This window comes from Haematobia irritans, chromosome 3 (assembly GCF_050003625.1).
Source record: "Haematobia irritans isolate KBUSLIRL chromosome 3, ASM5000362v1, whole genome shotgun sequence".
Classification (NCBI taxonomy): Eukaryota; Metazoa; Arthropoda; class Insecta; order Diptera; family Muscidae; genus Haematobia; species Haematobia irritans.
Genome location: NC_134399.1, coordinates 22816420 through 22888508, shown reverse-complemented (window position 1 = coordinate 22888508; position 72089 = coordinate 22816420). Strand labels below are relative to the sequence as shown.

The 72089-nt window shown below is 33.6% G+C and overlaps 1 protein-coding gene across 1 annotated transcript; it reads right to left on the bottom strand.

The window, feature by feature from the left end:
• Window positions 1-11889: 11889 nt before the first annotated feature.
• LOC142229723 (uncharacterized) lies at window positions 11890-21504 on the bottom strand. The gene is made up of 6 exons (XM_075300293.1): window positions 21115-21504; window positions 17315-20794; window positions 17096-17230; window positions 14258-14332; window positions 13871-14188; window positions 11890-13808 (listed from the first exon to the last, which is right to left on the bottom strand). Exons 2-6 carry the CDS (start codon window positions 20645-20647, stop codon window positions 12828-12830), a joined length of 4842 nt encoding a protein of 1613 aa, XP_075156408.1. The 5' UTR covers window positions 20648-20794; window positions 21115-21504; the 3' UTR covers window positions 11890-12827.
• Window positions 21505-72089: the final 50585 nt, after the last annotated feature.

Sequence of the window (72089 nt, the reverse complement as noted above, 5' to 3'; positions counted from 1 at the left end):
TCTTAACACACAAAACAAAACAAATGCCCATGTTCCCAAATCCACTTCCAGGTGAATGTGAATCAATTCCACGATTTTCGTGTCCTACAATCCACTTTCACCGGAGCTTCCGTGAAATCAATTCACTTGCAAATGTCTTGGTGAAAGTTGAATTATGTCCAAAATGGGTATATTTCCGGTTAAAAAAAATACTCGCGTAATAAATTTGAAATGTTTTATATTTAATACATGAGTTATATAAAAACTGCGTCATTTTTAATTAAAAAAAAAAAATAAATTAAAATAAGTCTATTGATTCCACTTATTTTGATTTCCGCCTTAGTGAATTTTTGGGTGATTTGTGCAACCCAGCTGGTTGCAGAAAAGTTAAAAAAGAACGTGGAATTAAGAACACCAAATTTTCACGTTCGTGGATTTGACGTGAATAGTGGAAGTGGAATTGAAGTGGATATCCGAACATGGATGAAAATGTTATTTTTGGACGAAGATCATGTAACATGTTTATCACAACCATGTTATTTTCTCTGAAATTATATATCGATTTCGGAAAGCATGTTTATGTTTGGCAAGAAAATAAAATTTTTGCTACGAAAAATTTTCCGTGGTCCCCGTTCAAAATTAGCATTATAAAAGTTAGAATGCACGAAAGTGGCCAGTATCCCAATTCGGTTTTCTCTGATGAGCAGCCATTCCAAATTGAGAAGCTTGTAAACAAACTAAATTATCAAAATTAGTTGGCACTAGCGGTCGTTCTCCGCCAGTATTTATCTAATGTGGGTTCAAAATTAATTCCGAATATTATCGGCAAAATTTTCCTAAAGACATGGAACATTTCAACAGGATTCAGCACTATCGCACTAAGCACGTGTCGACCAAAAATTACTTAAAAAGGAGGTTACTTGCTCCACTTCTAACGCACAATGACCACAATCTCTGGATCTCAATCACGGTTGCCACTCGAGCCAAAATTAATCTACCAAAATATAGAGACAGTTTTACCAAACAAAAAACCTTATTTGCGAAATTATATTTCTGTAGAAAATTTTGTCAAAAGTTTAGTTCTATAGAAAATTTTGTCAACATTTTTTCTATAGGAAATTTTGTCAAAATTTTATTTTTATAGACAATTTTGTAAAAATTTTCGTTCTATAGAAAATTTTTCCAAAAATATATGCCTATAGAAAATTTTGTCAAAATTTTATTTCTATAGAAAATTTAAAGAAAATTTTTTGTCAAAATTTTATTTCTATAAAAAATTGTTCAAAATTTTATTTGTATAGAAAATTGTGCAAAATTTTATTTTTATAGAAAATTTTGTCAAAATTTTATTTCTATAGAAAATTTTGTCATAATTTAATTTCTCTAGAAAATTTTGTCAAAATTTTATTTCTGAGGAAAATTTTAAAATTTTCTCAAAATTTTATTTCTAAAAAAATTTTCCAAAATTATATTTCAATAGAAAATTTTTTGTCAAAATTTCATTTCTATAGAAAATTTTGTCAAAATTTTATTTCTATAGAAAAATTTGGTCAAAATTTGATTTCTATGGAAAATATTGTCAACATTTAAAAATTTGTCAAATTTTTTTTCTGTAGAAAATTTTCTCAAAATTTTTTTGGAGCCAAGAATAATCTACCAAAAAACAAATTTTAATTTAAAAATTTTAATTAATATAAAAAATTTCCCAAAATTCTATTTCTATAGAAAATATTTTAAAATTTTATTTTTTAAGAAAATTTTGTCAAAATTTTATTTCTATACAAAATTTTGTCAAAATTTTGGTTAAGCTACTCTTGTTGTTTAGTCAACGCAATTATTTCTATAGAAAATTGTGCAAAATTTTATTTTTATAGAAAATTGTGCAAAATTTTATTTGTATAGAAAATTGTGCAAAATTTTATTTTTATAAAAAATTTTGCCAAAATTTTATTCTAGAAAATTTTGTCAAAATTTTATTTCTGAGGAAAATTTTAAAATTTTCTCAAAATTTTATTCTATAGAAAATTTTCTCAAAATTTTATTTCTAAAGAAAAATTTTCCAAAATTATATTTCAATAGAAAGTTTTGTCAATTTTTTTTCTATAGAAAATTTTGTCAAAATTTTATTTCTATAGAAAATTTGGTCAACATTTGATTTCTATGGAAAATATTGTCAACATTTAAAAATTTGTCAAATTTTTTTTCTGTAGAAAATTTTCTCAAAATTTTTTTTGGAGCCAAGAATACTCTACCAAAAAACAAATTTTAATTTAAAAATTTTAATTAATATAAAAAATTTCCCAAAATTCTATTTCTATAGAAAATATTTTAAAATTTTATTTCTAAAGAAAATTTTGTCAAAATTTTATTTCTATACAAAATTTTGTCAACATTTTGGTTAAGCTACTCTTGAAGTTTAGTCAACGCAATGGTTTTTAAGCTGAGATCAAAACAACAAATATGATTGAAGTACAAACCAACAATAACGAAGGGAGCCACCGTGGTGCAATGGTTAGCATGCCCGTCTTGCATACACAAGGTCGTGGGTTCGATTCCTGCTACGACCGAACACCAAAAAGTTTTTCAGCGGTGGATTATCCCACCTCAGTAATGCTGGTGACATTTCTGAGGGTTTCAAAGCTTCTCTAAGTGGTTTCACTGCAATGTGGAACGCCGTTCGGACTCGGCTATAAAAAGGAGGTCCCTTGTCATTGAGCTTAACATGGAATCGGGCAGCACTCAGTGATAAGAGAGAAGTTCACCACTGTGGTATCACAATGGACTGAATAGTCTAAGTGAGCCTGATACATCGGGCTGCCACATAACCTAACCTAACCTAACAATAACAAAACGAAACTAATGAAATACGCTCTATGAAACTAATGAAGCACGCTCAAAATAAACCCAGCCGACTGCACTCAAATCGATGATTTGACAGTGGCAAAGGAAAAGAGAGATGTTTGTACAAAGATTTATTTCGGTAAAAGTCGGCTATCATAAACCTTTTTTTCGGAAGGTTCAAGTGCGGTTCACTTTGGGTTTAGTAAACTGCCTGAATTTATTCTGATAATTGGTTGATAGTTTTGCTGCAAGTAGAGGATGCTGATGAGGAATGTGGTAATTCCGAAACGTGCGTCTATAGAAAATGTTGCCAACATTTTATTTCTATAGAAAATTTTACCAAAATTTTATTTCTATAGAAAATTTTCCCAATATCAACAATAATTGATTGGTATGCAAAATTCAAGCGTGGTGTAATGAGCACGGAGGACGGTGAACGCAGTGGACGCCCGAAAGAAGTGGTTACCGACGAAAACATCAAAAAATCCACAAAATTATTTTGAATGACCGTAAAATGAAGTTGATCGAGATAGCAGAGGCCTTAAAGATATCAAAGGAACGTGTTGGTCATATCATTCATCAATATTTGGATATGCGGAAGCTCTGTGCAAAATGGGTGCCGCGCGAGCTCACATTTGACCAAAAACAACAACGTGTTGATGATTCTGAGCGGTGTTTGCAGCTGTTAACTCGTAATACACCCGAGTTTTTCCGTCGATATGTGACAATGGATGAAACATGGCTCCATCACTACACTCCTGAGTCCAATCGACAGTCGGCTGAGTGGACAGCGACCGGTGAACCGTCTCCGAAGCGTCGATAGACTCAAAAGTCCGCTGGCAAAGTAATGGCCTCTTTTTTTTGGGATGCGCATGGAATAATTTTTATCGATTATCTTGAGAAGGGAAAAACCATCAACAGTGACTATTATATGGCGTTATTGGAGCGTTTGAAGGTTGAAATCGCGGCAAAACGGCCCAATATGAGGAAAAAAAGTGCTGTTCCACCAAGACAACGCACCGTGCCACAAGTCATTGAGAACGATGGCAAAAATTCATGAATTGGGCTTCGAATTGCTTCCCCACCCACCGTATTCTACAGATCTGCCGACTTTTTCTTGTTCTCAGACCTCAAAAGGATGCTCGCAGGGAAAAAATTTGGCTGCAATGAAGAAGTGATCGCCGAAACTGAGGCCTATTTGCAGGCAAAACCGAAGGAGTACTACCAAAATGTTTTCAAAAAATTGGAAGGTCGTTATAATCGTTGTATCGCTCTTGAAGGGAACTATGTTGAATAATAAAAACGAATTTTGACAAAAAATGTGTTTTTCATTGTTAGACCGGGGACTTATCAGCCAACCTCTTATGTCGTGGAGCCAAATAGAACACATAGCCTACGACAAAAAAAGATGGAAAGATTTTGTAATCGCCCTATGTTCACAAAACACTAATTATTAATTATTGTGATTCATGCTTCATGCGGTTTTAGCAGATTTTTCTGCTGTATCCACTTACAATTTTCGTTGGGTTTAGTTTCCCTTAAAGGCCGGTATTAAGATGCCATTATGGCGCTAAAATATTTTTTTCAATTGGTGCTTTGAATCATTCCCCACCAAGTTATAATAATATTCGACAAAAAAGAGATAATATTATTCTGTTTTACAGATTTATTTTAGCCATAAATTTATAAATTTATATTTATATTTAGTTTAAGAACTTACCCTTAAAATTTCACTAACCATTTTACTTTACTGAAGTCTTGTATATTTTGGAAATGTTAATGGGTATCTATTTTATTAGCCATGGTGGGTTCGAATTATAGGAAAATTAAAAAAACAAAAAAAAAAGTATATGCGGCCGTAAGTTCGGCCAGGCCGAATCTTATGTACCCTCCACCATGGATTGCGTAGAAACTTCTACGAAAGAATGTCATCCACAGTCGAATTACTTGGGTTGTGGTATCTTAAAACTACTTAACATCGTTTTCTAAATTGTGAGTTAGTCCATACGTGGTATATATTAGACAAAAAAGTTATGTATTGGTAAGTCTACAAATAATTACGAATCGATATGGACTTTTTGCACGATACGTAGAGAGCCAGAATTGAAATATGGGGGTCGCTTATATGGGGGCTATATAAAGGGTGATTCTTTTGAGGTTAGGATTTTCATGCATTAGTATTTGACAGATCACGTGGGATTTCAGACATGGTGTCAAAGAGAAAGATGCTCAGTATGCTTTGACATTTCATCATGAATAGACTTACTAACGAGCCACAACGTCGAATTTTCAGTGAATGGGCCCTAGAAAAGTTGGCAGAAAATCCGCTTTTTTATCGACAAATTTTGTTCAGCGATGAGGCTCATTTCTGGTTGAATGGCTACGTAAATAAGCAAAATTGCCGCATTTGGAGTGAAGAGCAACCAGAAGCCGTTCAAGAACTGCCCATGCATCCCGAAAAATGCACTGTTTGGTGTGGTTTGTACGCTGGTGGAATCATTGGACCGTATTTTTTCAAAGATGCTGTTGGACGCAACGTTACGGTGAATGGCGATCGCTATCGTTCGATGCTAACAAACTTTTTGTTGCCAAAAATGGAAGAACTGAACTTGGTTGACATGTGGTTTCAACAAGATGGCGCTACATGCCACACAGCTCGCGATTCTATGGCCATTTTGAGGGAAAACTTCGGAGAACAATTCATCTCAAGAAATGGACCGGTAAGTTGGCCACCAAGATCATGCGATTTGACGCCTTTAGAATTATGAACTTGATATGGACCAATTTTCGTGTGATTGGGGATCGATATATCTGAGGGCTATATATAACTATAGACCGATGTGTACCTAGTTAGGCATGGTTGTTAACAGCCATATACTAGCACAATGTACCAAATTTCAACTGACTCGGATGAAATTTGCTCCTCCAAGAGGCTCCAAAACCAAATCTCGAGATCGGTTTATATGGGGGCTACATATGTTTATGGACTGATATGGACCACTTTTGGCATGGTTGTTAAATATCATATACTACCACCACATACCAAATTTCAGCCGAATCGGATGAAATTTTCTTCTCTTAGAGGCTCCGCAAGCCAAATCTGAGGACCGGTTTATATGGGGGCTATATATAATTATAGACCGATGTGTACCAATTTTTGCATGGTCATTATAGACCATATACTAACACCATATACCAAATTTCAGCCGAATTGGATGAAATTTTCTTCTCTTAGAGGCTCCGCAAGCCAAATCGGGGGATCGGTTTATATGGGGGCTATATATAATTATGGACCGATGTGGACCAATTTTTGCATGGTTGTTAGAGACCATATATTAACACCACGTATCAAATTTCAACTGAATCAGATGAATTTTGGTCCTCCAAGAGGCTCCGGAGGTCAAATCTGGTGATCGGTTTATATGGGGACTATATATAATTATGGACTGATGTGGACCAATTTTTGCATGGTCATTATAGACCATATACTTACACCATATACCAAATTTCAGCCGGATCGGATGAAATTTGCTTCTCTTAGAGCAATCGCAAGCCAAATTTGGTGGTCCGTTTATATGGGGGCTATACGTAAAAGTGAACCGATATGGCCCGATATGGCAATACCATCCGACCTACATTTATAACAACTACTTGTGCCAAGTTTCAAGTCGATAGCTTGTTTCGTTCGGAAGTTAGCGTGATTTTAACAGACGGACGGACGGACGGACATGCTCAGATCGTCTCAGAATTTCACCACGACCCAGAATATATATACTTTATGGGGTCTTAGAGCAATATTTCGATGTGTTACAAACGGAATGACAAAGTTAATATACCCCCCATCCTATGGTGGAGGGTATAAAAAGAAACATACTCAACCTCAGAACGATTTGAAACGACTTCTTCTACCACAAGTTGATAATTCCAATATCGGAATAGCATTGATGATTTTGATGTTCAAAAGCTTTTTTTATCCTCTCCACCATATATTAACTTCGTCATCAATCTTGGTCTAAGACTTCACAAAGCCATGCCCTTTACCAATACCCAATAGTGGTTGTGTCCACTATTAGATATTTGCAGAATTTTTTCCATGAGTGTAGTATAAAAGGGGCGATGAAGGCTTTAATATGTTAGTTGACAACGTTTGCTAATATAACCAGAAATTACTGCTTTCAGCAGATTTAGCTGCTGTGCCTATAAACAAATTGCTAATAGGAAATTAAACTGTAGTTAAAAAGCCAATCTTTTGTTTTTAGCAGAAAATAATTCCATTTCTCTATTATTTCAGCAGGTGTTATAATTTTGACCAATTATATTTACCTTTATTTTTTAATTTTTGCAGCAACTGCTCTATATTTCCCAGCAGTTATTACTGATATTTTAGAAATTATTTGAAATAGTGTTGCCATTATAACAAATTGATTTTTGTTGTTGTAAATTTTAGGACATTTTGAAAACATATTGATTTGTTTTTGTAATTTTTAAATCAATAAAATATTTTTTTTTATTTTTGTTAGTAGCTGAAAAGTTTACTAATATAACCACAAATTACTGCTTTCAGCAGATTTGGCTGCTGGGTCTATTAAAATTGATATAAAAAAATTGCAAATAGGAAATTAAACTGTAGTTAAAAAGTCAATCTTTTGTTTTTAGCAGACAATAATTCCATTTATCTATTATTTCAGCAGGTGTTCTAATTTTCGACAAAATTATATTTACCTTAATTTTTTTTTAATTTTTGCAGCAACTGTTCTATCTTTCCCAGCAGTTATTTTAGAAATTCTTTGAAATAGTGTTGTTATTATAACACTGAATTTTTTGTTTTAAATTTTATGAAATTCTGGAAAACATATTGATTTGTTTTTTTGTTTTTAATTTTTAAATCAATAGAATATTTCTTTTATTTTTGTTACAATATATTATTCTATCTAGTATTAAATTTTTTTGTACACATTGACGATCTACACTACATATTATTTAGGGTTTAAACCCATCATTACAAACATGTTTACCACATAAATACAATATATACATAATATATTAATTATAGGATTTGATCTGTTTTACAGAATTAACAATTTATTATTTTGTTAAGTTTTTTTCGTTTTCATTATATATAGGGTTTTTTCGAAAATTTTCTTTTTGAAAATAAATTATAATATTTATTATATATGTATATATATAATTATATTTATTTTATGTATATGCATTTTGTATATAATAATAATTATATGGTATGTATATATATATATATCAATAAAAATGTTTTACTTTTCATAGGAACTGTTGTTGGTTGGTTGATGTATCTAAAAATCTAATTACCAAAGAAGGTTTTGTGTGTTTTTGTTTTGTTTTAATATTTTTAATATATATATATATATGTTATATATATTTTTTTTAATTTTGATAGGAATGCTGTTTCTTTCATAGTATTTTGAAAAATGTTTAGTCCTTGTAGAACATGGGGTCTAGTGTTTTGTTTTTTTTTATTATTATACAAATTTATTTTATAGGATAACGCCAAGACTACAAGAGTTAAGTTTTTGAGAATTTAAAAAAAAAAAAAATATTCTACACTGGGATTAATTATTCTAAATCAATTTTCGTAATAAGGCTTGTTTTAGGAAAATTTGTTATTTATACCATATCAATTTGTTATCAAGATATCATTTAAGTCCATATGTTTGGGCTGTTCAGATAAGAAGAATATTTGTACAATAATGCCATGGTATCAGATTTGTATATGGGTAAAAGTAAGTTTAAAATTTATTTTAACCTTTTTGTATATGGAGGTTATAGTTTTTGTTTGTTGTATCATGTGCTGCTTTTAGCTCAATTTTCTAAAGAGATAAAATTTTGACAAATTTTCTATAGAAATACAATTTTGAGAAAATTTTCTATAGAAATACAATTTTGACAAAATTTTCTATAGAAATACAATTTTGTGAAAATTTTCTATAGAAATAAAATTTTGACGAAATGTTTTATAAGAGATAAAATTTTGACAAATTTTTCTATAAGATATAAAATTTTGACAAAATTTTCTAAAGAGATACAATTTTGACAAAATTTTCTATAGAGAAAAAATTTTGACAAATTTTTTTCAATAGAAAATGTTGACAACATTTTCTATAGAAATTAAATTTAGACAAAATTTTCTATAGAGATAAAATTTTGTCAAAATTTTTTATAAAGATAAAATATTGATACAATTTTTTATAGACATAAAATTTTGACAAAATTTTCTATAGAGATAAAATTTTGAGAAAAATTTCTATAGAGAAAACATTTTGAAAAATTTTTTTCAATAGAAAATGTTGACAACTTATTCTATAGAAATAAAATTTAGACAAAATTTTCTATAGAGATACTATTTTGACAAAATTTTCTATAGAGATAAAATTTTGTCAAAATTTTCTAAAGAGATACAATTTTGTCAAAATTTTCTATAGAGATATAATTTTGACAAAATTTTCTATAGAGATAAAATGTTGACAAAATTTTTTATAAAGGTAAAATATTGATAAAATTTTTTATAGAGATAAAATTTTGACAAAGTTTTCTATAGAGATAAAATTTTGACAAAAATTTTTATAGAGATGAAATTTTGACAAAATTTTCTATGGAGATAAAATTTTGAGAAAATTTTTTATAGAAATAAAATGTTGACAACATTTGCTATAGAAATAAAATTTTGACATAGAGATAAAATTTTGAAAAAAAAAAATCTATAGAAAAAAAATTTTGACAAATTTTTCTATAAGAGATAAAATTTTGACAAAATTTTCTAAAGAGATACAATTTTGACAAAATTTTCTATAGAGAAAAAATGTTGACAATTTTTTTTCAATAGAAAATGTTGACAACATTTTCTATAGAGATAAAATTTTAACAAAATTTTCTAAAGAGATACAATTTTGACAAAATTTTCTATAGAAATAAAATTTTGACAAAATTTTCTATAGAGATAAAATTTTGACAAAATTTTTTATAGAGATAAAATTTTGACAACATTTTTTATAGAGATAAAATTTAGACAAAATTTTCTATAGAGATAAAATTTTGACAAAAATTTTTATAAAGATAAAATTGTGACAAAATTTTCTATGGAGATAAAATTTTGAGAAAAATTTTTATAGAAATAAAGTTTTGGCAAAATTTTCTATAAAGAAAGAATTTTGACAAAATTTTCGATAGAGATAAAATTTTAACAAAATTTTCTATAGAGATAAAATTTTGACAAAATTTCCTATAGAGATAAAATGTTGACAAAATTTTCTATAGAGATAAAATGTTGACAAAATTTTCTAAAGGGATAAAATTTTGACAAATTTTCTATAGAAATACAATTTTTAGAAAATTTTCTATAGAAATACAATTTTAACAAAATTTTCTATAGAAATACAATTTTGACAAAATGTTCTATAGAAATACAATTTTGAGAAAATTTTCTATAGAAATAAAATGTTGACGAAATGTTTTATAAGAGATGAAATTTTGACAAATTTTTCTATAAGAGATACATTTTTGACAAAATTTTCTAAAGAGATACAATTTGACAAAAATAAAAGAGATAAAATTTTGAAAAAAAAATCTATAGAGAAAAAATTTTGACAAATTTTTTTTCAATAGAAAATGTTGACAACATTTTCTATAGAAATAATATTTGGCAAAATTTTCTATAGAGATAAAATTTTGACAAAATTTTCTATAGAGATAACATTTTGACAAATTTTTTTAAAGAGATACAATTTTGACAAAATTTTCTATAGAGATAAAATGTCGACAAAATTTTTTATAAAGATAAAATATTGATAAAATTTTGTATAGACATAAAATTTTGACAAAATTTTCTATAGAGATAAAATTTTGACAAAATTTTCTATAGAGATAAAATTTTGAGAAAAATTTTCTATAGAGATAAAATTTTGACAAAATTTTCTATAGAGAAAAAATTTTGACAAAATTTTCTAAAGAGAAAAAATGTTGACAAATTTTTTCAATAGAAAATTTTGTCAACATTTTCTATAGAAATAAAATGTTGACAAAATTTTATCTCTATAGAAAAAGAGATAAAATTTTGCCAAAATTTTCTAAAAAGATAAAATTTTGTCAAAATTTTCTATAGAGATACAATTTTGACAAAATTTTCTATTGAGTTAAAATTTTGATAAAATCTTCTATAGAAATAAAATTTGTTGGTAAAATATTCTCCAAATTTTACCACAAATCTACCAAATTTAAAAAAATCTTTCTTTGAAGTTTTCAATCATATTTTTGTGGTTATTTAAATTTTTTTTTTTGAATTTTGTTCAAATTTTATTTCTATAGAAAATTGAAGTACCTCTTAGTTGGAGATGAATGTTTTTGAAAAATCTACCAAACCATCAAGAATTCTACCAATCTACGAAACACTAAAAAAATTTACCATTTTTGGTAGAATTCTACCAACTGTGGCAACCGTGGTTTTGTTACCGATACTATTTTGAAGTCTCAATTTTTTTCGGTAAACTATGGATCTTAAAGTCCATATTTTTACTTTCGAAAATTGACAAATTTTTTTCAATAGAAAATGTTGACAACATTTTCTATAGAAATTAAATTTAGACAAAATTTTCTATAGAGATAAAATTTTGTCAAAATTTTTTATAAAGATAAAATATTGATACAATTTTTTATAGACATAAAATTTTGACAAAATTTTCTATAGAGATAAAATTTTGAGAAAAATTTCTATAGAGAAAACATTTTGAAAAAATTTTTTCAATAGAAAATGTTGACAACTTATTCTATAGAAATAAAATTTAGACAAAATTTTCTATAGAGATACTATTTTGACAAAATTTTCTATAGAGATAAAATTTTGTCAAAATTTTCTAAAGAGATACAATTTTGTCAAAATTTTCTATAGAGATATAATTTTGATTTTGCCAAAATTTTCTAAAAAGATAAAATTTTGTCAAAATTTTCTATAGAGATACAATTTTGACAAAATTTTCTATTGAGTTAAAATTTTGATAAAATCTTCTATAGAAATAAAATTTGTTGGTAAAATATTCTCCAAATTTTACCACAAATCTACCAAATTTAAAAAAATCTTTCTTTGAAGTTTTCAATCATATTTTTGTGGTTATTTAAATTTTTTTTTTTGAATTTTGTTCAAATTTTATTTCTATAGAAAATTGAAGTACCTCTTAGTTGGAGATGAATGTTTTTGAAAAATCTACCAAACCATCAAGAATTCTACCAATCTACGAAACACTAAAAAAATTTACCATTTTTGGTAGAATTCTACCAACTGTGGCAACCGTGGTTTTGTTACCGATACTATTTTGAAGTCTCAATTTTTTTCGGTAAACTATGGATCTTAAAGTCCATATTTTTACTTTCGAAAATTGATCGATTTAACACATTTATTCTAAATGATTAGGTAGCTCCATCTATTTTGATTATTTGTACTATTTTTTGGGGATTTTAAATGAACCATATGGCAACGCAGATTGGAATGAAAATGATTTCGATTGATTTAAATCAGTGTTGCCATGTGTTTTACGAGCGAAATTTGCACTAAAATAAAATTGCAGTATGAACGGAGGATAGAACACCCTGATTTCGATCTTATCAATGAGTGCTGGCTGATTCTTGTCTTCCTTTTTATAGTCGGGTACGACTGGCGTTTCATACTTAGAGAAGCTTTGATATTCTTCCATCGTTGAAATTAAAAATCTATGATTATTGATCGCATAAATTTAACCAACATTTAGGATTTCTATCGAAAAGTTGGATAGCGACATTATTGTACAAATAAACTTGTAATCTGAACAGCGTGTTATCAATTCAATCGTATATATAATTTATACAACAAATCTTCATATATATACGAATAGTAAACGTTCTTTCTTTTTCTTGATTATTGCAGTTCTACATTTTTGTAGGAGCCTTTCTCACCTCGTCCATTGCTCCCTTCTTCTTCTTCTCTCAATCTTTCTCTATGATTTGATTTCTTACGTGCTATGATATCTCTTTTTATGTTTGTACAATCCGGCATATTGAGCAAATTTCATGTCACATTTATCACACTTAAATCTCTTGGTATCACTGTGCAACATTAAATGAGCATAATAGGAGGAACCCTTGACAAATGACTTTCCACATATGGGACAATCTTTGTCACGTATATTCAAATGCCAACGCGTATGACGGTCCCTTTCGAAAGCCGTAAAGAAAGCCTTCGGACAATGATCACATTTGAAGTTTTTCTTGTCAGTGTGCCTTAGAACATGCTGATTCAGTTTAGAGGCATTCACAAAGGATAGACCACATTTCTCACAAATATAGGGACATTCTTTGGTATGTGTCCTTACATGAATCTTAAGGGAATGTGAGGTGAAGAATTTCTTAGGGCACATTGAACATTCAAAATTCCGCACGCCTTCGTGTCTTAAAAGATGGTGGCCCAAATTTCCTCGATTGCTGAATTTAACACCGCATATATGGCAAACATTGTCTAGATTTTGGGTAACTGGTACCTCAGTATTTGCATTACGGAATCTTCGCCGCTTGGGTTCATGAACCTTTCTTACATGATTGTTGAAGTCGGTTAGTCTCTTGAAATCTCCACCACAGATATCACATTCAAATGGATCGATGTGGGCATCGATGAAACTGAACTCCTCGTAATACTCAAATTCGGGGAAGAACTTTTGTTTATTGTTCAGACAACGCAAGCGTTTCTTTTTCTCCGCCCGATATTGCGTGCGAAGCTCAATGATGCGATTTTTAATACGCTCGGGATTTATATCCTTGTTGGTCTCCTCCTGTAAACGATTGCACATGATGTTTATATTGCGCTGTTTCACCGGCCTTTTATTAAAATCTGGATCTCTTATATTCCATAGCTGGGAAAGATCTCTGTAGATTTCAATGAGTTTCAATGTAGTACTACGTTGGTGTATAGATCTTCCCAATTCATTGCTGACAGCAATCTACAAAAGAAATCAAAAATTAAATGTCAAATTCAAAAATATCTCATATTCGCGATTCTTACCACATCATCCAAAAACATAAGATCCTGATAGAATACCCATTTAATATCATTGGGATTTTGCTCTGCTGTTAGTTTCTTATAATATTTGGCATAATCGATGAGCTTTCTGTATAGAGATCGCCATGAGAAATTCCTATGTATGGCTTTATTGAATTCGGTGGTTAAAGCAAACCAAGCTTGACGTCTCAAACTTCTGGTGTTATAATCCAAATGATTCGGATCCCATAGCTGGCGATAGCGACGGTAGATGGATATCATCAGGCGTATCTCCTCATCAGATAATCTTGCCGATTGTGTATCACCATCTCCTGAATGGTACTATTTGATGAAAACAAAATGTTATTCGTTAGAATGTTGAATAGTGGTTTATGAAATTTTATAATTTACCTCTTCATCCTCGGCATAGGCTTTGGTTCTATTCGGTCTTCGACGTCCATCGAGCTTAGGGAGATCTTCTCGACGCTGAAAATAAAATTAAATGTATATAAGTGATGGTCAAGTTTTTCAATTTCCTATGGTGGGATATACATATAACCATATCGGGTTCGGTTCGGTAGGCCCCCGTCTTCCTAATAGCGAGACCTGTAAAATGTACAGGTGTCAACATTTGGGAGATGGGATATAAACAGACTGGGCCCGACTTTGAGGCTAATAATAAAAGTGAGGGTGGGATTTTTCAATTTCGAATGGTAGGGTATAGATGTAAACATGTCGGGTTTAGTTCGGTAGCCTCCCGTCTACCAAACGGCGAGACCAGTAACATGTACCAGCGGTGCAGGTATTGTCATTTGGGAGACGGGATGTAATAAAACTTGGCCCGAATTTGAAGAGAGCAGTTCACCACCTATGGTATTACAATGGACTGCATAGTCTAAGTGAGCCTAAAAATATCGTATTGCCACTAGACAACGGATTGACTATAGACAACGGTAAACCAATTTATCTGAATATTATGGAACAAAAAATGGAAGTGTTTCGGGCACACGATGCGGAAGCTTCCACGCGATATAACAACACATACGTTAATTTAAAAAAAAAAAATAGCATAGCCCGAGGAGAGTAGGAGGACAGGAGGACCGTGGAGTATGAAGGACGTGTTTTGAGGATGATGAGACTTTGGCTCCTCTGCCTTTACTAGGCAAAGAGCTAACCATATCGGTTAAGATGGGACCTGGTCTAGCTTGGAAAAAAGGGACTGGAGTACGTTGTTGAAGAAGAAGTTTGAACGCACAACAAGTCGATGAATAGGTACGGATAAAGAGATGGGGACCAATGCAACGGCCAGAAGAGAGAAAATACTATGGGATGACACAGATAATAAACTACTCAAGAAGACTAGGATGACAGTCAGAAGACCCGTAGGAATAATGACCGGGCACCTCGAATTGAGAGTACAGTAGCGAATAGGAGTCGCAGAGAATGGTGTATGTAGGCCCTATTTGGAGAATAATCAGATTTTGGAACACTTTTACTAGGCAAAGAGTTAACCATATCGGTGAAGAGGTGTTTCGGGCCTTGGCCCAGCTGTGAAACAGGGACTGGCGGCTCGAGAGTTCCTGGTATAAAAGACGGTTGCGATGGAAAGAAGAATTTAGAGCGCACAACGAGCCGATGAATGGACACGTAGACACATAAAGCCAATGAACCAATGCAACGGTCGGAAGGGCGACGAAAACACAATGGGGTGACCCAGTTAAGAAAAAATGGACAAGAACTCAAGAAGAGTAGGACGACCATGGGAATAATAACCGGCAACTAGAATTGAGAGCACATATATGCTGAATAGGAGCAGCAGAGGATGGTGCATGTAGGGCGAGTTTTGAGGATGACGAGACCTTGGAGCACTACCTTTGTCACTGCGCTGACAATGAGTTAATAATATCGGTGAGGAGGTATTCGGGACCTGGCCAGATCGGAAACAGGGAGAGAATGGGCACGGGAGACACATAAATCGGTGTGGACCAATGCAATGGTCGGAGGGGCGACGATAATACTATGGGGTGAAGCAGATAAGAAAAAAACTTGGTAACTACTCAAGGAGAGCAGGACGATAGTCAAGACAACTATGGGGATAATAACCGGGTAACTAGAATTAAGCGCACATCTTTGCTCTTAATTGTGCAAGTAGTGCGAGTGACTACCTTTGTCACTGTCCTTCCTTTACTCGACAAATAGTTAACCATATTGGTGAAGAAGTGATCCGGGACCTGACCCAAATGGGAAAGAGGGACTGGAAACAAAGACACAGAGTTCCTGAAATAAATCAAGGATACGATGGAAAGAAGATGTTAGAGCGCACAACAAGTCGAATACTGGCTTAGGTGTATGTCAGCCGACATAAGACAGGACAAACTGAATCCTATTTTCAACCTAACCTATGCTCTTTATAGTATTGGATGAAAGCCTTGAAGTAAGGCCAAGTAACTGCACAGTGATCTTGGGCTCATTCAAGAAGGAAATAAGGACAAGGTTGGTATAAAATTCAACAGTTTGGTGGCCGGATCTTTGGTAACTTTTTTAGTCTCAGAATCAGGGCTGCGGAATAGAGCCAAAATCCTCAGAATTCGACTTCTGGACTCGAATTCTGCTCAAAATCACCAATTAACTTGGTGTAGCCCTTCCTCCCCAAATAGACAAAATTACGCATTGATGGAGGAATATTACATTAGGTGGACTCAAAAGCCAAGGGCGTCCACAAAGGTCTTGTGCTCAATCAAGAAGGAAGTAAGCATGAAGTTGGCATAAAAACTAAGATCAGTGTGGTGGCCGCGACTTTGGTACCTTTTTAGCAAAGAAAGTACGCTATTTGGTATCTCGTTCAACCTTCTTCAAGTTCATATATTAAAATATGAAAACGGATATAGAATCAGGGCTGTGGAAAGGAGCTAAAATCCTCGGAATTTGATTTCTAGACTCGATATTTCTTGAACCATGCTACGCTTAAGAGGAGAGAGAACCGATAAATTTCGCCCTCTCATATCCTAAATAAATCACCTCTATCGCCTCAACAAGGACATTCAGTCCAAACATAACACATTGACTTTTCTAAATCTTTTTATTAAACCCACAATAACACGCCTCCGTGCTCCATGGTGGCAATCATATGACATTAAAGCGAATGTCATTATGTTATAGACAATACAATGTACGTGCCTAACAGACATAAACAGGGCGTTTAGGACAATGTCTTCAAGTAAAAATAAAATATACTACATAATTACTTACCGTAGCCGATGTTATTGAGCTTCTCACACTTGAGGCATCATCCGATTGCAAAGGGAATTCAATGGTGGTAGCACTACTACTTGTCGAATCGATAAACATGGTTACATCTTCGGGGCTATCACATGAATGCAGATACTACAAGAAAAGATTAACAGAGAAACAATTTAGCCTCCCACATGGTTGTATGCCTCTTCACACTCTTTTAGTGGCACAACATACCGTATCTAGAGTTTTTGGAGCAAATTCCTCATCTTCATTAGAGACATTTTCAATGATTTCGGCCATTATTTGATCTTCCATTGGCAAGCCATTTACAGCTGTGGCACGATTTACACCTTCACCGCTGGTGGCTATTTCAACTTCCTGGGCTACTTTCAAGGGTTTTATGAAAACCGATACGGAATTTTGATCTTTTGCTTTCATGCTTATCTCGAATTTCTCATTGGTGCCACAAAGCACAGTGTCATCATTATTATCCAATGGCAGAGTACTGCTGGCTTCCAGAGTTTCCTCTTGCTCATCTTCATCCTCCTCTTCTAGGATGTTGCCATGATTGTAGGTCTCAATGTGTTCCTTAAAGCTGAATAAACTTTCAAAGATTTTACCACACATACGACAAACGAAAGGATCAATATGTTTATCGAGGAATTGCATTCTTTCATAGTGCTTGAATGTAGGTTCGAAGGTTATACGTTCCACTTGGGCATGTAGATGGCGTATTTTCTCTAAACGATAACATTTCCTCAAGGAGCGAATACGTTTCTGTACCCCACTGGAGGAAAGAAATATGCCAATATCTTTAAGCTCTGCACTAATGCTCTGGTAGGCCTTGGTTCTCTCCTTAACTTGGCGCACTTTGTAACAACGCACATGCCATAGGACCAAATACTTTCGATATATTTCCAATATCTTTTCATTTTGTTGCTCATAGACCTCACGACGTTTTTGCAAAGAACGATGCTGTTCCAAGAATGACATTTGCTCATAGTAAGGAAATTTGGCACTCTCATCCAATTCACCCTCCCTTTGGATACGTTCCCTTTCTTTTAGATATCTCTGACAGAGTGTGGAAATTCTTATGCGTACCTCGGTTATATGGAATTTCCGACGGCAAAATTCATTCCAACGTTCAGTGATGTCCTGCCATGATTGACGGCACAAATGGGGTTCGCAAAACTCACGATGCGTTTGGTCCCATAGCCGTGTATGTTCCCTATACAACTCAATGAGTTTCAAGACATGCGTCTTATTCAGCTTCTCTCGCGGTTCATGGAATTCAAAATGTTCCTCCTCGGTTTTAGGTGACCCCGGTGAGGAAGGTGACGATTCCATGATATTTTCTCCCGTTAGACTGGTAGAGGCTATAGATCGATCATCATCGGGAAAATCATCATAATCCAATAGAGAGCAGGCCAATGACTCCAAATGTTCACTAAGCATTTCGGGTGACATATTGCCGGCATCATCGTAGATGGGAAGAATATGATCGTTTAGCGGAACGGTGGGTTGTATATCGCAAACTTCGACTGGTGTCAAAGAACGACGGCGACGGGTATTGCGTTTACTACGACCTATAGTGGAATTCGATGAATACGATGTTGAGGAAATAGTTGATGACGCTGACGAGGTATGTTCCCGGGCAATACGTTCACATTGTTTAACCAAGTAACGTATTTTACTAGACTTATCACTTTGGGGTGATGACATAGGTGTGTGGGATTGTTCACACTGGGCAGGAGGTGTTACAAAAGTATTACTATCGCAAGTTCTTGCTGGAGATGATGGTGCTAAAGATGGTGATGGACAGTCATATGATTCACTAGACAGAGAATTTGTAGGGGATTTCTTACAGGCTCTGGAATAAATACGACGCCTTTTAGGTTCTACATTCATTTCATGAATGGGCGAACTAGACGGTGTAATATCTTCTTCTGTTAATTCACTCTCATCTTTATCATTTTCAGTTTCAGACTTTTCAAGGAATTTTTTATATGATTTTAAAAATTTTCCTCGCGCAATTGTTGTAGATTCTCCAGATTTTTCTATAGACTTTCCCCCCAGTCTTTTTCTTTTGCGAAGCTGTGGTGAATCCTCATTACTCATACAATTCTCTACGTTGGGCGCCATTATTTGAACGCTTGTTTGATTGTTGACATTTAAAATTTCCACATTAGTGATTTCAATCACTGGACTTGTCTTAACTAATTTGCTATTGTCTTCTGGATAATTTGAAGTAATGTTCGTTTCTTGTGGCTGTTCAAAGTCTGGCTCGTCAATTTCACCTGCCGTCGCTGACTTCTGTAAGCTGGTGGAGGATTGTTGAATTTCTTGTTTTTCACAACTTTCTTTGGGCCAACAACAATTCTTGGGAACTTTAGTGGTTTCATGATCAATTGATATTTCTTTTGCTGTTAATTCGAATTGTTGCTGCAGCGGTTCGCATGCCTTGGTATTGGAGTCCATTGAGCTCTCATTGAACTCATATTCATTGAATGTAAATTCTCTTAAATCTCCCATAACTGTATTCTCTCTTTGCTGAGGCTCTTCTTTGCTCTCTTCACCTCTTGATGAGAGTTTTGATTCGTTTGAGTTTCGTAGAGTTGCGACGAACTCATGTTCTCTGCCTTCAGCTCTGCTTCCACTGCTACTGCTACTGGCACAGATGACTTCGTATTGTTTTGATTTTTGATTATGTTGTAGCTGTTGTTGTTGTTTGTTTATATCTTGAATTGGGATGCTGGTGTTTTTGGGGCTGTCTGAAGCCAAGAGTACCGTTGTTGCTAAAGTCTCATCGTCACCTTCTGTCATCACTTCCCTTTCCTCTTTCTCCACCATTTCCTCTTCGTCGTTTGCTTGATTGTTACTAATTACGTTGCCGCCGTCGTCGTGGTCGTTTTCTTCATTAACCTGCGTATTATCGATATTATTTTCTTGCTCAATCAATGCTTGCTGGAATGGTTCGAGTTCATCTTCGTCTTCCTCAAACATTTGCTGCGAAGATGATGGCGACAAATATTGAGCATTTTTTTCGTAACTTGCCTCCAGTTCATCATGATCATAGTCACAAAGGCCACTATCTTCATTGTTCTGCGGCGACAAAGCCAAGACATGATATAAATCATTTTGATCATCTTCATCGTCATCCTCATCCATATCTTCGCCATCAATGGTGAGTTTGCCTGTCCAATCGGTATGCCATGCCTCCATGTGCAAAGGGAATTCCGAGAGTGGACACAAGGGATGATCATCACAAAGACGACATTCCACAGCATAGAATTCACCCTCACAATGCCAAGTGAAAACTTCCCCACATCCCAAATGATCTGGAAAATTGGGTGAATTTGGATCAGCTGTAAAATCCTCCATACCCGAAGGATTAGGCTGGATATTCAATAGAGGTGAAGAGTCACGTTGCCTATTTGTTGGTGTGGGTGGTGGGGCCAACAGTAGAGGCTGTTGCAAAGCCTTGTGCAGTATGGCTTGAGGACTATTTGGATCCATAACGGCTTGATGTTTGCTCATTGTATGTGTGGTATGATGGGCTTTCAGCATTTTGAATATCCGGTTTCCGGCAAAAAATCAATAACGAACTTTCACTTTGGAATTTTCTTGTAGCGAGAGCGAGTGACTATCTCTCGGCGTTTCATTAAATCAATGTTGCTGACATTTTTCACTTCAGTATTATGCCGTTATAGGTATCTGCAAATGGACAACACCACATTTTTTAACGTTTTTTTTTTTGAACAACAACAAATTTTCTCATATATATCTATTAAAACAACAATAACAAAACAAAAAGAAAACAAGTCAACATCAAGCGCCAACACCTCAATGGATACTGGGGGTCGATCTACTTGCTAGGTAGGTTAGATGGTGGTGGCTGGTTGTTAGTTAGCCCGTCCGTCCGTATGTCTAGCTGTCTGGTTGACAGACTTGGCACTACGGGAATCTACTAGCTTTCATTTAAGCACAATTCATTGCCTAGATTCATTTATTTATTTATTCATTCACTCACTCACATTTTGTTGTTGTTGTTTTTTCTTCGTATAATGTGTGGACACATGGAGCCAGTCCATGGGCACCCAAAAGTGTGAGATTTTTTATTTTTCATATAAATTAAACACAATTAAATAATAACAGAGCAACAATAGCAACAACAACAACATCAGTTATAATAAAAACCAAAAATAATAAAACACACACACGAACGAACGAACGACCTCAAATGACAATAACACAACAAAATCTACTTTTGTACAATTCAACGAAAAAAATGATGTTTCTTCTTTTGATTTTTTTTAAATTAATTCACGCGCGCGCACGGCTCTCCGCTTTTAATTTAATGTGATGACGTCTTCAGCGTAACGTTCCAGTAACAACTGATGATCGTAGTTTTGTATGGTTTCAAAAGAGCAGCTTGATTTGTACCAAGAAGAAGAAATAGCAACAATACACTAATTACAACAACACCAAACGACATAAACAAGACCAAAAATCCACACGAATACGACGACGACCATACACTAAATAAAACTACCGATACAAAGCAGAGGCAGCATTAGCAGCGACAGCAGAGCTAGACTGTGGCAATAGTAACAACCAACCACTTTAAATATGGGTAATAATACCCAAATATCAAAATGCTGCTTTTGTTTGCGTCAACGTTATTGAATAAACTCTGCCAGCAGCCCAACAACAGCAACAAGAAGTTGAATGAACGTTAAAGGTATGATGAACAGAAATTAAAACAATAAAAAAACACTCTTCAGAAACCGAAGAACAACGAGTGTGATTGAACACCAAAAAGCCATAAACACAGACACACTCACTCACTCATATACCGTAAGGTAAATTATCGATAGAGCGAAAGAGAAAGCAAAAAATCAATACAATGAGATATGAGAGAGAGAGATTATTGGCAAAAAACGAACTAAGCTTAAATTGAACTACTTAGGCGGCGGGGTTGTATGGTAGACACGTTTTGTTGTTTCTGGTAAAGCTAGGCTTATATTTATTTGTGTTGGTGTTAAGGAGAATTTTTTAAAAGGTAAACAAAACGTTTAATGATCGATTAAAAACTAAACTCATACTCTTAATAAGGAGAAATATAATGCAAATAAAAAAATCAATTATGCACTCTACTCTCTTCTCTACAGTCTTTTAATTGTATAACAAGTCTGAGAAATCGCAGTTGATTGTATAAAGAAAGCTTACAGTTTTTCTTGGTTTCCTTTTGTGGATAACAACCACATAATAATTACATACAATTGTGGTTGCATAAATTAATGTGAATAAAAAAATCCAATTGTCATTGCACTTTCTTTACTAATCAAATGCATTGAATTGAAGATTCTTTCGGAATTTCATTGCACATAAACAAAATTAGTCTATGGATCAATGGATAGTATGACCGCCTTGAATACGGAGGATAATGGGTTCAATTACAGCCTCTCACAAAAAATAAAAATAACTTTTCTACGGTAACCTTATATAAGGTTGTAAGAGAATAATCTTCTCTTTGGATAGGGTTATAAGGAGAAGGCCTCTTTCCATTGATCGGCAATGAGAGAGAAGTATTTCCAGGTAGGAGAGCAAAATTTTGATGTAATAATATCGAAATAAATTTCGTAAAGCAATTTAAGTTAAAATCTATAGATTTTAGAAGAAGAATTTCTTTAGAAAAATTATAGAATTGAGTAGAGCTCTTTGATGTAGAAGAAATTGACAAAATAGGAAATATTTTTTGAGATCGAGAGAATATATAGAATATGTCCTAATTTGGGGTATCAAATGTAGTGATAATTCTGTAACTGAACGGGGAATGTTGTTTGACTTCCGAGAACTCTTGGACAAGCTTTCTCATAAATCTTTCGATTGTTTGGGGGTTTTCATGAATCTGGATTTATTAAATTACCCCCATTTATAAAGGAATTTTCCCATTTTAAACAAATTGTTTTGTGTTCGTCAAGGCTCAATCATTTGCCTCAAGACGGTCCCCACCGGATTAAGGATTCCACGTCGATACTCGTAATTCGGTGGATAGTAAAATTAGTTCATAAAATTATTAGAATTTCAATTTAAAAATTTATACTAAATAAAAAATTAAATGTAAGGTGGCTAGTGGAAACTTCAATGAAAACTTCTAAAGGCGATTTATTATTAATAGTTCATGAAAATTAGGTGATTTTGATTAAATTTAGACAAATGTGTAAATATTTTCTTTATTTGAATTATATTTTACTTTAATGATATTAACAAAAAAAAAAAAATAAACCATTTTACTAAAACAAAATGCGCATAAAATAGTTTATATCTCTCTAAAATATTTTTTTAATATCCAAACTAAAAAAGTTAGCCTTTAATGGCTCTAAAGCCAATTTAATTTTATTTATTTCATAAAATTATTATTATTTGGGAAAATTTTCATGATCTTCAAAATTTTTTGTGTAAGTTAGAAAAATAAATAAAAAACAAGTATATACGGCCGTAAGTTCGGCCAGGCCGAATCTTATGTACCCTCCACCATGGATTGCGTAGGAACTTCTACTAAAGGCTGTCATCCACAATCGAATTACTTGGGTTGCGATAACACTTGCCGATGGCAAGGTATCGTAAAACTTTTTAACACTGTCTTCTAAATTGTAAGTTAGTCCATAAGGGGTATATATTAAACAAAAAAAAAAGGCCGATTAAGTACGTATATAATTCAGATTGACAAAATTTTCTATAGAAATAAAATTTTGACAAAATTTTCTATAGAAATAAAAACTTGACAAAATTTTCTATAGAAATAAAATGTTGACAAAATTTTCTATGGAAGTAAAATGTTGACAAAATTTTCTTTAGCAATAAAATTTTGACAAAATTTTCTATAGAAATAAAATGTTGACAAAATTTTCTATAGAAATAAAATGTTGACAAAATGTTCTATAGAAATAAAATGTTGACAAAATTGTCTATAGAAATAAAATGTTGACAAAATTTTCTACAGAAATAAATTTTTTACAAAATTTTCTATAGAAATAAAATTTTGACAAAATTTTCTATGGTAATAAAATGTTGACAAACATTGCTATAGAAATAAACTTTTTACAAAACTTTCTATAGAAATGAAATTTTGACAAAACTTTCTATAGTAATAAAATTTGACAATTTTTACATGGCTGTTAGAGGCCATATACCAACGAAATGTACCAAATTTCAACCGCATCGGATGACTTTTGCTCCTCCAAGAGGCTCCGGAGGTCAAATCTGGGAATCGGTTTATATGGGAGCTTTATATAATTATGGACCGATATGGACCAATTTTTACAGGGTTGTTAGAAACCATATACTAACACCGCGTACTAAATTTCAATTGGATCGGATGAATTTTGCTCATCCAAGAGGCTCCAGAGTTCAAATCTGGGGATCGGTTTATATGGGAGCTATATATAATTATGGACCGATATGGACCAATTTTTGCATGCTTGTTAGAGACCGTATACTAACATCAGGTACCCAATTTCAAACGGATCGGATGAATTTTGCCCCTCCAAGAGGCTCCGGAGGTCAAATCTGGGGATCGGTTTATATGGGAGCTATATATAATTATGGACCGATATGGACCAGTTTTTGCATGGTTGTTAGAGACCATATACTAACACCACGTACCAAATTTCAATCGGGTAGGATGAAGTTTGGTCCTCCAAGAGGCTCCGGAGGTCAAATCTGGGGATCGGTTTATATGGGAGCTTTATATATTTATGGACCGGTATGGACCAATTTTTGCATGGTTGTTAGAGACCGTATAATAACATCAGGTACCAAATTTCAACCGGATCGGATGAATTTTGCCCCTCCAAGAGGCTCCGGAGGTCAAATCTGGGAATCGGTTTATATGGGGGCTATATATAATTATGGACCGATATGGACCAATTTTTGCATGGTTGTTAGAGACCGTATACTTAGACCACGTACCAAATTTCAACCGGTTCGGATGAATTTTGCTGCTCCGGAAGGCTCCGCAAGCCAAATTTGGGGATCGGTTTATATGGGGGCTATACGTAAACGTGGGCCGATATGGCCCATTTTCAATACCATCCGACCTACATCAATAACAACTACTTGTGCCAAGTTTCAAGTCGATAGCTAGTTTCGTTCGGAAGTTAGCGTGATTTCCACAGACGGACGGACAGCCGGACAGACGGACAGACGGACGGACGGACGGACGGACATGCTTAGATCGACTCAGAATTTCACCACGACCCAGAATATATATACTTTATGGGGTCTTAGAGCAATATTTCGATGTGTTACAAACGGAATGACAAAGTTAATATACCCCCATCCTATGGTGGAGGGTATAATAAAAAAAGTGGGGAAAGTTATACACAAATGAAGCTTAAAGATTTACAAAATTAGTTTCTTCCACAGAATAGTTCAAAATTTCCTAAAATGTTTAAATTTGACCAATAATCCGCCCATCATGAACTTCGTATGGTATTAAAAACATTTTTGCAATTTTAAATTCCTATTTTTCCTTCCAACTACGAAATTTTCTTTAACAATTGAAAAAAAAAATATATGTCATAAATTTTCTTGAATTTGTCGGAAAGTTTTTACTTATTTTGGTAAACTCCGCCTGATATCTGCTTTTGTAATACAGTTTAGTTAAAATTTTCTAAAATTAATCTACATTTTCCTTCCTGGTGGGTCCACCGTGTTTTAAGTGTCACTTCTATAAAAAAAATGTTTTCGATAAATGTCTATAAATTGCATTTCTGCATATGCCGGAAGTATTCATGTATGCAATGATGATTTTTTTTCAAAAGTTAACAATTGTATTTAATTAAATTTCTTTCATTGTTCGCAAAAATAATTATTTTCCATTTCCCCCTTTGACCCATTTCCATAATACAAAAATAATAGGAATTTCCCCACTTGAAACCCATAACACATGATTTTTGTTTACCTGTGCACTTTTGGAAACCTCCACTTTTGTTGTAAAAACAACACAGAGTTATAATCAAAGTAAATCACCCTGGTTCAAAAAAATGGGTAAGAGAAAGAGTCACTCTATTTTGGAGTAAATATAATAAGAGCAAAGTGATATCAACACAGAGAGATAGAGAGAGAGAATGAGTATGAGTGGTATCATAGGTTGAATGATAATAAGGGGAAGTATGAGCTCTTTTCATTTAAGCAGAGATGCACACATACACACGACCAGATTTAATGACTCGGCCTACCCTAGCATTGACAACACCACACAACACATACGAACTACTCTTGCTTGATGTTTATGTAGTGGTTAATGAGTGCTAAATAAAACCAACCTTTAGGCTGGCTCTTCATTTATGAAAGAGGGGGTGATTATTTTGTTATTAGCATTTACTAATGTAGTTGGTGTTATTGTGTGGTTGCTTTATAACACACATGCTTAAGCTTTTGTTTTGTTGTGCCTGTGTGTGTATGGAGGATGCATGCTGTTTGGCTTCTGGCTTTTGTATTTAAGGTGTCGAACATCAGTTTTGCCATAGCTTTTAAATGATTTTGTCAATATGGTTGTGTATGTGTGTGGCTAAATGAGTTCACATATAGAAATATATGCGTATGTATGTGTTTATGTGAACTTGTACGCCAGTGGCCCAGGCATCCCAAAGCACACACAGAAAAACTCAACGAACCAACAAAACCCTTGAACAAGCACACGCACAGCCAATAACAAACGAGACAGGGTTCGGCTTTTAATCAATCACATCTCTCTGTTTGTCTGTCTGTCTTTATTTTAACATTTGGCACTCTCTTTTTGTTGTTTTTGAACGTGCGGATGGGGGGATGCCGTTAATGAGTGGGCCGTAGTACAAAAACAACAACAAAGCTCCGTAAGAGCATCAATTGTAAATAAATGAGTAGTACGGTTGGCATGACTACTTACTCTATGCCTATCCCATGCCCATCACAAGCTGAGCCGAGACGAGTCGACTCGGTTTTACTAATCCCGCTAATTTGTTTCAATTTTTGACATTTACTCTTTTTCCCTCATCGTTGACGTTATCATCGTCTCGTAAGCAATGTTGGGCAAACAGTCACGGCCCCCTTACCACACATATCTATAATGGGGACGTTCATTATTATTTATGGAGATTTGTTGTTTTCAGTATGAGTGGGACTGATTGTATGAGGATGGCTTGTTATTGGTATTGTTGATGTTGTTGTTGTTGAATGTCTGTGTTGTTTTCAGTTGTTGTGAGTATGTATGGTATTTGCTCTTATATCTCCTTTGGTGTCAATTTTGTTGTAGCTTTATTACAATTTTGATACTTAAGTATCAACAGCATTGGCAACGTCGGCCAAAAGGGACAAAAGTGACCAAGCAGTGGCATTTTGTGAGGCCTAGACATACTCGAGGAATAACATCCTGCTTGGATTTGGTAAAATAACAATCCAGTTCATTGTTACAACACGAATAGTGAATTGATCTCTTAAGGCCGGTACTATTTTCGGTTTTCGAGTAGAAATTTTTGCGGTTACTTTCTTCCTATAGTTCGATTTAAAGCAAATAATTTAAGTCAATTCAAATAATAAATTTTGTCCAAATTTTATTTCCATAGAAAATTTTGTCAAAATTTTATTCCTATAGAAAATTTTCTCAAAATGTTATTTCTATAAAAAATTCTGCCAAATTTTCAATTCTATAGAAAAACTTTTATATAGAAAATTTTCCCAAAATTTTATTTATATAGAAAATTTTCCCAAAATTTTATTTATATAGAAAATTTTGTCAAAATTTTTTTTATATAGAAGATTTTGTCAAAATTTTATTTATATAGAAAAATTTGTCAAAATTTTATTTCTATAGAAAATGTTGTAAAAATTTTATTTATTTAGAAAATTTTTGCAAAATTTTATTTCTATAGAAAATTTTTGGCCGGTACTATGTTCAGTTTTCGAGTTGAAATTTTCGCGGGTACTTTCTTCCTATAGTTCGATTTAAAGCAAATAATTTAAGTCAATTCAAATAATAAATTTTGTCAAAATTTTATTTCTATAGAAAATTTTCTCAAAATTTTATTTCTATAGAAAATGTTGTCAAAATTTTATTTCCATAGAAAATTTTGTCCAAATTTTATTTCTATAAAAACTTTTGTCAAAATTTCAATTCTATAGAAAAATTTCCCAAAATTTTATTTATATAGAAAATTTTGTCAAAATAAATAATTTTGACAAACATTCTTTTCCTCTGTTGGTTAAGCTACACTTGTAGTTTGGCCAATGTATGGTTTTAAGCTGAAATCAAAAAAACAACAACAATGATTAAAATTTTATTTCTATAAAAACTTTTGTCAAAATTTCAATTCTATAGAAAATTTTGTAAAAATTTTATTTCTATAGAAAATTTTGTCAAAATTTTATTTCTATCGAAAATTTTGCCAAAATTTTATTTCTATAGAAAATTTTTGCAAAATTTTATTTCTATAGAAAATTTTGTCAAAATTTTATTTCTATAGAAAATTTTTGCAAAATTTCAATTCTAGAGAAAATTTTGCCAAAATTTTATTTATATAGACAATTTTGTCAAAATTTTATTTATATAGAAAATTTTGTCAAAATTTTATTTATTTAGAAAAATTTGTCAAAATTTTATTTATATAAAAAAATTTTGTCAACATTTTATTTTGTCATATTCTATAGAAAATTTTGTCAAAATTTTATTTCTATAGAAAATTTTGTCAAAATTTTATTTCTATAGAAATTTTGTTTCTATAGAAAATTTTGTCAACATTTTATTTCTACAGAAAATTTTTGCAAAATGTTATTCCTGTAGAAAATTTTGGCAAATTTTTATTTCTACAGAAAATTTTTGCAAAATTTTATTTCTATAAAAAATTTTTGCAAATATTATTTCTATAGAAAATTTTTGCAAAATTTTATTCCTATTGAAAATTTTATTTCTATAGAAAATTTTGTGAAAATTTTATTTCTATGGAAAATTTTGCAAAATTTTATTTCTATAGAAAATTTTTGTAAAATTTTATTTCTATAGAAAATTTTTGCCAAGATTTTATTTCTATAGAAAATATTGTCGACATTTTATGTTTTGCAAAATTTTATTCCAATTGAAAATTTTATTTCTATAGAAAATTTTGTGAAAATTGTACTTATATAGAAAATTTTCTTAAAATTTTATTTCTATAGAAAATGTTGTCAAAATTTTATTTCCATAGAAAATTTTGTCAAAATTTTATTTCTATAAAAAATTTTGTCAAAGTTTCAATTCTATAGAAAATTTTGCCAAAATTTTATTTTGATAGAAAATTTTATTTCTATAGAAAATTTTTGCAAAATTTTATTTTTATAGAAAATTTTATTTCTATAGAAAATTTTTGCAAAATTTTATTTCTATAGAAAATTTTTGCAAAATTTTATTTCTAAAGAAAATTTTGTCAAAATTTTATTTCTACAGAAAATTTTTGCAAAATTTTATTTCTATAAAAAATTTTTACAAAATTTTATTTGTATAGAAAGTTTTTGCAAAATTGTATTCCTATTGAAAATTTTATTTCTATAGAAAATTTTGTGAAAATTTTATTCCTATAGAAAATTTTGCAAAATTTTATTTCTATAGAAAATTTTTGTAAAATTTTATTTCTATAGAAAATTTTTGTAAAATTTTATTTCTATAGAAAATTTTTGCAAAATGTCATTTCTATAGAAAATTTTTGTAAAATTTTATTTCTATAGAAAATTTTTGCCAAGATTTTATTCCTATAAAAAATTTTGTCAACATTTTATTTCTATAGACAATTTTTGCAGAATTTTATTCCTATTAAAAATTATATTTCTATAGAAAATTTTGTCTACATTTTATTTCTATAGAAAATTTTGTCAACATTTTTATTTTTAAAAGAAAATTATGTCGAAATTTTTTTCTATGTAAAATTTGTGGAATACCTCTTAGTTGGAAAGGAATAATTTGCAAAATCTACCAAACCATTAAAAATTCTACCAACCTTTAGTCAAAAATCTACCAGTTTTTGTAGAATTGTACCATTTGTAGAATTCTATATTTTGTTTACTTTTCCACAAAAAGGCCTTTCATATATCCCCAGTGTAAATGGCTTCTTGAGCCCAGCTGGAATGCATTCATTTTTGCACTTTGAAACCTACCTCGTGGCATGTGTCTGAATGTTTGGCCCAAAAAAATATTGCTTGAATAGTCAACAGCAGTGTAGTACGGCATTTAAATCTGAATGCTTTCACAATTCCCTTGTCTCCGTAATGTATACACACCGTCACCGACCTAGAAGGTCTGGGGGACAACACTGCCATCGCCTCGGTTAGCTTGACTTGGTTGTGTTAATTGTAAAGCATTTTCAATTGAAACAGGTTTTCTTTACATCACCTCTGTCGACTTTGACTGTGAATCGTTACAATATCTGCTTGCGCCTGTGTGTGTGTGAGGACGTATTGTTCTGGCCGCAGGCAGTTTATATTGATTGTGGCGTGGGTGAAATTATAATCTGCATAACTTTGTACATCCTTCATTCATACAGTATGGAGTAAAAGTTTATGTCGTCTTTAGTTAGTATGAGATGCATACTATGGATGGTGATATGATGAGGATATATAAAGGATTATTATGCCTTCTAAGTGATCGAGGAGCTGTGGGATGTCGCAATGTCCCGATCTTTTAACGGATCGCAATCGAAATATGGACTTCAAAAAAATTGTAAAAAATCGACATTTCCAAAATTTGAAAATATTGAAAAACCATCCAGACAGAGTGTGATAGAGGAAATGGCGGGAGACGGGGTGGATTCAATAGTAATTCCGGAACGTATATTCGAGGTGATAACGAGAATTTCCGACGCCAGAAAAGCGGTCTTAGTAGTATGGTATGCCAGAACCGATATGATGATGGATAGAAGATGGGGAGAGAATGGGTGGAAGAGGGCGCGAAAGCAATAGTAGTTTCTGAACATATACACGTGATTATGAGAGTTTCCGACGTCAGAAAGTCGAGCATTCTAGTATGGGATGGGTCAGAACAGATAACAGAGGGTAAAAATCATTATTCTGATGGATCGAAGATGACGGAGAGGATGGAACTGAAGTGTTGAACCGAGACCCCGAAATACTATTTCGACTGGCAGAACTCAGCATAATCATATCAGCTGAGTTCCCGGTGAGGGAATAGTAGTCGAAGGACTTCCATTCCATCGGGTAACCAGAGAGCGATTAAAGGAATGAAAAAGTGTAATCAATGGTTCTTCAAACTGACATCAAAAACCCAAATGGAAGTAAGTTCAGAAGATGATACTCGTACCGCATAGGAGAGAGGAATCCTAATGTCAGCGGCCAGTGATAGATCCTCGATTACCATGTGTCGAAATCATACAATCGTGGACCTCATACCGTTGCGGGTGAATTGGCCTTTGTAATTGAGGACAAATAATGCTGTCATTGGCAAAATTCTTGAAGCAGACAGAAGATGATACTCGTACCGCATGGGATAGAGGAATCCGAAATGCCGGCGGCCAGTGATAGATCTTCGAGTTACCATGCGTCAAAATTATACAATCGTGGACCTCATACCGTTGTGGGTGAATTGCCCTTTGTAATTGAGGACAAATAATGCAGTCATTGGCAAAATTCTTGAAGCAGACATAACACAGCGACCAATTGGAATCTTTGGGATTACCCAATCCGCAGGGATTGACGGAGAGTAGAATGGTAGTCAGAAGAATTTAACGATCTGAATAGTGAAGAAAATCCTTTGAGATGACCCAATCCACAGGGATTGAAGGAGAGTAGAATGGTAGTCAGAAGGATAAGTCCCCGGTCTGACACATAGATGGCGTCGCTAGTATTAAATGCATATTATTTTTATACCAACCTTCAAATGATTCGTGTCAAAATTTGACGTCTGTAAGTCAATTAGTTTGTGAGATAGAGCGTTTTCTGTGAAGCAACTTTTGTTATTGTGAAAAAATGGAAAAAAAGGAATTTCGTGTTTTGATAAAATACTGTTTTCTGAAGGGAAAAAATACGGTGGAATCAAAAACTTGGCTTGATAATGAGTTTCCGTACTCTGCCCAAGGGAAATCAACAATAATTGATTGGTATGCAAAATTCAAGCGTGGTGAAATTAGCGCGGAGGTTACCGACGAAAACATCAAAAAAATCCACAAAATGATTTTGAATGACCGTAAAATGAAGTTGATCGAGATAGCAGAGGCCTTAAAGATATCAACGGAATGTGTTGGTCATATCATTCATCAATATTTGGATATGCGGAAGCTTTGTGCAAAATGGGTGTCGCGCGAGCTCACATTTGACCAAAAACAACAACGTGTTGATGATTCTGAGCGGTGTTTGCAGCTGTTAACTCGTAATACACCCGAGTTTTTTGTTGATATGTGACAATGGATGCAACATGGCTCCATCACTACACTCCTGAGTCCAAACGACAGTCGGCTGAGTGGACAGCGACCGGAGAACCGTCTCCGAAGCGTGGAAAGACTCAAAAGTCCGCTGGCAAAGTAATGGCCTCTGTTTTTTGGGATGCGCATGGAATAATTTTTATCGATTATTTTGAGAAGGGAAAAACCATCAACAGTGACTATTATATGGCGTTATTGGAGCGTTTGAAGGTCGAAATCGCGGCAAAGCGGCCCCATATGAAGAAGAAAAAAGTGTTGTTCCACCTAGACAACGCACCGTGCCACAAGTCATTGAGAACGATGGCAAAAATTCATGAATTGCTTCCCCACCCACCGTATTCTCCAGATCTGGCCCCAGCGACTTTTTCTTGTTCTCAGACCTCAAAAGGATACTCGCAGGGAAAAAATTGGCTGCAATGAAGAGGTGATCGCCGAAACTGAGGCCTATTTTGAGGCAAAACCGAAGGAGTACTACCAAAATTGTATCAAAAAATTGGAAGGTCGTTATAATCGTTGTATCGCTCTTGAAGAGAACTATGTTGAATAAAAAAAAAGGAATTTTGAAAAAAATGTGTTTTTCTTTGTTAGACCGGGGACTTATCAGCCAATCTGTTACATCTTTTTCCAATAAATTCTGCGGAAGATGTTGTATCGTGGACGCGTCCCAAATCACAACTTCACCGATATGGTTAACTCTTTACCTAGTAAATGCACGATAGTGGCAAGGGTAGTGTTCCAAGGTCTCATCATCCTCAAAACAGAACCTACCTGCACCATCCTCTGTAATTCCTATTCGGCAAAGATGTGCTATGAGCCCGGACATTATGCCCACGGCCCTTCTGACTGTCATTCTACTATCTTTCAGTAGTTCTCCACTTTTTTGTCTGGGTCACCCCACAGTATTTTCGCCATCCTTCCGCATTAGTCCACAACACTTTAGGTTTCTCCCGTGGTCATTCATCCAACTCGCGTTGTCTTTGCGTTCTCTAAGTTCACTTCCCTTGTATCCTAGCTCTTATCGGCAGTTCATTTGCCTTTGTGTTCCTTCCTATTTCGGCATGTCTCGGCTACCATATAGCGCGGATCCTGTCGGATTTCCAGTATTTATTGAATGATATTGCATTCTAATACAGTTCGCGATCAAACCGTAAATTGACTATTGCCCTTCAGCAATATGTGAAAATGTTCACGTTTTGTGGCCTCGTGTTGTTTCCGAGCCATTTAACACATTTCGTTATGGCACGCACTTCTGTCTACAGGATTGTCCTGTAATCGGACTTCGATCCATCGGTGTAGCAGCTATATCTCTCTGGAATCATCACCAAATATCCAGAAAAAAGTTCTTTGACGAATTTTTCTCTCATCTATGGTAAAAGACACGACCACTTTTGCTCTCCATTGTACCTAATTCAATCCTTTAACGTACTCTCTAGCAGAAGTTATGATACTTCATGTAAGAAGAAACAATAAAACATGTTGAGGGCTTAAAACACAGATTATGGCACGCATTTTCTGCAGTATTTTGTACGTGTGAGCGTTGCGAGTAGCATTAAGGCACATACACACACACACATCCTCGTCTAAAATCATATGCAATAGCCTTCTTGGTTGCCAAAATCGTTACAATGTGTTTGGACAGAGCAGAAAATAAGACATGTTCCTGTTGCATTCATGGAATTATAGGCTTTATGTATGTTGTAGTCGTCGATTCCTTGAAGTGTCATCCACAGGTATAGGGAGATATGTCGATATGTGTGTTTTTGTTTTCAGTAATTTTCCAATTCTGGGGTCAGGGACAGGTGACAAGGATTTGTGTTTTCCATTGTCCATTGTCTCAATGAAGGAGAATTTGATTGTGGTTATTAGTAGCAAAAATTCGAAGAAACTTTAAATGGTTCATTAGTTAGAGATTAATCTGGGATGTTGTGGAAATTCCACATACAAATTTCATTGATGAGTGAAATTTCTGGTGACATTTTATGGTAAGGTCTTTCCTAGCCAAACACAAAAATGTGGGCGCTATTTAAAAAAGCTTGGGTGTTTATCGTCATCGTGGATGATGAATCGTTCGATATATATTCGAAAGTGTAAATTTCCTTCAAGAGTCAATCCCACGATGGCTGGTTCTTTGTACCGGATTGACCCGATGGATCCTACTCATCGGCCAGCGGCTGCCACAGGTGCATCCCGGGGAGCCTACTACGCTTGCTTTTGGTCCAAGCCGGACTGTGTGACCCCCACCCCCACCCCCCGACAGATCGCACCTTCAGTGAGCTCCCCTCCACATCCCATGTTCATTTTGACAAGAGAGAGCTCCGGTACATGAGGAATGCAGCAGCCGCTCGCTTCATACCCGTTGGTCGATTTGCCAAATGAGGTCCAACTCCCAGCAGAAGCAGCGGGTCTCGCAGACGAGCGTGATAAATGCCGTCGTGCTAATTCTGCTGATCCTAGAATCAGGGAACTGAATCTAGAGATTAGTAAGATAGTCGAAGAGCACAAGCGGAACACATGGTTAGAACACCTGAAGCCATGTAACTTAGGCAGTTGTGGTCAACAGTGAGAGCCCTCTCGAACCCCGCTACTAGGGTTGATGGCATTTCAGTCACCCTTGGCTACATGACAGTAACAGTTCCGAAGACGTGCGCTAGATTCTTCAAACGACAGTTCCCGAAAGTGATAGAGCGAAAAGGAGAGACATTCGTTGCCTCCGAGGTCTCCTAGCCAACAACACATCACAGCCAAAGTTACGTTGTCATCAACAGCGCGAAACCATCCAAAGTGCTGGACCAGACTCCTCAATTTGTCCTTGGAATCGCTCATTATACCCTATGCCTGAAAATGGGTAGGTTGATTCCACTACTGAAACCAGACAAACACTCGGGCAAGGGTGAATCGTACAGACCGATTTTCCTTCTCTCAAAAGTAGGCAAGACAATTGAGACGATTTCCCTTCTCACGCCAGTAGCTAAGACACTTGAGCCAGCCTTGTGGAGACGACCACGGCTTTATTGTCATTTCCCAAGTCATGTCACAGGACGGTCCTCGTGGCGTTTGACCTACTGAAGGCATTTGATACAGTCAACCATGTCGGACTATTCGAGGACATCTAGAACACGTCCCTATCGGCGGGGAGGTTTGGGTTACTAATTATTTGTGCAGCCGCCAGTCGTACGTGGAATTAAGGTATAGAAAGTCTAAAGCCCGTAGATTGAAAAAGGGATTTCCCCAGGGTGGGGTGACATCTCCGGCACTGTTTAAACTCTATCTATCCTCTATTCCACCCTCGCCCTACGGAGTTGATGTCTCATATGCAGACGATGGTACAATCATGGCATGCGGGCCAAATTTTGATGACATCTGCGATCGATAAAACGCCTACCTTGCTAATTTTGCCAGTTATTTCAATGCGAGAGATTTGAGAATATCCGCCAAGAGTCCCAAGTACGGCATATGTCTGGACAATACCCAGGGCCATCAATGTGAACTCGAAGAAGACAGAACTATGCCTTCTCACGAGAAAGACAAATATTGTCCAATATATCGGACAGAGATTTTTTGGGCAATATGATACGAGTATCGGGTAAGGTAGGTACTTAGGAGTAAGTACCTTACCTTAGTCCCAGAAAGAATCACATGTACGACATATACCTGCGAGAAATTTGGGGATATCCGCCACCAAATTCTCGGCCACACCATGCACTACATGGACGGCAGAAGTTTGCGGGCAGTTGAATATTGGTGTCGATGGCGGTATGATACGGACCATAAATTATCCCAAGATTCTTGGGGTCACATTCGACAGCCATTCAAGTCGTCTGCCCATGACACTGCAATTTGTGAGAAGCTCCACGATAGAAACAAGGTTCTCAAGTCACTTGCCGGCGGCACTTAGGGTACGGATAAAGAAACCTTGTTAACTACTTATAAGGCAATTGGCCGGTTAGTGGTAAACTATGCAGCGTCAGTGTGGACACCTCAGACAATTGATACGCAGTGGAATAACATATAGACATGCCAGAATGCTGCCTTTGGAACTGCGACAGGATGTCTCCGCAGCACACCCCTGGATCACCTTTATCATCCAAACCACCATCTAATGGATAAACAACTACCACCCAGGAATGTAAAGGTTGATCTACATCATCTAGAGTGCGAGATCCAGCGCTACAAAAGAGAGCCTCTAGATCAGGCACCATACCAGGTAGGTCTGAAGAGGATTCATGAGGATACTGTAGCTGAAGCGGTGCTTGTTCTCGGAGTCCGACCACCACCCATAGCACCGGAGGAAAGAGACCTCCCACGGCAGATTAGGATAGGTTTGGCCCAATTAACAACAACCTTCAAGAGTTTCCATTGTAGGGGAATTATAACTATAAAGCAGATGACTTATCCAGACTTGGAACTACCTTCAAGAGTTCCCATTGCAAGATAATTAAAATCTGATGGAGGTTCTCCAACAACCAGCCAATTAGTAATGCTTGGGAAGACCACAAGGACGGGAAATAGAGATTGTTTGGGTTGTTTTGGAAAATTCAAAAATTTCTTTTCTGACATCCTCAGGACAAAATTTTTCACTGCTGATTGCTGTGCAAAAGCCCCATTAGGGCATAGGATATTCACAACGAACCTGAATAAAAGTATGATGGGATTACTAAGTACTGACTTAAGTTCCCTAAATATTTACTCCAAAATTTCATTTAGCATATCCACAAACAAAATATATGACTCGAAACTTTTAAATTTACCATGAAATTCCCTTTAATTTTATCTGAAAATTATAGCTGCCAGAGTTTCCTTTATGGAATAATAAACACAGCAGGACATCTTTTTTCTGTGGAAATCGTTGCAACTTTTTTCTTAGCTTAATTTTCACGATTATTGTATGTAGTCATTTCGTTTGTTTTTTTTCGGTCATGTTATTTGCTTTTTTCTTGGGCGAATTGAATTTTAAAAGGACACAATTGTTTATGCGAGAGTAGCAAACAAAAAAAGTGAACAAAATGTAGTCGAATGTAATGATAAGTGTGATTTATGTGGAAACCCCATTTTGAATATATTTTTCAGTCGTCCAACCATTCAGCCAGCCAGAAAACTAGCTAGCTAGTCACTCAATCCAGCAGACAGTCAGAATGGAAAACGCGCGCGTACATCTTGTCGTAATTCTGAGAAAGATTTTAAATGTCCATTGTTTTGGAAAAAGAGTAAGTGTATGCAAGAAGTAAGGATGATTCAAAGTAAGGATGGATGTGGAACAGGCATAACCGACAGACGGACCGACAGACAGACAAGTATTAGTTGGTTAGTTCGAAGGCAGTTCGAAACGCATGGCCATCCATCCATACATGTGTTGCCAATCCTAAGGGGATAAATATTTTTGTAATAATGCAAAGGATTTAAAAATAGTTGCTTAGGCTTTAGTAAAACTTCCAATTTGAATTGAGAAGAAGCCATTGTTTTCATCACACGTACCTGTATACTGTCTCTACAGTAAAATGAGCAGAATATCTCTGAAGTTTGTGATGCAACAGCAAATTGAAAATAAGAAAAATCATTACAATACCTGAAGTTTAATTAAATTTTTTTGGTTGTATTAGTGTAAGAAAACAAACAACGTTTGTATGGATGGATGCAAAATGCAAAACGATGGATGGATAGTCAACGGTCATTATGGCATCTAGGGATAGAGGGAAGGGATATTGTGAACGGTTTGGAGAGAAACAATCAGAATTCCCCCACTACTAAAAATGAAGATCATTAAAATGATGCTAGAAGTGGCAATGTATCAGCAGCTGCATTCTGGAAGAGAGGGTTTCTTTGAATATACACAGAGAGCAAAGATTATATACCAGTCAGGGAGGTAAATTCGTAGATAATCACCGAAGATTTCATGATACTTCTACAGGGGAAAGGATGTTAAAAATCTCAGAAGAAGAAAGGTCGAACCCGGAGAAGACAGAAGTATGCTTACTCACTAGAAAGACAAATATTGTCCAATATATCGGACAGAGTTTTTTGGGCAAGATGAAACGAGTATCGGGTAAGGTTAGGCACTTAAAAATAACCTTAGACAGGCAGAGAGAGTCCCAAGTACGACATATGGCAGGTGCCTCAATGTGAACCCGGACAAGACAGGAATATACCTACTCACGAGAAAGACAAATATTGCCCAATAGATCGGACAGAGTTTTTTGGGCAAGATGATATGAGTATCGGATAAGGTAGTGTACTTGGGAGTAATCTTAGATTGGCAGAGATCATCCCAATTACGGCATATTGGCATTGCAAGTATTTTGTAAGGTTATGTACGTACGGCATATGCCTAGACAAGACCCTGGGGCCTCAATGTGAATCTGGAGAGAAAGGACTATGCCTATTCGCTAGAAAGAAAAATATTGCGACCCATGGGGCTATTGGAGAGAAAATGCCAGCTCGATAGATCCCTCTCGAGTTGAGTTAAGAATTGGGACGATGTAAAAGTAAGACGTCGAGAGAATGAAAAGAGCACAAAGGCGGAATCCGACACAGATCAGGACAAGATGATGCCAGTATAGGGTAAGGTTAAGTACTTAAGAATAATCTTAAACAAGTGGAGAGAGAGTCCCAAGTACGGCATATGTGTGAGCGAGACCATGGGGCCTTAATGTGAACCCAGAGAAAATATAACTATGCATACTCTTTCGAAAGACAAAGATTGTCCAATATATCGAGAGTCCCAAGTACGGCATATGGCAGGGGCATCAATGTGAACCCGGACAAGACAGGACTATACCTACTCACGAGAAAGACAAATATTGGCCAATAGATCGGACAGAATGTAATGTAATGTACTTGGGAGTAATCTTAGATTGGCAGAGAGATTCCCAATTATGGCATATTGGCATTGCAAGTATTGTGTAAGGTTATGTACGTACGGCATATACCAAGACAAGACCCTGGGGCCTCAATGTGAATCTGGAGAAGACAGGACTATGCCTATTCGCTAGAAAGAAAAATGTTGCCTATTGGTACGACCCATGGGGCTATTGGAGAGAAAATGCCAGCTCGATAGATCCCTCTCGAGTTGAGTTAAGAATTGGGACGTTGGAACAGTAAGACGTCGAAAGAATGAAAGGAGCACAAAGGCGGGATCCGACACAGATCAGGACAAGATGATGCCAGTATTGGGTAAGGTTAAGTACTTAAGAATAACATTAAACAAGTGGAGAGAGAGTCCCAAGTACGGCATGTGCCTGAGCAAGACCATAGGGCCTCAATGTGAACCCGGAGAAAATGTAACTATGCATACTCTCTCGAAAGACAAAGATTATCCAATATATCGAGAGTCACAAGTACGGCATATGGCAGGGGCCTCAATGTGAACCCCGACAAGACAGGGCTATACCTACTCACGAGAAAGACAAATATTGGCCAATAGATCGGACAGAGTTTTTGGGCAAGATGATACGAGTATCGGATAAGGTAATGTACTTAGGAGTAACCTTAGATAGGCAGAGAGAGTCCCAATTACGGCATATTGGCATTGCAAGTATTGGGTAAGGTTATGTACGTACGGCATTTGCATAGGCAAGACCCTGAGTGCCTCAATGTGAATCTGGAGAAAACAGGACTATGTCTATTCGCTAGAAAGAAAAATATTGCCGAAGGTTACGAACCATGGGGCTATTGGAGAGAAAATGCCAGCTCGATAGATCCCTCTCGAGTTGAGTTAAGAATTGGGACGTTGGAACAGTAAGACGTCGAAAGAATGAAAGGAGCACAAAGGCGGGATCCGACACAGATCAGGACAAGATGATGCCAGTATTGGGTAAGGTTAAGTACTTAAGAATAACATTAAACAAGTGGAGAGAGAGTCCCAAGTACGGCATATGCCTGAGCAAGACCATAGGGCCTCAATGTGAGCCCGGAGAAGACAGAACTATTCCTACTCACGAGAAAGATTGCCCAATATATCGGACAGAGTTGTTTGGGCAAGATGATACGAGTATCAAGTAAGGTACTTAGGAGTAATCTTAGACAGGCAGAGAGAGAGTCCGAAAATGGACATATGACTGGACAAGACTCAGGGCATAGATATGAACCCGGAGAAGAAAGAACTACGCCTATTTTCCAGAAATTAAGTATAGCCTTAGACAAGCAGAGAGAGAGAGAGAGAGAGGGAGTTCCAAGCACGGCATATGCCGGGACAAGACCCAGGCGCTTCTATGGGAACCCGCAAAAATAACCTTAGCCAGGGAGAGAGTCCGACATATGCCTGGACAAGACCCATGGGCCTCAATGTGATCTTCGGAAAAGACAGAATAATTCATACTCTGCAAAAAGATAAAGATGATACAATATGTCGAACCGTGTCTTTTGGGCAAGATGATACCAGAATCGGCTAAGGTAAAGTGCTTAGGAGTACTACTTACGCTGGATGTTCAATTGTACAGATGTTGGGCACGTTGCGGAAAAGCGGTGGGACCGAAATTGGTTATGACTCCAAAGACAGCGTAGTTAAACGAATCATAACATCTCTGCTCCTTCTGAGGGCAGAGAGTGTACTATGTTTGGTATGCGAATGGACAAGACTCAGATGCCTGAATGCCACCGGAGAAGGTAGAACTATGTCCACTCACCAGAAAGACAAAGATGTTGCAATATATCGAACAGATGTTTTTGGGCAAACTGATATTAATATCGGCTATGGTAAAGTACATAAGAATATCCTTAAACGGACAAAAAGAGTCCCAAGTTTGTGAGCTCGAAATTGTGTCCGAACCCAAAGATGACCACTGGCTATATGAGAGAGAATGTTAGGTGTGGTAGAAGCCCGATATTTTAGGCTCGCTAATTCCGTCCATTGTGATATCACAGTGGTGACCTTCTCTCTAATCACTGAATGCTGCCCGATTCTATGTTTAGCTCAATGACAAGGGACCTATTATTTATAGAAGAGTCCGAATAGCGTAATTAAGCGAATCCAGCGTAAAGGGATTATCATTGTCGGTTGGCCAGACAATAATAGAGTGGATAACTAATGCGCTAACGAAGAGACGGATAGCCTACGGATCATATGATGCCAACATCCTGACTATTTGGAACCGTCTGCTATGCGAGCGATGTTTTATTATTTCCGAAGGGAGAGACAACTAAAAAACTAAAAGGCTGAGCTATTCTTACGAAGAGCGTATGACTGGGCTAACCCGAGGCCGAAACGGAAATAGTATGCCAATAAACCAGGAAACTCAAGATAACCAACGAACCAAGATTTCTGGACGAGACTATATCTGCCTCTGAGGTCAAATACTTGGGAATAATCCTGGAGTAATCCAAAGTATGATCTCAATTCAAAGATATCAACTTACATATGCGCAAGCTTAATTAGGCCTATTCTGGTATAAGCGTCGATAGTCTCATGGACTTCAATGGAGGAGAAGTTCTATTAACGGAGCAAGGACGAAAGGAGAGAAAACACCAGCTCGATAGATCCCACGTAAGTTGAGTTAAGAATGGGGACACTGCAACAGTGAGACTCCGAAAGAACGAGAACATCACAAAGGCGGAATCCGATTGAGACTAGGACTTTGATCTACTGCAAGAGAGTAAGACGCCGATCAGTAGGGCAATGCGAAATTTCAACCAGATGGATTGTGTGTCCATCTGGATCATTTCTTAATGTATTATTTTTTTGTAGGCTAAGTATACCCCCTGCATTGGCACCCTGTATGTGTGGAGAGGATGAAGAGACTTTAGAGAATTTTTTCTATGTCTGCCCTGCATTCACCAGTCCTTGAAGGAACTATATCGAATACACTATGTGCACTTGTCCAGGTGTATGTCGATGAACAAGAGATGGAAAAAGTCAGACTCTTTTTGTCAATCTAACCTCACCTAAGACCTTCAAAGTCGAACCAATCGCCTTAGAAGGCGAAGAAGTCGTCAGTGATTTTTGCATTTCAGGGGAAATGCATACCCACGACTATGTGTACTAGTGGTTAGACCCATAAAGCAGTTAGGTCTTTAGTAATTTCAACAAGTCAGCTGTATTCTGCTAGGAATTGATGTAGTCTTCCAAAGTTAAACCAATCTCCTTAGGAGGCACTGAAATTCTCTTTGGTTCTGGCGCAGAATTTCTGAGTATAGGATTGATTTGCAGTTGGGGGAAAAATTCTCCGATATATATGGGGAGTATCATACAAAGAGTCTCACGTTAGTTAATGGATGAAAGAAAATGATGTGGGAATTACATTCTGAAAAGACAAAATTATGCTAGAGATTTGATATGCCTAAGGTAACCAAATCTCCTTAGATGTCACTGAGATTCCCTTTGGTAATTGCAAAACGCATCTTTTTGAGAAGAAATATGATTAAACCCTTGACTTTTCTTGCAGTGTATGATATTTTCATAATAAATCGTTGGCCTTTATTATGCATATTCTTTTTTAGGTCCATTATTGACCAAACCAAGTGAGGATCAGCCGTGTTATTTTCCGTACAACATCAACCTAACACTAAGCCGAAGACAGATACCCAAACAATGGCTATGCTGATCTGTGGCAACAACAAGAGCATCGTCATCGGCATCATTTGCAACATCTTCAACTAAAGCAAAATCAATAAGAACAGCAACAACAAGAAGCATTGGCTGCAGCAGCAGCGGCAGAAAATGGCCAGGAATTAAAACTATTCAATTGTTCTTTTGCTGGCCACATAATCGATTGATCCCTCGAGTGTTATGGTGATCGTTACTTCTTCCACATATATTTGCTTCTCATTGCACAGTGGATTTTGTGGGGTATTTGAAAAATATCCTTACATGAATATATGACCGAAACAAACTAAAAAATAACTTTGCTGGACGATAATAGAAAAGCGAATTGAGGCAATCTAGAGGCCCCAGAGATGGAGGAAATGGAAAGAAATTTCAGCGTGGCAGCTTTCAAGGAGATTTGTTGCCTCTGGAAATATAATCCTGTACGAATAAATCTCATACCCAGAGCGAGACAATGGTTGATGAAAAGGTAAATATAGCGAGGAATAAAGAGTGACTGCTATAGAAGGAAGAAGACACTCCACACAATAATTTCTTAATACATCTTGTGACGGGGGTGGGCTCCAGAACGATATATGGTAAGACACTTGGAACTGAGTTTCCCCGGCACCATTAAAATTGGGACGAAGTTTACAGAAACCTTAGAGCACTTCCATGCGACCAGGTTTGTAGATAAAGGGCAAAAAATAGATACCACAAGCTGCTGAAAAGAAAGAACCAAACTTCTTGGGCGAAACCATAGATGTACCTGATAAATTGGAACAACTTCTGACACTGAATTGAAGAAACCAATGAGGAGGAATACGCTGGGGCCTATAGAGCATTTGCTATGGGTCGATATGTAGTCTACATCCAAAACTATTATTCTCGATTTTGGTGGCATTTGAAGATGCCATGCCAGGAGGAAGAAGACGCTGGGATTGCGAATAATAAATCTCCAGGTTTTCAAATATTTGCTCGCCATTTGTAGACCACATTAAACATATTCACGAATAGTCGAAAGGCAATCGAGCAATATGGCACGACACGTAACTAGAATAAGGGAAATTGACCCGTCTGTTCAAACCAGAACGCGATACAGACTTAAAGAGTTGAGTTTGGCGCGAACATAGAACATTGTTAGGTTAGGTTGAAAAAAGTATTCGGCTTCTTGTAGGCCCTAACATTCTCTTTCCATCGAACCCTTTTTTTATTCCAGGAGCTCTATGTCTCTCACTAATTCCCTAACTTGTTTCCAGTCTCTGTTGCTAAACAGATTAACCTTTTGCCTAGTACAGTTGGGGTTGTGGCAAAGGTAGCCGGCACCATTAAAATGCGGACGAAGTTTTCAGAAACCTTATAGAGCATATGCTATGGGTCGATATACAGTCTACATCTAAAAATATTATTCTCGATTTTGGTGGCAAGTGAAGATTCCATGCCAGGAGGAAGAAGACGCTGGGATTGCGAGCAAAAATATCCAGGTTTTCAAAATATTTGCTCGCCATTTGTAGACCACATTACACATATTCACGAATATCCGAAAGGCAATCGAGCAATATGACACGACACGTAACTAGAATAAGGGGAATTGACCCGTCTGTTCAAACCAGAACGCGATACAGACTTAAAGAGTTGACTTTGGCGCGAACATATAACATTGTTAGGTTAGGTTAAAAAAGTATTCAGCTTCTTGTAGTCCCTAACATTCTTTTTCCATCGAACCCTTTTTTTATTCCAGGAGCTCTATGTCTGTCACTAATTTCCTAATTTGTTTCCAGTCTCTGTTACCAAACTGATTAATTCGTTGCCTAGTACAGTTGGGGCTGTGGCAAAGGTAGTGTTCCAAGGTCTCATCAACCTCAAATCACGACCTCCATGCTCCATCATCCCCTGCTCCTATTCGGCACAGGCGAGATCCGCATTCTAGATGCTTGGTCATTCGGGTCCTCGAGACCGTCGTCCTACTCTCCTTGAGTAGTTCTCCAGTCTTTTTCTTATCTGCGCTTCCGACCGTTGCATTTGTTCACATCGCTTTACGTATCTCCCAACTCGACCCGCTTGGCGTTCTCTAAGTTCACTTCCCTATTTTTCCCATTTCATATTCGTTGATCATGCTTTCGCATTCCAATACGCGAAGGGATCGAATCGTAATGTCTGCTATTGCCTTCATTGCCCTTCGGCAATCTATGAATATTTTGGCCTCGTGATATTCCCGAGACATTTAACACATTTCGTTATGGTACGCACTTCTGCTTACAGGATTGAGATGTGGTCTGGTAATCGGAGTAGCATCTCGGTGTAGCAGTTGCTTCCCTCTGGTATCTGTTCTGCCGTCTCATTCTCCCAGTACCATTTAACTGGCGTCAGAATGTTACACTCGGCAGCTACGGCCACTTCAGGTATACGATCATAGATTGTTGGGGCATCCGGCCTCGTGATATTTCCGAGACATTTAACACATTTCGTTATGGTACGCACTTCTTCTTACAGGATTGAGCTGTGGTCTGGTAATCGGAGTAGGGTCTCGGTGTAGCAGTTGCTTCCCTCTGGTACCTGGCCTTTTGTAGACCAGATTAGACATATTCACGAATAGTCGAAAGGCAATCGATTAATATGGCACGACACGTAACTAGAATAAGGGGAATTGTCCCGTCTGTTCAAACCAGAACGCGATACAGACTTAAAGAGTTGAGTTTGGCGCGAACATAGAACATTGTTTGGTTAGGTTGAAAAAAGTATTCGGCTTCTTGTAGGCTCTAACATTCTCTTTCCATCGAACCTTTTTTTTAGTATAGGAGCTCTATATCTCTCACTAATTCCCTAACTTGTTTCCAGTCTCTGTTACCAAAATGATTAACTCTTTGCCTAGTACAGTTGGGGCTGTGGCAAAGGTAGTGTTCCAAGGTCTCATCAACCTCAAAACACGAACTACATGCTCCATCCTCCCCTGCTTCTATTCGGCACAGGCGAGATCCGCATTCTAAATGCCTGATCATTATTTCCAGGGTCCTCCTGACTGTCGTCCTACTCTCCTTGAGTAGTTCTCCAGACTTTTTCTTATCTGCCCTTCCGACCACATCGCTTTACGTATCTCCCAAATCGACCTGCTTGGCGTTCTCTAAGTTCACTCCCCTATTTGTCCCATTTCATTTGCCTTTACGTTTCCTCTTGTTGCGACATGTCCCAGCACCCATATAATACGGATACTGCCATATTCATTGATCATGCTTTCGCCTTCTAATACTGGTTGGGATCGAATCGTAATGTCTGCTATTGCCTTCATTGCCCTTCGGCAATCTGTGAATATTTTTTGTTGCATCGTGATATTCCCGAGACATTTAACACATTTCGTTATGGTACGCACTTCTGCTTACAGGATTGAGATGTGGTCTGGTAATCGGAGTAGCATCTCGGCGTAGCAGTTGCTTCCCTCTGGTATCTGTTCTGCCGTCTCATTCTCCCAGCACCATTTTACTGGCGTCAGAATGTTACACTCGGCAGCTACGGCCACCTCAGGTATACGATCATGTATTGTTGCGGCATCCGGCCTCGTGATATTTTCGAGACATTTAACACATTTCGATATGTTCTGCCATCTCATTTTCCCAGCACCATTTAACTGGCGTCAGAATGTTACACTCGGCAGCTACGGCCACATCAGGTAAAGGGTGATACGGTCAAAATTTGGTCAAGGGAAAACGCGTGTAAATCGATGAAATCGTTTATTTAAAAAATCAAATTAAATTTCTTTTTCAAGTTCAATTAGTATAAAAATCAAGAAAAATATTCAGTTAGGCTTTCGCTTTTCCAAATCCGAATTGCCGGGCCTCACGCTTGACACCTGCCATCAGATTTTGTACAGCCACCTTGTCCACCTTCTTCGCCGCAGAAAGCCAGTTTGCCTTGAACTGCTGCCCGCCTTTAGCAGTTTTTTTGGTCTTCTTTAGGTTCCGCTTGACAATAGCCCAGTATTTCTCAATTGGGCGGAGCTCTGGCGTGTTGGGAGGGTTCTTGTCCTTGGGAACCACCTGCACGTTGTTGGCAGCGTACCACTCCAAGGCTTTTTACCGTAATGACAAGAAGCCAAATCCGGCCAAAACAGTACGGAACAACCGTGTTTCTTCAGGAAAGGCAGCGGACGTTTATTCAAACACTCTTTCACGTAAATTTCTTGGTTGACAGTCCCGGAAGCTATGAAAATGCTGCTTTTCAAGCCACAGGTACAGGTGGCTTGCTAAACCAGATATTTCTTTGCGAACTTTGACAGTTTTATGTGCTTGAAAATATCTGCTACCTTTCCCCTTCCTTTTGCCGTATAAAACTCCTGTCCCGGAAGCTGCTTGTAGTCGGCTTTGACGTAGGTTTAGTCAGCATCGTCGTGTACAGCCTCCGGGATCGCGCTTTGGCCGTCGTATTTTGTTTATCATCGCGATTTGGAGTCACTACCTTCTTGGAAGTCGATAGTCCGGCTCGTTTTTTGGCTCGATGCACGGTTGTACACCCGATAAATCTCTTAGTGTGATCCTGAATCAGTTTGACCTCCTAATTGCTTACAACAATACCCCTGTTTATATGATCAAGCACAGAGAATGAAGCCGTTTTTGTCGGCGGCGGCTGTCACTAAATTTTTATACCCGCGGCGGCAGCTTGACGGTTAAGCCGAAATAAATATGTCTCTTCGGCGGCGGACAATTATCCACTAAAAAAATCAATTTGAAGTTATTCGAATGGTAATGAGATTAGTTGTACAACCAATCTTACAATCAAGTTTACATACACTGGTGGGCGGCGCGACTCGGCGACTTCATTCTCTGCTTGCAACAATAGCCCTGTTTATATGATCAAACAATAATCGAACTTCAAATTCAATAATCGAACTTCAAATACACTATGAGCTTAATGTGATATACCCTAATGTCCATAAAATCAGCTTGTCTTCGCAATCGCTTACAACAAAACCACTGTTCGTGTGGTCAAACAATGATCGAACTTAAAATCCATACTTACAACGAATGTATATGGCTTGAATTAGGCTATGGATTTTGTTGTTGTTGTTTTTTTTTTGCTGGATTATTTCATCGATTTGTGTGTAGAGAGTGTTTGTGTAGAGATGAGGAAAAGTTTTGCGTTGCTATTCAAAAAGCAAATGTATCCAAGTGAAGATTGGAGTAAATGTACGAGTATCTCCTTTTTAAGTGGAATATCATCTAAAGTTAATGTAAATATGTATTATTAAACCATAATACTTTTAAGCTTATCGTGGTTGCGTTGTTGGTGTTTTGTGTTTTTTTTTCTAGTTTTCCTTATTGTGATTATTATTGGTGGTGGCGGTAGGGGAGTGGATATTATCTTTATAAGGATGGTGTTGTTTCTGTTGTTGCATTCATTCCAATATAATTGTAATAATAATGCAAACTTAAGAGTCCATTGCTTGATACAGTCCGAGGCGGGAGTAATGGAAATTTTGACAACATTTTTTACAGAAATAAGATGTTGAGAAAATTTTCTATAGAAATTTTGACAAAATTTTCTATAGAAGTTAAAATTTTGGGAAAATTTTTTATAGAAAAAAAAATTGAGAAAAATTTCCACAAAAATAACATTTTGTCAAAATTTTCTATAGCAAAAAAAATTTAACCCATTTTTCTACAAAAACAAAATAAAAGAAAATTGTCTATCGAACAAAATTTTGAGAAAACTTTCAATAGAAATAAAATTTTGATAAAACTTTCTTTAGAAGTAAAAATTATGACAAAATTTTCTACAGGAGTTAAAATTTTGATAAAATATTCTATAGAAAAAATTTTTAACAAAATTTTCTACAGAAGTACAAATTTTCACGAAATTTTCTATAGAAGTTAAATTTTGACAACATTTTTATAGAAGTAAAAATTTTGACAAAATTTTCTAACAAGTTAATTTTTGACAAAATTCTTATAGAAATAAAATTTTGGAAAATTTTTTAATAGAAATAAAATTTTGGAAAAATTTCGTATAGATATAAAATTTTGAAAACATTTTCTACAGAGATAACATTTTGATAACATTTAGAGATAAAATTTTGACAAAATTTTCTATAGAAGTTAAATTTTGACAACATTTTTATAGAAGTAAAAATTTTGACAAAATTTTGTAAGAAGTTAATTTTTGACAAAATTCCTATAGAAATAAAATTTTTGAAAATTTTTAGAAATAAATTTTTGGAAAAATTTCGTATAGAAATAAAATTTTGAGATAATTTTCTATAGAGATAAAATTTTGAGAAAAATAGCGATAAAAGTTTGACAAAATCTTCTATAGAGATAACATTTTGATAACGTTTAGAGATAAAAGTTTGACAAATTTTTCTATAGAGATAACATTTTGACAAAATATTCTATAGAGATAAAATTTTGACAAATTTTCTATAGAATAAAATTTTAACAAAATTTTCTATAGAATAAAATTTTAACAAAATTTTCTATAGAATAAAATTTTAACAAAATTTTCTATAGAATAAAATTTTAACAAAATTTTCTATAGAGATAAAATTTTGGCAAAATTTTCTATAAAGATAAAATTTTGACAAAATTTTCTATAGAGATAACATTTTGACAAAATTTTCTATAGAGATAACATTTTGATAAATTTTCTATATAGATAAAATTTCGACAAAATTTTCTATAGAGATAAAATGTTGACAAATTTTCTATAGAAATAAAATTTTAACAAAATTTTCTATAGAGATAAAATTTTGACAAAATTTTCTATAGATATACAATTTTTGACAAAATTTTCTATAGAGATAAAATTTCGACAAAATTTTCTATAGAGATAAAATGTTGACAAATTTTCTATAGAAATAAAATTTTAACAAAATTTTCTATAGAGATAAAATTTTGACAAAATTTTCTATAGATATACAATTTTTGACAAAATTTTCTATAGAGATAAAATTTTGACAAAATTTTCTATAGAGATAAAATTTTGACAAAATTTTCTATAGAGATAAAATGTTGACAAATTTTCTATAGAAATAAAATTTTAACAAAATTTTCTATAGAGATAAAATTTTGACAAAATTTTCTATAGATATACAATTTTTGACAAAATTTTCTATAGAGATAAAATTTTGACAAAATTTTCTATGGAAGTTAAATTTTGACAACATTTTTATAGAAGTAAAAATTTTGACAAAATTTTCTTAGAAGTTAATTTTTGACAAAATTCTTATAGAAATAAAATTTTGGAAAATTCTTTTATAGAAATAAAATTTTGGAAAAATTTTTTATAGAAATAAAATTTTGGAAAAATTTTGTATAGAGATAAAATTTTGAGAAAAGTTTCTATAGCGATAAAAGTTTGACAAAATTTTCTATAGAGATAACATTTTGATAACATTTAGAGATAAAATTTTGACAAAATTTTGTAAAAAGTTAATTTTTGACAAAATTCTTATAGAAAGAAAATTTTGGAAAATTTTTTTATAGAAATAAAATTTTGGAAAAAATTCGTATAGAAATAAAATTTTGAGAAAATTTTCTATAGAGATAAAAGTTTGACAAAATCTTCTATAGAGATAGCATTTTGATAAAGTTTAGAGATAAAATTTTTGACATAATTTTCTATAGAGATAAAATTTTGGCAAAATATTCTATAAAGATTTAAATTTTGACAAAATTTTCTATAGAGATAAAATGTTGACAAAATTTTCTATAGAAATAAAATTTTAACAAAATTTTCTATAGAGATAAAATTTTGACAAAATTTTCTATGGATATACAATTTTTGACAAAATTTTCTATAGAAGTTAAATTTTGACAACATTTTTATAGAAGTAAAAATTTTGACAACATTTTCTAAGAAGTTAATTTTTGACAAAATTCTTATAGAAATAAAATTATGGAAAATTTTTTTATAGAAATAAAATTTTGGAAAAATTTATTATAGAAATAAAATTTTGAGAAAATTTTCTATAGAGATACAATTTTGAGAAAATTTTCTATGGCGATAAAAGTTTGACAAAATCTTCTATAGAGATAACATTTTGATAACGTTTAGAGATAAAATTTTGACAAAATTTTTTATAGAGATAACATTTTGACAAAATTTTCTATAGAGATAAAATTGTGACAAATCTTCTATATAGATAAAATTTCTACAAAATTTTCTATAGAAATAGAATTTTGACAAAATTTTCTATAGAAATAAAATGTTAACAAAATTTTCTATAGAGATAAAATTTTGACAAAATTTTCTATGGAAATAAAATTTTAACAAAATTTTCTATAGAGATAAAATTTTGGCAAAATTTTTTATAGATATAAAATTTTTGACAGAATTTTCTATAGATATAAAACTTTTGACATAATTTTCTAAAGAGATAAAATTTTGACAAAATTTTCTATAGAGATAAAATTTTGACAACATTTTCTATAGAAATACAATTTTGACAAAATTTTCTATAGAGATAAAATTTTGACAAAATGTTCTATTGAAATAAAATTTTGAGAAAATTTTGTATTGAAATAAAATGTTGCCAACATTTCTATAGAAACAAAATTCTGACAAAATTTTCTAAAGAAATAAATTTTTACAAAATTTTCTATAGAAATAAAGTTTTGAGAAAATTTTCTATAGAAATAAAATTTTCTTTATGAGTTAATTTTTGACAAAATTTTCTACTGAAATAAAATTTTGAGAATATGTTCTATAGAAATAAAATTTTGACAAAATTTTCTATAGGGATAAAGTTTTCTATTGAAATAAAATTTTGACAAAATTTTTGTATAGAAATAAAATTTTTACAAAATTTTCTATAGAAATAAAATTTTAACATGTTGTCAAAATTTCTATAGAAATAAAATTTTGAGAAAATTTTCTATAGAAATAAAATTTCGACAACATTTTCTATAGGGATAAAGTTTTCTATTGAAATAAAATTTTGCCAAAATTTTCTATAGAAATAAAATATGGAGACAATTTTCAATAGAAATAAAATTTTGAAAAATAATTTCTTCTTTTGAAAAATAATAACACTTTGAGAAAATTTTTCTATAGAAATAAAATTTTGGGAAAATTTTCCATAAAAATTAAATTTTGAGAAAATTCTCTACAAAAATAAAATTTTGAGAAAATTTTCTATAGAAATAAAATTTTGAGAAAATTTTCTATAGCCATAAAAATTTTGAGAATATTTTCTTAGAAGTTGAATTTTGACAACATTTTCTATAGAAGTTAAAATATTGACAATATTTTCTTTAGAAGTAAATTTTTGACAAAATTTTCTATAGAAGTAAAAATTTTAACAAAATTTTTCAACAAAATTTTGTATAGGAATAAATTTTTTTTTATAAATTCAATATCTGTAAAAATTTTAATTTTCTTGTTAGATCATGTTATCAAAATCCATTGTGAGAAAGTTCTCCCTTTTTGTGGAAGTAATATCTGTCTCATACACCCAAAAAATATTGTTAATACTTAAATAAACTTCTTAAATAAAATAATAAAACATTTCTTTCTAAAGGCCGGTACTCGGTTTGGTTTTCGCGTTGAAACTCCATACAAAACCAAAAAATGCAAAAAATTTGCGAAATTTTTTCCATTTGTGATACTTTGTTTTTTCGTGTTGAAAAACTGACGTTTATAGCACGGCGCCATTTGCAATGTGAATTAAGAAATAATTTATTTATTAAAAACTATTTGTGCGGGTTTATAAATCAAACACGGACCCTATTTTTGTTCCGAAACTATACAAAGGATCAAAGGAATAGCAGATCAATTGCCCAAGGAAAAATAAAATGTTATTTTGTAAAAACAAGCAACAACCACCAACTCAATCCAATATCGCTCCCTGTAAAATAGCGCTCCAAGCTACCTAAAAAAACGCCGCTTTCTATGTGCGAAATAATGGTTTCCATAAAAATTTTTCGCAAGAATGAACATAGTACCGGCCTTAAGAAAAAAATATTTTTTCACACTATTCACAAAAAATCGATTAGAAACTAAAAATTAAAATTTTTTTAAGTTGGTAGATTTTTGGTAAACTTTTATAAAACTTCAAATACTGGTAGATTATTTTTGGCACGAGTGGTGGTCTGGAGGTTAGCGTCTGGTATTCTCATTTAGAGATATTACAGATGTATGAGACTGCAATCTAAATAATGTTGTTGACTTCATCAAGGCTTCTGGATGAAAACTTGGTTGAAAATGGAAATATGATGGGAATAATCCTGGCAGAGGTAGATGAAGATAATGAAGAAGAGAAAAACAACCAATACCTTTTCTATGGACTGCTGTCATCCTCTATAACCTAACCTAACCAAATCTAAAGTATATTCAAATATCCTCCACAATATCTTGGCCCCAAACTGTTTCACAACCTCACTCTACTGCCCACATTCACTCACAAACATATTCTTAGGACTACTACTATTGCTGCTAGTACTTGGAATAACTCCTACTTACCGTCTATCTAGTATGTGATTATTTTATGGTACATCAAGAGATTGCATATGTTGACGTGTCCTCCAGACACTCACGTTACTTGTGTTTTCTTTCTTTTTTGTGTTTTTTTTCTTAGTTGTTTCTTTCAGTACGTTTTTGTTTTGTTGTTATGCGAAGTTTTTGAGTTTTTGGGGAATTTTCTTAAATACAATTATATGCTAGTTAGGTTAGGTTAGGGGATATTTCTTTTAAGTTATTTATGTAGTTTACTACAGTATTTGAGTCTGCAGAATAGGAACTTTACGTAGTGTTTCGTTTTTTTGACTATGTGTGTGTAATTGAGGAATGAATCTATGATTCTTCTCCTTCATATATCTGCCGCCATTTTTGGGGTTTTTGGTCTCACAACTTTGTGTGTAGCATTGCTGTTTAAATAGGAACATTTGTTGTTATATATCTGAAAAAAAGTAAAAATGAATATGATTAGTAAATTTATTTGTTTTTTATTTATTTATTAAAAAATTAAGAACATTATAAATTATGATATAAAATGGGGAAAATACTAACAACAACCCAGCAAAAAAAAATTTTGAAGTTCTTCTAAAGGCACAACTTTAAAAGCACTTCCAAAAATTTCCTCCCATAGATGTTCTTTATTTTAACAACACAGAAAGTTCTTTTAACTCAATTTTTTATACCCCCTTTCTTTCATTTTTAATGTATAATATTATTTTTTTTGTTTCAAATAGGTTAAAAACAGAGTAAGAATTAATAAAATGGTACAAATTATTAAAATGTTGTCGAAAAAAATGTTAAATCAATTCCAGAAAAATTGAAAATATTTGAAGTCAAACGTTTCAGACAAGCTTTAGAATGCATTAAAAATTATAAAAAATTATAAAATTTATTTATTTGGCAAAATATCACAAAATTTTTTAATTCGCACCCAAAAGGCTGAAGTCGTATCAAACCTTAAGAAGTGATGCAAATTCAGTGCAACGGCTGTTAAAATGGTGGACATCCGTCCTATGACAAGTCCATGTTAAATTTATCGCTTCTGCGCCAATTTTGCACCACTTCTGGATCCAAAAAGAACATTTTCACTACTTTTTGGTGACGCTTTTTTACTGGGAAAGTTTTCGACCACGATTATTAAATTTTAAAAACTTAATATGAGAAATTATCGATAAATTACTAAGGTATATTAATAATTTAATATTTGTAATTTATAAGGGAGAAGTTTAACATAAGCGGTACTATAAAAAAATTTTGACAAAATTTTCTATACAAATATTTAAATTAAATTTTTTATAGAAATAAAATTTTGACAAAATTTTCTATAACAATCAAATGTTGACAAAATTTTTTATAGAAATATAATTTTGACAAAATTTTCTATAGAAATATAATTTTGAGAAAATTTTATATAGAAATAAAATTTTGAGAAAATTTTCTATAGAAATAAAATTTAGACAAAAAATTCTATAGAAATAGAATTTTGACAAAATTTTCTATAGAAATAAAATTTTGACAAAATTCTCTATAGAAGTAAAATTTTGACAAAATTTTCTATAATAATAAAATTTTAACAAAATTTTCTATAGAAATAAAATTTTCTAAAGAAATAAAATGTTGACAAAATTTTCTATAGAAATAAAATTTTGCCAAAATCTTTTATAGATATAAAATTTTGACAAAATTTTCTATAGAAATAAAAATTTAAAAAAATTTTCTATAGAAATAAAATGTTGACAAAATTTTCTATAGAAATAAAATGTTGACCAAATTTTCTATAGAAATAAAATGTTGACCAAAATTTCTATAGAAATAATGTTTTGAGAAAACTTTTTATAGAAATAAAATTTTGACAAAATTTTCTATAGAAATAAAATTTTGACAAATTTTTCTATAGAAATAAAATTTGGCAAAATTTTATATACAAATAAAATTTTGATAAAAATTGCTATAGAAATAAAATTTTAACAAAATTTTCTATATAATTTTGACAAAATCTATATATATAAAATTCAATCTATGTTTGTTTATTTGTTTGTTTGTTTGTATGTTCCGAGTTGGCTCCGAAACGGCTGAACCGATTTACTTGAAACTTTGAGAGATCGTAGGGGGCGTTCATGTGGTGAAAATAGGGTACCTCATTTTTTGACACCTGGTCGCGGAGGGGGACCTCCCCTTCGTCGGACTTTTTGAAAATTGGACCAAAGTTGACCAATTTGCTTGAAATTTTCATTGAAGATTGGGGTTGTCATCTAGACAAAGAGCCGCTACTTTTTATTTCGATATTTGGTGGCGGAGGGGGGCCTCCCCTTTGTTCGACTTTTTTTTAAGTACAGTGAAGAAACTAAAACTCTCTAAATTATCTGAGATTGACAGAGAACATGTGGTGAGGTTATGGAATTAGTATGGGGTACCCGATGATTTCATATGTGGATGGGGAGGGGGACCTCCCCCATGCCCTACTTTTTGAAACTTGGAACAAAATTATGCTTGAAATTTTCGTTGAATGTTGGGGTTGGCATCTAGACAAAAATCCGCTACATTATTTTTCGATATTTGGTCGGGGAGGGGGGCCACCCCTTTGCCCGAATTTTTTTTTTTTTTTGAAAGTACAAACAAAACTAAACTCCCCCGACTGAAATTTTACGGAAAAATGGGTTATGAAATTTATATCAGGTTCTTAATTTTTTAATAAAAATAAAAGGGCATAGGGAGACATCCGCTTCTCTTAAGTACATACAGAGCAGCGTTGCCAATTTAGCTTTTTTCCCGCTAGATTTGGCTTTTTTTGAAGACGTTCAGCGGGAAAAAATGCATTTAGCTTTTAGCTTTTTTTCTGGCTTTTTTTCATGACCCTTTTAGCTATTTTTGGCTTTTTTTATTTTCGACATGTTCCTATTGAAATATGGATAAAACTTCGTTTTATCCAGAATAAGGTTTTCCGCATATTTCAAAGCTCAATTGAAGCCTTAATAATTATTCCAGCCATTATGCGGGCATTTTTGCAGGAAATACACCTTGATGTAAAGTTTTTTTCCTCGTATTCATAAAAGTTATCGTAAACTTTAAATCTACTATTACCATACAAATTCCTTATATAAACTGTCAGTAAATTATTAGGAATAATAGCATTTGACTCGTTTATCCTTTTTATGTTATTTTAATACGTATTCTAAAGTTATTATGATATTACTAAATTAAAATAGTGGATGTGAATTGCTTTGTACACTGAAAAAATATTGTCATGAGGCCAAAGATTTCATGTCTTTAAAATACGAACGCGAATTTTGGTTATAATAGCATTTGTGAATTTCTCTTATATGTTATAAACTCTTGCCCTTGTCCAAAAGCCGATAAAATCGTTTTGTCCTTATAGTTAAGTGATTCAACTTAAAAATGGGTATCTTTTCATGAAAGAAGGCTAGGGTCAATTCTAAAAAATTCTTAAAATTAATTAAATAGTCTTTAAATTTGTGGAGTTTTTGTATCTTGACCACAAACCAAAATAGCGTTCAAAAATAGAAGAGGTTTTTCAACATTTTATTTTATAAACGTATACACAGAATAATTTCCACTTAAAGTCGAGTCTGAATTTGGAAATTTAAGTTGTCGTTAGCACATTTTTAAAGCACTGTGATAGCTCATGAAGAAAAAGCTGAAAAAACGAATAAATTCAAATTTGACTCTGAATCAATACCAAAATCATTAGTGTACAAAATCTTTGGAACAGAACATAGAAATAATTAAGGAAATAAAGTTTTGAATGTGGTATTATTTTTTTAACATCAAAAAAAAATGCAATAAAAAATTCGTAGTGATAGGATCAAAACAAATCTGCTATTTATTAATGGAATGGATTTACATTTACGAAAATTGGACAATAGGTTTGTATGGGAAATTTTCGAATAAAAGTTATTCAGTATAAACTTGCAAGACAGTTAGAATGGGTTTTATTCTCTTGGTAATATTAGGTGAAGTGTACACGTTCACGAATTTATCATTAATTCAGTTAAAACGAAATATATTGATATTTTCTAATGCAGTTCTATGCGACATTGGACTTGTTGACGATTAACCAGCTGATAATTGCAAGTTTACCGAGAAAAAAGTTTTTTACTAGGAAATATAAATGAAGGACTTGTGATAGTAATCAAAATGTATCGAGTATGCAAACAGAGCTAATATGACATAGATTTTCTTACAGTCTCACAGAAATGGAAATAAAATGAATACAATTAAAATAATATGCATTTTAAGTGAAATAAAGCCTTTAAGTTTGTTAAATTTCAATCAAAAATGTGACTTTTGATACAAAAAAATTTAGCTTTTTTTCTAACTATTTTTTAACATTTTTTAGCTTTTTTTGGCTAGTTTTTTGGACAAATCTAGCGGTTTTTGGTGAAACAATTCTGGCAACGCTGATACAGAGAAACAATTAAACTTTTACCGAGTTACTTGAAATTTACAGAGGACTGGGGAGAGGTTACGATATTAATAGTTGATACCTGATTTTGTGATATGTGGACGGAAGAAAGGTCGCCCTTTATGCTTATAATTTGCTTGACATTTTCTGGGACGTTTACAAAAGATACGCTACATCACTTTTCGATATTTAGTCGGGGAGGAGGTCCTCCTCTAAAACTGAAAAAAAAACAAAACAAAAATTCTTAAGTTTTCTTAAGTTTTTACATAGGCAGTGGGAGAAGGTTATGAACGAAGAGGCAACCTTCCTTGCCCCACACTTGAAGGAAAGTTTCAAGAATTTTCAGGGAAGGTTAGGGGTGCTATTCACTACGGTGTTTGTCGATATTGTATCGGGGAAAGTGACGTCCCTTTAAAACAATAGAGCAAAATTTAAACATCGCCGATCTACTTGTAATAAATAATAAGGGAGCCACCGTGGTGCAATGGTTAGCATGCCCGCCTTTCATACACAAGGTCGTGGGTTCGATTCCTGCTACGACCGAACACCAAAAAGTTTTTCAGCGGTGGATTATCCCACCTCAGTAATGCTGGTGACATTTCTGAGGGTTTCAAAGTTTCTCTAAGTGGTTTCACTGGAATGTGGAACGCCGTTCGGACTCGGCTATAAAAAGGAGGTCCCTTGTCATTGAGCTTAACATGGAATCGGGCAGCACTCAGTGATAAGAGAGAAGTTCACCACTGTGGTATCACAATGGACTGAATAGTCTAAGTGAGCCTGATACCTCGGGCTGCCACATAACCTAACCTAACCTACTTGAAATTTACAGGGAACGTGGGAGGAGGTGATTAAATTTATACTTGATTTTTAAATTAGTATATGATTTTTCGATATCTGGTTGGGGAAGGGGAAAATCGAAATAAACTTTGTCGATTTACTTCGATAGAATTTGTAGGGACCATTGAGTAGTTGTGAAATTAATATAGGGTACGTGATAGTCCGATATCAGGTCGGAGTGGAGTGAAGGTGGGGGGAGGGTTCCCTTTTGTCCGTTTTTTTTTTCTTAAATTGAAAGTAGAGGGTTGTCCGTAAATGGGAACTCGGTACATAATTTTATGATTTTTGCACAGGCGCTTGCCAGACTTCTTTTTAGTAAAGAACTTAAATTTACATGAAATTGGCAGCCAACGTAGAGGGTGCATCATTTTCCAACATTTTAGCAAATGTTAATGTGGTAAAATTTTTTACTATTTTTGCTTTTTCCGATTTATTGGATGGGAAACAGTAATTCTTTGTATGTTATTATAATATAGTGCTTAATTTTCAGATATGTTGAGGAGAAGGATACCTTTCCTTGACAAACCACACATAAAATTCACAGGAAATATAGAAGAAGGTACACCCTCTCCTGCCGTATTTGTACCTATAAACGAAAAATCAAGTAGTCCGATTTGTTTAAAAGAATTCAAATCTTTTCGAATTTGTTTTCAGCACGAAGGATAAGTTGACTAAGTTAACGCAAAATATTCCTCCATAAACGCTTCGGAAGGCGCAGCGAAGCGGGCCGGGTTACGCTAGTTTTCTATAGAAATAAAATTTTGGCAAATTTTTCTATAGAAATAAAATTTGGCAAAAGAAATAAAATTTTAACAAAATTTCGAATTGAAATAAAATTTTAACAAAATTTTCTATATAAATAAAATTTTAACAAAATTTTCTATAGAAATAAAATTTTGCGAAAATTTTGCAAAAAATTTTTATATAAATAAAATTTTGCGAAATTTTTCTATAGAAATAAAATTTTGCGAAAATTTTCCATAGTTAAAAGTTAAAACTTTGACAAAATTCTCTATAGAAATAAAATTTTATAACCTGGCAAAAAAATTTGGAAGTTCTTCTAAGGGCACGACTTTAAAAGCACTTCCAAAAATTTCCTCCCAAAGATGTTCTTTATTTTAACTACACAGGAAGTTCTTTTAATTCAATTTTTTATAACTCGCTCTTTCATATTTTTGATGGGTAGTTTTAACTTTTTTGGTTTCAAATACATTAAAAACAGAGTAAGAATTAACAAGTATATACGGCCGTAAGTTCGGCCAGGCCGAATCTTATGTACCCTCCACCATGGATTGCGTAGGAACTTCTACTAAAGGCTGTCATCCACAATCGAATTACTTGGGTTGCGATAACACTTGCCGATGGCAAGGTATCGTAAAACTTTTTAACACTGTCTTCTAAATTGTAAGTTAGCCCATACGGGGTATATATTAAACAAAAAAAAAGGCCGATTAAATACGTATATAATATAGTTTGACAAAATTTTCTATAGAAATGAAAACTTGACAAAATTTTCTATAGAAATAAAATTTTGACAAAATTTTCTATAGAAATAAAAACTTGACAAAATTTTCTATAGAAATAAAATGTTGACAAAATTTTCTATGGAAGTAAAATGTTGAAAAATTTTTGTATAGAAATAAAATGTTGACAAAATTTTCTACAGAAATAAATTTTTTACAAAATTTTCTATAAAAATAAAATTTTGACAAAACTTTCTATGGAAATAAAATTTTGACAAACATTTCTATAGAAATAAACGTTTGACAAAACTTTCTATAGAAATGAAATTTTGACACAACTTTCTATAGTAATAAAATTTGACAAAATTTTCTATGGAAATAAAGTTTTGGTAGATTATTTTTGGCGATATGGACCAATTTTTGTGTAATAAGTCATCGGCTATATATAACTAAAGATCGATATTGACCAATTTTTACATGGCTGTTAGAGGCCATATATTGACAAAATGTACCAAATTTCAACCGCATCGGATGAATTTTGCTATATATAATTATGGACCGATATGGACCAATTTTTGCATGGTTGTTAGATACCATATACTAACACCATGTACCAAATTTCAACTGGATCGGATGAATTTCGCTCCTCCAAGAGGCTCCTGAGGTCAAATCTGGGGATCGGTTTATATGGGAGCTATATATAATTATGAACCGATATGGACCAATTTTTGCATGGTTGTTAGAGACTATATACTAACACCACGTACTAAATTTCAATTGGATCGGATGAATTTTGCTCCTCCAAGAGGCTCCGGAGTTCAAATCTGGGGATCGGTTTATATGGGAGCTATATATAATTATGAACCGATATGGACCAATTTTTGCATGGTTGTTAGAGGCTGTATGCTAACATCAGGTACCAAATTTCAACAGGATCGGATGAATTTTGCCCCTCCAAGAGGCTCCGGAGGTCAAATCTGGGGATCGGTTTATATGGGGGCTATATATAATTATGGACCGATATGGACCAATTTTTGCATGGTTGTTAGAGACCGTATACTAACATCAGGTACCACATTTCAACCGGATCGGATAAATTTTTCCCCTCCAAGAGGCTCCGGAGGTCAAATCTGGGGATCGGTTTATATGGGGGCTATATATAATTATGGACCGACATGGACCAATTTTTGCATGGGTGTTAGAGACCATATACTAAGACCACGTACTAAATTTCAACCGGATCGGATGAATTTTGCTCCTCCAAGAGGCTCCGGAGGTCAAATCTGGGGATCGGTTTATATGGGAGCTATATATAATTATGGACCGATATGGACCAATTTTTGCATGGTTGTTAGATGTCGTATACTAACATCAGGTACCAAATTTCAACCGGATCGGATGAATTTTGCTGCTCCGGGAGGCTCCCCAAGCCAAATTTGGGGATCGGTTTATATGGAGGCTATACGTAAACGTGGTCCGATATGGCCGATTTTCAATACCATCCGACCTACATCAATAACAACTACTTGTGCCAAGTTTCAAGTCGATAGCTTGTTTCGTTCGGAAGTTAGCGTGATTTCCACAGACGGACGGACAGCCGGACAGACGGACAGACGGACGGACGGACGGACATGCTTAGATCGACTCAGAATTTCACCACGACCCAGAATATATATATACTTTATGGGGTCTTAGAGCAATATTTCGATGTGTTACAAACGGAATGACAAAGTTAATATACCCCCATCCTATGGTGGAGGGTATAATAAAATGGGACAAATTATTAAAATTTTGGCCATCGAAATGCTGAATCCATTCTAGAAAAATTGCGAATTTTTGAAAATATTTTAGGTCAAACAAAAACTATAGAAATTATTTATTTGGCAAAATATCACAAAATATTTTAATTAACATCCAAAACACTGAATTCAGATAAAAAGTGATTCAAATTCAGTGCAAGGGCTGTTGAAATGGTGGATATCCGTCCTATGACAAGCCCGTGTTAAATTCATCGCTTCTGCGCCAATTTTTGACCACTTTGAACAAAAAGAACATTTTCACTACTTTTTTGGGGACGCTTTTTTGCTGGGATGTTGTTTTGCACTCAAATCAATGATTTGCACTGGCAAAGGACAAGTGAAATGTTTGTACAAAGATTTATTTCGGCAAAAGCCGACTATCTTAAACCTTATTTCGGAAGGTTCATGTGTGGTTCACTTTGGATTTAGTGAACTACCCGAATTTATTCTGATAATTGGTTGATAGTTTTGCTGCAAGTAGAGGATGCTGATGAGGAATGTGGTAATTTCGAAACGTGCGTCCATCCAACCATCTTGCAGTCTATAGGGATTTATTCAAATAAATTTGACAAACATTCTTTTTCTCTGTTGGTTAAGCTACTCTTGTGGTTTAGTCAACGCAATGGTTTTTAAGCTGAGATCAAAACAACAAATATGATTGAAGTACAAACCAACAATAAAAAAAAAACAGAACGAATGAAATAAAATTTTGTCAACATTTTCTATAGAAATAAAATTGTGTCCAAATTTTCTATAGAAATAAAATTTTGAGAAAAATTTTTATAGAAATAAAATTTTGAGAAAATTTTCTATAGAAATAAAATTTTGAGAAAATTTTCTATAGAAATAAAATTTTGAGAAAATTTTCTATAGAAATAAAGGGTGATACGGTCAAAATTTGGTCAATATAAACTTGACGTATTTCTTTCAATTTTGCATTTAAAAAACCTGAACACCTCGTGTGTAGAATGTTGCTCCTATTTTGATTTTAGAATTCACTCTTCAGTTGTCAAAATGCCGTCCAAACAAGAAGAGCAGCGTATCAAAATTTTGCTCGCGCATCGCGAAAATCCGCACGCAAATCTGGCAAAATCGCTAAAAGTTGCCAAATCAACCGTTACAAATGTAATTAAAGTGTTTGGGGAACGTTTGTCGATAGCCAGGAAGTCTGGATCGGGGGGAAATCGAAAACCGGAAGCCGCTGAGACGACAAAGAGAGTTTCCGATAGTTTCAAGCGAAACCCTAACCTCTCTCTCCGAGATGCCGCAAATAAGCTTGGTATCGTCTACAACCGTGCATCGTGCCAAAAAACGAGCCGGACTATCGACTTACAGGAAGGTAGTGACTCCAAATCGCGATGATAAACAAAATGCGACGGCCAAAGCGCGATCCCGGAGGCGGTACACGACGATGCTGACGAATTTTGACTGTGTGGTAATGGACGACGAAACCTACGTCAAAGCCTACTACAAGCAGCTTCCGGGACAGGAGTTTTATACGGCAAAAGGAAGGGGAAAGGTAACAGATATTTTCAAGCACATAAAACTGTCAAAGTTCGCAAAGAAATATCTGGTTTGGCAAGCCATCTGTACCTGTGGCTTGAAAAGCAGCATTTTCATAGCTTCCGGGACTGTCAACCAAGAAATTTACGTGAAAGAGTGTTTGAATAAACGTCTGCTGCCTTTCCTGAAGAAACACGGTTGTTCCGTACTGTTTTGGCCGGATTACGGTAAAAAGACCATGGAGTGGTACGCCGCCAACAACGTGCAGGTGGTTCCCAAGGACAAGACCCCTCCCAACACGCCAGAGCTCCGCCCAATTGAGAAATACTGGGCTATTGTCAAGCGGAACCTAAAGAAGACCAAAAAAACTGCTAAGGACGAGCAGCAGTTCAAGGCAAACTGGCTTTCTGCGGCGAAGAAGGTGGACAAGGTGGCTGTACAAAATCTGATGGCAGGTGTCAATCGTGAGGCCCGGCAATTCGGATTTGGAAAAGCGAAAGCCTAACTGAATATTTTTCCTGAATTTTATACTAATTGAACTTGAAAAAGAAATTTAATTTGATTTTTTAAATAAACGATTTCACCGATTTACACGCGTTTTCCCTTGACCAAATTTTGACCATATCACCCTTTAAAATTTTGACAAATTTTTCTATAGAAATAAAATTTTGGCAGAATTGTCTGTAGAAAAGAAAAATTTCTATAGAAATAAATTTTTAACTAAATTTTCTATGAAATCAATATCTTTAAAAAATAATAATTTTCGTTTTAGTTCATACTATCAAAGTCCATCTTGGGTAAGTTTTCCCTTTTTGTAGAAGTTGTACATTCCCTTGTTCATGCAAGTTAAACATATTTAAACTTCGACACATTTATAATTCAAGGGATATTTACACACCCAGATAAATTGTCGCTATTAGAAGTGAACGTAAAATAATAAATAAATAAATTTCTGAAGTAAAATAATAAAACATTTCTTTCGAAGAAGTAATTTCTGTTTTTATAATAACATCAAAAATTTTATAAAAAAAACTAAGATTAAATAATCTTCGGTAGTGTTTTGGTAAAATTTTCATAAAATTAAAAAATAATCTACCAAGTTATTTTTGGCTCGAGTTATTTTGGACCGTGCACGGAAATTGTGATTTTCTACACAGCATATTTTAATTTGAATTTGATGAGACAAAGTCCTAGTGAAAATAATAAAATTTCTGCCGAATGAACATGGTTCCTATGGGTCAATAGTTATCAGTTCCAGTAATAACTTGGGTGCCATTTGATCTTATGTATCAACAATTTTTAGTCATGGAAAGACTCTACTCGAAAAACTGTAATACCTCTGTACATGTTTATGATACAAAAGTTGTAAGCAAAATGCCTTTCATAGGTATGATTATATATTTAGAAAAATATGCGTATGTGCTTGCGTTACTTGTTATGTCTATATTTGTACCTAGATGCAATCTAGAGTTTTTATATTCCGTTTGTTGTTGTTGTTGTAATTTTTTCATCATAGAATGGAAAACTCTAACAAATGTTAAGAGTATGGTTGTTAACTATTGTTACATGTGCATTTGTGCACTCATCTATGAACTCATCCATGAAAAGGCTTACAAAAGTAACGTAAATGCAATTACTGAGCTTCTGTATATGTTTGTGTGTGTGTGTGTTATCATTACCTCTGTGGGGGTGGTATATGGTTGCCTTACACTCTGTGTAAAGAGTGTTTTTGTGGTGTCTCTCTTGTTATTCATTTAAATCACGACTCATTTAAAACGAAAACACACATACACACACACAAAAGTTTACAACTTCATTGTGTTGGAGTGTTAGTGACCGTAACGCAATGTAAATGCAGCATGCAATCAACTTAAATATGGAAAAGTACTCTTTTTTTGTGCAAGGGTAAATTAACGCGGTAAGTGATGTTGTATTTTTTTTGCATATATAGAAGAGGTAGATGCAGAGAGGGAGGTGTATGAAGTGTAAGAGATTAATTGTGTGCAATGTAATCGTGTATATTATGAGTATGTAATTTGGCGCCATTTTATCCAGTATTCGTTTACATGCCCGTAAACATTTGCAGATGTATGGATGGATGATGTTGATGTATGAGAGGGTACTCATAAATCATCTCCATTGGTCATATAATATACAATTGTGTATATGTATTCATTGTTTCCCACAACCTCTGAATTAACCAAGGGGTCAAATAGGCATTGTGACCGTTAAAATCTGCTTATCTATTTTAATTTCCTTTAAAAGGAAATCAAATCTGGAGATCGGTTTGAATGGGGACTATACCTATATGTAGTCCGATAAGGCCGATTTGCAATACCACCCTACATCAATATCAACTACCAAGTAAAAAATTTGGAAGTTGTTCTAAAGACACTACTTTAAAATCAAATATGTTATTTATTTTAACTACAAAGAACTTTAATTACATTTTTTATAAGTCGCTGCCTTCATATTTAAATGGGTAATTTTAGCTTTGTTTTGTTTCAAACTGGTTAAAAATACAGTATATTCCGATAAAAAGTTTACTTCATAGAAAAAATTTCAAGAAAAATTTTCCAATTAAAATTTTATTTTCCAATTAAATTTCCAATTAAAATTTTAATTGAGTTTTAAAAAATGTTTAATTAAAAATTTAATTGAATCAACAATATTTTTAATTGAAACAAAAATCAATTACAAAACTTAATAGTATCAATTAATTTTTAAATTGGATCAATTAATTTTTTAATTGATATTATAATTTCTGTGATTGAAGACATTTCAATTAAAAAATTAATTGGATCAATTAATTTCGTGATTGAATCAGAAACAAATTGTTTTTCTGTGTTGGATCCAAAGATTTTGACCTTCCGTTAAGAATTTTGGTATTGATTTCGAGCCAAAAATACGGCTTCTTTAAAATAATGAAACTTTTTAGTGACCTATCTGGCTTTAAATCTAGGATCAATACAATCAAAATAGGTGAAGTGAATCCTCTAATGCACTAAAGCCAATTTAACTTTCGTTTAGTTCATGGAAATATTATGTTTGAAGAAAGTTTCCTTTACTCTAATAATTTTTTGCGTACGTTACCCAGCAAAAAAAGCATCGCCAAAAAAGTAGTGGAAATGTTTTTTTTTTTTTGGATTCGGAAGTGGTGCAAAATTGGCGCAGAAGCGATGAATTTAACACAGGCTTGTCATAGGACGGATGTCCACCATTTCAAATGCCGTTGCACTGAATTTGCAACACTTCTTAAGGTGTGATCCGAATTTAGTGTTTTGGATGTAAATTAAAAAATTTTGCAATAATTTGCCAACTAAATAATTTTTTATAATTTCTCCCATTATTACCCTCAAAATCATTTGTACAGGAGAACATCATTGATTTATGGTCCAATTTTAAGCCTATTGGTGTTGACAAAAAACAAAACGTCTGTTATACTTTTCAGTCCATATTTCCAATTCAGTTTTTCATTTAAGGTTGTATGATCTTGACTTAAGAGGAATCAATGCTGCATAGTTATATTCCCCCATGTTTTGGGTTGATATTCCTAAGTCCCGCTTTGCCCTTCCGCAGAACTATTTAGGATCCGCTACATTTTGTCAAAATTGTATTTCTATAGAAAATTTTGTCAAAATTTTATTTCTATAGAAAATTTTGTTAAAATTTTATTAGTATAGAAAATTTTGTAAAAATTTTATTTCTATAGAAAATTTTGTCAAAATTTTTTTTCCATAGAAAATTTTGTCAAACTTCTATTGCTATAGAAAATTTTGTCAAAATTTTATTTCTATAGAAAATTTTTTATTTCCATAGAAAATTTTGTCAAAATTTTATTTCTATAGCAAGTTTTGGCAAAATTTTATTTCTAAAGAAAATTTTGTCAAAATTTTATTTCTATAGAAAATCTTGTCAAAATTTTATTTCTATAGAAAATTTTGTCAACATTTTATTTCTATAGAAAATTTTGTCAAAATTTTATTTCTATAGAAAATTTTGTCAAAATGTTATTTCTATAGAAAATTTTGTCAAAAATTTTATTAGTATAGAGACTTTTGTCAAAATTTTATTTCTATAGAAAATTTTGTCAACATTTTATTTCTATAGAAAATTTTGTCAACATTTTATTTCTATAGAAAATTTTGTCAAAATTTTATTTCTATAGAAAATTTTGTCAAAATTTTATTTCTATAGCTAATTTTATCGAAATTTAGTTCTATAGAAAATATTGTCAAAATTGTATTTCTATAGAAGATTTTATCAAAGTTTTATTTCCATAGAAAATTTTGTCAAAATGTTATTTCTATAGTAAATTTTGTCAAAATTTTTTTGCTATAGAAAATTTTGTCAAAATTTTATTTCTACAGAATATTTTGTCAAAATTTTATTGCTATAGAAAATTTTGTCAAAATTTTATTTCTTTAGAAAATTTTGTCAAAGTTTTATTTCTATAGAAAATTTTATTAAAATTTTTTTTCCTTAGAGAATTTTGTCAAAATTATATGTCTATAGAAAATTTTGCCAACATTTTATTTCTATAGAAAATTTTGGCAAAATTTTATTTCTATAAAAAATTTTGCCAAAAATTTATTTCTATAGAAAATTTTGTCAAAATTTTATTTCTATAGAAAATATTTTATTTCTATAGAAAATTTTGCCAAAATTTTATTTCTATAGAAAATATTTTATTTCTATAGAATATTTTGGCAAAATTTTATTTCTATAGAAAATTTTGTCAAAATTTTATTTCTATAGAAAATTTTGTCAAAATCTTATTTCTATAGAAAATTTTGTCAAAATTTTATTTCTATAGAAGATTTTATCAAAGTTTTATTTCCATAGAAAATTTTGTCAAAATTATATTTCTTTTTGTCAAAATTTGTATTCTTTTGTCAAAATTTTATTTCTATACAAAATTTTGTTAAATTTTGTTTTTATAGAAAATTTTGTCAAAATTTTATTTCTATAGAAAATTTGGCAACATTTTATTTCTATAGAAAATTTTATCAAAATGTTATTTCTGTAGAAAATTTTGTCAAAATTTTATTTCTATAGAAAATTTTGACAAAATTATATTTCTATAGAAAATTTTGTCAAAATTTCATTTCTATAGAAAATTTTGTCAAAATTTTATTTCTATAGCTAATTTTATCAAAATGTTATTTCTGTAGAAAATTTTATCAAAGTTTTATTTTCATAGAAAATCTTGTCAAAATTATATCTCTATAGAAAATCTTGTAAAAATTTTATTTCTATAGCAAATTTTGGCAAAATTTTAATTCTATAGAAAATTTTTTATTTCCATAGCAAATTTTATTTTTATAGCAAATTTTGGCAAAATTTTATTTCTATAGAAAGTTTTGTCAAAATTTTATTTCTATAGAAAATTTTATCAAAATGTTATTTCTATAGAATATTTTGTCAAAATTTTATTGCTATAGAAAATTTTATTTCTATAGCAAATTTTGGCAAAATTTTAATTCTATAGAAAATTTTTTATTTCTATAGCAAATTGTATTTCTATATTGTCAAAATTTTATTTCTATAGAAAATGTTATCAAAATATTATTTCTATAGAATATTTTGTCAAAATTTGATTGCTATAGAAAATTTTGTCAAAATTTTATTTCTATAGAAAATTTTGTCAAAGTTTTATTTCTATAGAAATTTTTATTAATTTTTTTTCCTTAGAAAATTTTGTCCAAATTTTATTTCTATTTCTGATTGATCATCGTTGACCTTTTTATTTTATTTTTAAGCAATACTTATCATAGTTTCGGCTATAGGTCGATTAAAAAACATAGGATTGATGTTTTTAGTTAAACTTAAATAAAAACATCAATCCTATATTTTTTAATCGACCTATAGCCGAAACTATGATAAGTATTGCTTAGAAATTTTATTTCTATAGAAAATTTTGTCAAAATTTTATTTCTATAGAAAATTTGGCAAAATTTTATTTCTATAGAAAATTTTGTCTAAATTTTATTTCTGTATTGTTGTTGTTTTTTATTGCAGCTTAAAACCATACATTGACTAAACTACAAGTGTAGCTTAACCAAAAGAGGAAAAGAATGTTTGTCAAATTTATTTGGGCAAAGCCCTATAGACTGCAATTTTATTTCTACAGAAAATTTTGTCAAAATTTATTTCTAGAGAAAATTTTGTCAAAATTTTATTTATATAGAAAATTTTGTCAAAATTTTATTTCTATAGAAATTTTTGTCAAAATTTTATTTCTACAGAAAATTTTGTCAAAATTTTTTTCCTATACAAAATTTTGTCAAAATTCTATTACTATAGAAATTTTTGTCAAAATTTTATTTCTGTAGAAAATTTTGTCAAAATTTTATTTCTATTAGGTACTTCTTTGTTGGAGAGGATTGTTTCGCAAAATCTACCAAAAATCAAGAATTCTGTCAATCTACCAAAGAGATAAATTCTACCATTTTTGGTAGAATTCTACCAACTGTGGCAACCGTGGTCTCTTATTCGTTAGTTAGTTTATGGGTTATCCAGACTTTTATAGTCCTGAGATTAGGGTTAGGGTCTCTGAACCAATGGGCAGTATCCCCAAATATGTATGTTGGGCATTCAGAGATGATGAAATCGAAAGATACGTATATTTTAGAATTATGGTTAGGAGGTTTTATCCAAAGGAAATTACAGATGACGTCATTCAAGAGAACAGGCAAATAAAGTAATGACACAATCACATCAACATCCATCGGTCACAATATGAATTTATTAATATACTCTACAAAGACTATGGCTTTCTAGAAAATTTCCCTGGAGCTAATGTCGTGAATTTAAAGCCTTCTAAACCGCCTCAAATATACCCAATTTTTCATTTTCCCTTATCGCTACTATCCACTTTACTCAGAACGGATTTTTGAAGAGTTTACTTCTTTGATTTTTCGCAAAAAAAAAATGCAAAATATATTCAGCTCTCACTATATGTACGTGTTTTTTTTTCGACACACTTACTGTCTATTTGACACTAAAAGACAACGACAAATAGGAAATACAATGAAGATAAAGTGTCAGTGAATGGAATTCAGAATATGGGAAAGGATGTTCGATGAAGTGTGCATGGGAGGATCTGATGGCTAGATTGCTGAGTATGCAATCAGGAAGTGACGAAAAACAACGTCAACACTAATCCCCCTTGCTTAGACTACCTTTGTGTGGGATTCTATTGTAAAAAAATTTCGGTAAGGGTGATGATGACTTTGTTGGGTTTTATCCTGAGAGAGTTTGTACCCTTTGTGTTGTCATATTTTCCTTTTTTGAAGGATTTGCTATGAAAAATGGCACTTGGTTACATGATTGCATCTTACTTTGTTTATTCCTGAAATGGATTTTTAAAAGTTTAGATACAAATGGAGATCATAGTTTGACTTTGACTATGTTGAGGAAGTTTGGAAGGCTTTCTATGTAATTATGAAGTGATTGTGCAAGAGTCAAGTTTTTAAGGGAGGAAGTCTTCTATATTGCAGCGTTTTACTAGTTCGCCGGATTTGGCAGATAGGTCTTATGCCATTGAATTGAAGAAATGATTAGCCTGCACTCATTAATGTGAGAGACGTTCTCATAGTCCTTTATGGGATATCTGTTGGAAGAATATATGTATGCACAGTTTTTGGTCTGTTGTTTCGAACTTCCGCAGGAAAACTTGCTTGAGCTCAGTGGCAACGCCAATGCGGGAGATACGTAGAAGTATCTGAATCTTTCAGCAGGCTTTGATCCATGATTGACCTCGCTGGAATTTTATTAAGCTGAGTGGTTCAATGATGGATTCACTCCTGGAGTTCGTGGTCTCCACACTTCGCTTCCATTATCCGAGTAAGAGACTCAATAAATATTAACAAAGCATGTGGTAAGGTTACCTGAAATTCCGATTTTGTTAAATAGAAGTGAACTTCATAAGAAAGTGTAACCGAACTTGAAGCAGTTTAGGTTAAGTGATTCGAAACTTTTTTAGTACTTCTTCGACTGCAAGTATATTGAAAGTCGATTCGTAACAGTTTTCTACACGCAGAGAAGGAATATGACTATCTCAAAGGATCTTGGCGTTGTTTGATAAAAGCAACAACACCACTACCGATGTTATCTATCCAGAGCAAAAGCATCCAAGGCGCTGAGCCCCGAAGAACTCTCAATGCTGACGATGACGTATTGGGAATACTGAGGGTGGAATACTTTACCATACTTCTCAATTTGTTTTTAGTATCAGTCATTATACCTTACGTCTGGAAAAAGGGTGAGTCACCTTGAAGCAGTGGTTACTATGCACGCCTTACATTACAAAGGGTGAAATTGCCATTGAATGGCAGTTTCGGCCGAAAATCAAAAAAAGTTTTTTTAGCAATGGTTTATCCTGTCTCAGTAATGCTGGTGACATTTTTGGATGTTTAAAGCTTCTCTCGGTGGTTTCACCGTAATGTGAAATGCCGTTCGGATTCTGTTATAAAAAGGAAGTCCATTGTCATTGACCTAAGCATAGAATCAGGCTGCCCTCAAGAGAGACCTTAACCGCCTTGGTGCCACTAAACCTAACCTCACCTAAGGGTGAATCGTAC

Coding starts and splice junctions, on each gene's coding strand:
- LOC142229723 (XM_075300293.1), bottom strand. CDS start 20,647: ATGCTGAAAGCCCATCATACCACACATACAATGAGCAAACATCAAGCC. Junction 17,231..17,314: donor CTCCAAAAACTCTAGATACG/GTATGTTGTGCC, acceptor CTTTTCTTGTAG/TATCTGCATTCATGTGATAG. Junction 14,333..17,095: donor GCTCAATAACATCGGCTACG/GTAAGTAATTAT, acceptor TTTTATTTTCAG/CGTCGAGAAGATCTCCCTAA.